Source organism: Nicotiana sylvestris, chromosome 4 (genome assembly GCF_000393655.2).
Source record: "Nicotiana sylvestris chromosome 4, ASM39365v2, whole genome shotgun sequence".
In the NCBI taxonomy this organism is placed as follows: domain Eukaryota; kingdom Viridiplantae; phylum Streptophyta; class Magnoliopsida; order Solanales; family Solanaceae; genus Nicotiana; species Nicotiana sylvestris.
In genome coordinates this window covers 106,165,825-106,237,913 of record NC_091060.1, presented here as the reverse complement: position 1 = coordinate 106,237,913, position 72,089 = coordinate 106,165,825, and the positions used below count along the sequence as shown (strand labels likewise).

Here is a 72,089-nt window from a genome sequence, read left to right as displayed (position 1 = left end):
GGAGAATAAATTTTTATTACGAGAAACAGTATGTACAACTTTTTGCATTGTATAACACACTAGAATAAAAGGGCAGATAAAATTTTCTCTGCACATCAACAGACTAACCATGCTCTAAACCATGTAAATACCTGTATTAGGAGGAGGAGGAGGATCTCTTGTACTATGAAGAACCATAGTACCTGAGAGCACAGTTAAAAAGCCACAAAGCACTGAAACTATGTCGCTAGCACTCTGACCAGACCAATCCTGAAACATCACGAAAAAGAGAATGATATTAGAAACAAAAACGAGCGATTTTCCCCATGCATACCAAACATTCACTTTCAGAAATACCTTAAACATTATGGCACTGGCTAAAATTGTAAGTGATGTGAACATGGCATAATATATTGGAGAAACCACGGCTGTGTTAAATGTGTCCAATGCCTGCAAGAGCCAAATTCAGGCATTTTATGTTACAAGTCCAAGCCAAGCTTAGCCCGAAATGCAATGCCATGTACTTTCCACAGTAATCCTCGTAAATATTAGCCCATGCATTTGAACAACTTCAATGAGTGTCAATCCATTACTGTTTTCAATCAAAACCGTACTCTCATGCTTAAACTACAATTAGATAATACAAGGGAATGTAGAAGTCTACCTTATTTAAGTAATTTAGTTGAGTAATTATACATGTAACAGCAACCATCACAAACACCCAAGTTTGAAGATGTGCAACTTGGCTTGAACCCTCCAATGTAAGCTTTATTGCTATACCGATAGCTTTAATGCTCATAACCTACAATAGAGCAATAAACGAGCTTAAAATGAATGCTGCATGCAATTTTTATCAATTGAACTTCTGAGAAACTGAGAAGGATCAGTAATGTTAAACCTATATTTTCTTTACTTTTCATGAGGATAAATTTTATCCAGTTTCATTGGAGATGCAAGCATTCTATCTAAGTTACACAGTTTTGCATAGGGGGGCTGCAATATTAGCTCAATGAATAATAAATACTTAAATATAGGTAAATTGCGATGATGTGGACTGGACCCTGTTGTTATTATGTCATGCCTTTTCTCTCCATTTTAAATAGACCACCTGATTTAGCACCAGAAAGGAGAAGGGAGAAGGACAGAAGAAGTAAGAGAAATGAGAGAAGAACAAGAGAGGAATCAATCATAAATTGTTACTCATCAAGTGAAGTGTATTCAATATTTGTTTAAAGATATTTAAACTAATTCTATCTCAAACAAACAAGTTAAGAGTAGATAAAACTAAAAGATATGATTAGCACTAACTAATAGATACGACTATTAGATAGAGATAATTCAGACCATAAAGAGCTAAGCTTCATAAATAATAAGGATATCTTTATTCTGTTTTGAACATTAAAAAAATAACTAAACATAGAAGATAATGATATTGCAATCTTTATATTGAGTTTCATCATTTTCCTCTGGTTGAAGAATACTCGAATTCAAAACGAGTGAGCAGTTGGTACCACTCCAAAAGACCCAAATTTACGAAATAGAACATATCTTGCTGGAAGTATCAGGGGATGATCCTTCCATTGAGTAAGATTTTGTTGCAAACAACCAACTCAGAGTGGATTGAGTTTACGAAATTAATGTTTCCAACTTTCAAGAGAGATGAAAAGATCGAAAATCATGCCTTACTATGGCATTTGAATGATGAAGAAATGTAGGTTGAATATTGAAGAGTATGCTCTTCGTGGAGGGTAGGAGAATGCATATTTTACCTAAAAATCTGGACTAGAAATGAGAAGTGCAATCTAATGCCAACATTGATAGTTGGTTAATCCAAGCATTTCATCAATGGTTGGCAAGTATAATGGTTGATCCTACATGTATTTCGTGTGTATCTCACTGGCGGATTTGAAACATGGCGAATTGACTGGGCTATTGGCACCAAAAGGGAGGAACAGAAAGGGGAGAAGAATAGAGGGAAATGGGAGAAATGAGTTAGAAGAATAAGAAAGGGATCAGTTCATAAAGTGTTAGTTATCAAGTCTCTTAAACAAAATGCATGAAAGTACTATTCATAAGATAGTTAATTATGAGCAGGTTAAAACTCTTAAGACTAACTCTACCTCGAATTAACAAGCTGCGACTGATTAAACTTATCTCTAACAAAAGAATAATATTATCTCTAACTTACAAGTAGACTTTATTCTAAACCAAGTGGCCAAACTATAGTATTCCAACACCAAGGAGAAAAGGCATAATCTGGATAAACTTAAGTTTAAGAGGTAAGACGTCTAGCTTCAAACTGACATTTTAGCAACAAGGTTAACTCAGCCAACACAGCCCTGCAAACAAAAACACAGTTGTGGACAGATGTTCCTTCCATTTCTTAATTTTTTTTAAAAGGGTTCTCTTTCTTAATGCCCAGAGTAGAAGTACAGAGTCTGTAGAAATCTAGAACAGTATAATGGAGACACTAACCGTTAAGGACCCAAAGATGGAGCAAACACCTATATAGACCATTATATTTGTCTGACCATAGCGAGGCTCACAATACAGAACTAGTACCAATGTTATTGCAACTGCTGAGGCAGTGTACAAAAGAAAAGCTGCAAAACAAAGAGTGAAACATCAACATTAAAAAGAACTAGACATCAGCAAAGAAAATACAGCACATGCTTACCTGGTTGTGTAGCTAATGCCCATATTTCATCTACTGAATTAAGATCATGTTCACCAGGTGCATGAAGAACTATGACAGTAGAGCCTACTATACATAAAACACATCCTAATACTCCCAGTTTCTTCAACTTTTCCTTCAGTAAGAAATGTGCTAGAACAGCACTGCAGCAAAGCACCAAATTATATGGAAGAAGATCGAATAAGCAATTGTCCAGAAAATAATGAAGTCAAGTCCCAGATTTACCTAACAATTATACTTAAAGCTCCAAGTGGTGTCACAAGAACTGCTGGCGCATAAATATAAGCCACGAAATTTGCAAATTCTCCAGCAATCACTGCAAGGATTATGGTGCATGTTGCGCACAATATTAGTATGACAAATTCAGGACATATTCTCTGAAAACAAGGAGTAATTCAAGACTCACTAATAATCATCCCGATCCACCAAAGAGGCTCACGTAGATAACCATATCCGCCCGAGCCTTCAGCAAGAAACAAACATCTCATTCTCAAATAGACCGAGCAACAGAAGATTTGAAATCATCAGCTTTTAAATTAACTTCTATTTAATGTTGATACGAACAAGCATCTTCCATGTATAAATTTTACAAATGATGTGCATGATGTATCTATTTGTAATGTGGAAACTAGCAGATAAATTACAGCTTTAAGGAAAAACAGCTTGTTACAGTGAAGTATGATCTATTACACCCATCACACTGATCATTTTCAGCTCTTAAAGTCAAGATTCACATATTATGCCTTTAGCTCATTTCTTGTTCCATAATATACATAAGTAGTACTTCCTACTGGAGCAGTCTGCCTATATTAGAAGATGACAGATCATATAATTCGGAAGACCAAGAACAATCATTTAATGGACCACAAGCATAATGGGAAAAAGACACTCATCGAAGAGTTACATTGTTGACCCATTCCACAAGCACAATCCAAGTATTACAGGTGCTAAGTTTAAACAGGTGCTGCTTGAGCCACTCCAATTTCTAAAGCATTGTCATTAGTCATAGATAACCTCCACCAATACTCAAAAGCAGCTGAAAGGCGAGAGTTCTGAAGTAGATGAACCCTTTTTTAAATACTTATCTAAGTCCATTTAGAGACTACTTGCTTAAATGATATGTGCAAATATGCCAATTCTATTCCTTGTTTTTTCAGAAAAAGTGTGTTTTTTTCCCACTCAGATAACTGCTTTGAAAAGATCCAGCACCTTGAATAAGCAGTCATTATGTAACAGTGATACTCACCGTAACTCTACACTTGCTGCAAGCATTACCCTACTGATCTTATTTTACAGTCGAATACCTATAGCATTGGGTGCAACACATATGATTCACCCACAAAACTAAAATGAGGACATCTGACAAGCAGGTACCACTGTGCCTGCATAAAGAACCCCTCAACATCATCAGCCTGTTGCCACAAACAACAATATAGCCACCAAGAATAATCTCCCATTCCATCAGTCTAGAACAACATCTAATACCTGTAAACTTTGATCAATCTGCCTCTTGGCCAATGGTAATGCAGTAAGAAGGTTAGAAAAATCAGTCAATCCAACGACAAACGTTGACTCAATCCTACAATAGTTGGTGTCAGCTATATGAGGCCTCTATAGTGAATACTCTATATCCATTTTATATATTTGGGCCCATTTCATTTCAACAATACAGATTACTTATTATTTAAGAAACTTACAGATTACTATTATTTAAGAAACTTAGGGGTTTTCAAAAATTAGAAATTCTCAACCTTAGTCCTAGTTAGCTGGCATCATCTACATAAATCATTTACTTCAATTGTGTTATGTTCTTAGCTAATAGCTAATCTGCATAGTTGAGAGATTGTAGGCATTTTGTGACAACTACCCTCTATATGATTTTAATGAAGGTAACCTTCCTAACCTCAGCTGGAAGTAATACACTCACTCACACGCGCACACACACACACACACACACAGAGAGAGAGAGAGAGAGAGAGAGAGAGAGAGAGAGAGAGAGAGAACTGAGTATACCAAACAACTTTAGCAAACTATCTCCTCAAACAAAACTAAAGCTCCAGGAATCCACCACAAGAAGCATTGGCATAGTTCAAACTGAACAAAAAGCAATAAATTGCTCGACAATTAGACCTAAAAATACTTTAATGTCAAGAAAATGGATTACTCACTGGCCCGAGTACCAGAGGAGCCGGCCTTCTGAAGACCCTTCTTTTTGATAATGAAACTTGATCCAATAAACGCGCTAGACACCACAGCCAATATAAAACCAGTCAAATTAGCACTGTACATGATGATCCCAATATTATTTCTAAAGCTTTATTCTGGAATTTAATTCTCATCTGAATTTTCCAAGAACAGAAACTTCAACACCCAAAAAGGTTTCCTTAATATACTCAACAAGATTACACTAATAAAGAAAGGCTAAAACAGCAAGGGAAAAAAAGGTTTCTTGAGTAAATTGCTGAAAAGGAGTTTGAAATACTTAAACTTATACGTTTAAGGAAATGGGTATGTGAGAAAATTGGAGAAAAGGGGGTTTGAGCTAACAGTCTAAGCTCGTATGGTTAGTTAAGGAGAAAGAAGACAATTTATACGTTTGTGTTTTGCTTCTCGTGTAAGGATGGAGAAGATTTATGGGAGGAGAGCGAATTGTGGTTCCATCCAAGAAGCATAATCTTGTCATGTTTTGATTCGTTGAGTTTTGGGTTGATTTGGCTATTCTACTTCTTTGACACTGTTATGGTTGCATTAATCAATTTTATTAATAATATTTTATTAATTAATTTATTAATCAACTAATATAACCAATTCATTTAATCTTTCTTAAGACATTATTAATTTTTGTTAAAATTTTATTAATTTTAATTTAATTTTGAAAAACTTCTTTTGCTAAGACAACTGTTACCGCGACTGTTAATATTATTCTATAAGCAATATAAGCATTTAGAAAAGAAATTTTTTTATTTGATTGGGTGTATAGATTAGCTTAGTATTTTCTACTTGTACTATTTTTTATTGTCAAATCACACTCTAAATATTCATACTACCTAATGTTAAGTAAGTTAAATAGTTACTTTATTTATATAGCTAAAAAATTCTTTCCTTTTATACGAGACAGTCTACTTATGTACGAAGTACTAAATATTCTTTTTTAAAATACCTATAAACCTATTATATTTAGAAAAATGGGGCCTCCCAAATTTGGTGGTGTAAGGCACAAGCCTTATTATCTTTAACATTAGAGCCGATCCTGATTTCATGTAGCTTTATAAATATTTGTAACTTAATTACGATAAATCATATTTTTTTCACCTATTTCATTTCACATGACATTATTTCTTTTTTAGTTTATTTCAGAAAAATTATATTTCTTTATATTTATAAATAATTTAATTTAAATGTTTTATTTTCTATTATTCGTAATTCTATATGCAAAATATAATAATTTATTTAAAATTCAAATGTCAAAAAACAAAATCTATTTTTCTTCTTAAACTTGGTGGCTTATTTTCTCTAATTCATTTCTTTTGGCACAATTTCTTCTTTTTAATTTTTTTTTTCTTTTCTAGAAGTGGGAGGGTTGAAAGTCATGTAAAAAATCAAAGCTTTAACCTTAACCGATAAAGGTCCTTTATGTGACAATATCCCGAAACAAAAGAGAAAAAAATATTTTAAAGTATTTAAAGGTGTGATCTAGTAATCAACAGAGTGAATATAAATTTTAGAGCTCATACTATAAAACGGGTACAAACTTTGGAGATCATGATTAAAATTTCACTATAAACAAAGAATACTAGATGATTTTTTTCCATATGCTTTAATTTTTATGAGCAAAGTTATATTATACCGTGTGGTGTTGGAAATTGTAGAACCGACAATATAATCCGACTATGCTCCAATTAATCGGCTCGACGCTGAACTTGCACTCTATGTATTCCATCTTAGTCCTGGTCAACTTGAAACCCTTATACTCAAGGGCCTGTCTCCAAACCTCTAGCCTCTCATTGACGTCACCTCGCGTCTCATCATTCAGAATTATGTCGTCAGCAAATAACATATACCATGGCACCTCCCCTTGAATATAGTGTGTCAGTGCATCTATCACCAGAGCAAATAGGAATGGGATGAGCACAGACCCTTGGTGTAACCCCATAACAATCGGAAAGTGCTCTGAGTTGCCTCCCACTGCCCTAACCTAGTTTTAGCTTCATCATACATGTCCTTAATCACCCTAATGTAAGCAACCGGCACACCTTTTGCCTTCAGGTATTTCCATAGAACCTCCTTAGGAACTTTGTCATATGCTTTCTCCAGATCAATAAACACCATGTGCAGATTCTTTTTTCGATTCTCGCTATTCCACCAACCTGCTAATAACACTACTGAAATCCGGTAAAAAATGACCAAACATGTCTGGTCGCAATATTGTTGGTCCCTTTATTTTAGGGACCAAAGTTGGTCGCTAATTAGCGACCAACTATGGTCTCTAAGGTAAAAGGACCAAATATTCTGGGTAAAGACTATAGCGACCAACTTTGGTCGCTTTATTATTTTAATAATATAATTTTGGCGACCAAAGTTGGTCTCTAAATGTAAAATACGTTATTTATTTATTTATTATTAATCATAAAAAAGCGACCAACTTTGGTCTCTAATCCAAATATTATATTTTAAAATCTGGAAAATAGAGACCAAGATTGGTCGCTTTTTTATTTATTTATTTTTATTTTTTTTAAATAAGCGACCATAGTTGGTCGCTAACTTCAAGAAATAATTTTTTTTAATTATAAGTGACCAACTTTGGTCGCTATATTTCCAGAAATTATTATTTTTTAAATAGAATAGCGACCAAAGTTGGTCGCTTTTGAGAAATCTGGGTTAAATAGCGACCAAGGTTGGTCGCTATTGCCCAGAAAATTGTTTTTTTAAGGGAAAAACGACCAATTAGCGACCAAAGTTGGTCGCTTTTCTTGGTATATTTTTGCCAGAAAATGCCTGTTTTGGCAGCTACACCACCTGCCAGCTTACCAAAAATCCTAAACATGCATTTTATGCCAACAACAACAACAACAATAAACAACAAAAACAACAACACCAACAATAAAAAGCAACAAAGTATAAAGTTCAATAGAACTAACACATTAAGCTAACAAAACTAAGTTAACGCTTATTACAAGCCCATTCGAAAACTGGTTCTATTGTCTAGTTCAAAGTATATAAAGTACTCAAGGAGTGTTCTTTCAGCATCCTCATCCGAAAGTTGGATTGCCTCGCCCGACTCATTAGGTGGCTGACTGCGTATGAATTCCCCCACATCAGCTGTGAAGCGAACCTATAAGAAAAATTATATTGAATTAGTATTTCAAAATTTATATAAAAGTAAATCAAAATACTTAATGAAAAGTAAAAAACTTACATGTATAGTCGAGGCTCGACCCTCGACCCACCTTTCTAGACCAGTCTCTTTCTTCTTCTTTACAATACGAGTCTCATTGAATAACTTATCTTACTTCATTGGCATCATAAAGTTATCTGGTGGCTTTGGTGATTATCCTAGTGGTACTATTACTCGGGATGAACTTAGATACAGAGAGTAACTTGGATACAGTACCCGACAAGGTGTGTTTTTGATCAATTGTTGTTCTCATTAGCGACAATGATGATGAGAAGGCAATGACATGTGTTTCAAACAGTGAAACAATTAAAGACACACTATGCCAGGTACTGTGTCTAAGTTATTCTTGGTGCAAGTTGCATTGCATGTCTAATAAAGTCATCAACCCCTTCTACAAAATCCTCCCGCAATCCTAAATTTCAATTCATATCCACAAAAGTTCAATTCATATCCTAAAGGCTCAATTTATATCCTAAAAGTTCAATTCATACACAAAATTTTTAATTCATATCCTAAAAGTTCAATTCATATACAAAAATTTCAATTCATATCCTAAAGGTTCAACTCATATCCACAAAAGTTCAAGTCATATCCTAAAATTTCAATTTATAAACTAAAATTCCAATTCATATCCTAAAGATTCAATTCATATCCTAAAGGTTCAACACATATCCACAAAAGTTCAAGTCATATCCTAAAATTTCAATTTATATACTAAAATTCCAATACATAAACTAATATCCTAAAGGTTCAATTCATATCCTAAAGGTTAAACTCATATCCACAAAAGTTCAAGTCATATCCTAAAATTTTAATTTATAAACTAAAATTTCAATACATAAAGTAATATCCTAAGGTTCAATTCATATCCTAAAGGTTCAACTCATATCCACGAAAGTTCAAGTCATATCCAAAAATTTCAATTTATAAACTAAAATTCCAATACATAAACAAATATCCTAAAGGTTCAATTCATATCCTAAAGGTTCAACTCATATCCACAAAAGTTCAAGTCATATCCTAAAATTTTAATTTATAAACTAAAATTCTAATACATAAACTAATATCCTAAAGGTTCAATTCATATCCTAAAGGTTCAACTCATATCCACAAAAGTTCAAGTCATATCCTAAAATTTCAATTTATAAACTAAAATTCCAATACATGAACTAAAAGTCCAATTCATATCCTAAAGATTCAATTCATATCCTAAAGGTTCAACTCATATCCACAAAAGTTCAAGTCATATTCTAAAATTTCAATTTATAAACTAAAATTCCAATACATAAACTAAAAGTCCAATTCATATCCTAAAGGTTCAATTCATATCCTAAAGGTTCAACTCATATCCATAAAAGTTCAAGTCATATCCTAAAATTTCAATTTATAAACTAAAATTCCAATACATAAACTAAAAGTCCAATTCATATCCTAAATGTTCTATTCATATCCTAAAGGTTCAACTCATATCCACAAAAGTTCAAGCCATATCCTAAAATTTCAATTTATAAACTAAAATTCCAATACATAAACTAATATCCTAAAGGTTTAATTCATATCCTAAAGGTTCAACTCATATCCACAAAAGTTCAAGTCATATCCTAAAATTTTAATTTATAAACTAAAATTCCAATATATAAACTAAAAGTCCAATTCATATCCTAAAGGTTCAATTCATATCCTAAAGGTTCAACTCATATCCACAAAAGTTCAAGTCATATCCTAAAATTTCAATTTATAAACTAAAATTCCAATACATAAACTAAAAGTCCAATTCATATCCTAAATGTTCAATTCATATCCTAAAGGTTCAACTCATATCCACAAAAGTTCAAGTCATATCCTAAAATTTTAATTTATAAACTAAAATTCCAATACATAAATTCATATCCTAAAGGTTCAACTCATATCCACAAAAGTTCAAGTCATATCCTAAAATTTCAATTTATAAACTAAAATTCCAATACATAAACTAAAAGTCCAATTCATATCCTAAATGTTCAATTCATATCCTAAAGGTTCAACTCATATCCACAAAAGTTCAAGTCATATCCTAAAATTTCAATACATAAACTAAAAGTCCAACTCATATCCTAAAGGTTCAATTCATATCCTAAAGGTTCAACTCATATCCACAAAAGTTCAAGTCATATCCTAAAATTTTAATTTATAAACTAAAATTCTAATACATAAACTAATATCCTAAAGGTTCAATTCATATCCTAAAGGTTCAACTCATATCCACAAAAGTTCAAGTCATATCCTAAAATTTCAATTTATAAACTAAAATTCCAATACATGAACTAAAAGTCCAATTCATATCCTAAAGATTCAATTCATATCCTAAAGGTTCAACTCATATCCACAAAAGTTCAAGTCATATTCTAAAATTTCAATTTATAAACTAAAATTCCAATACATAAACTAAAAGTCCAATTCATATCCTAAAGGTTCAATTCATATCCTAAAGGTTCAACTCATATCCATAAAAGTTCAAGTCATATCCTAAAATTTCAATTTATAAACTAAAATTCCAATACATAAACTAAAAGTCCAATTCATATCCTAAATGTTCTATTCATATCCTAAAGGTTCAACTCATATCCACAAAAGTTCAAGCCATATCCTAAAATTTCAATTTATAAACTAAAATTCCAATACATAAACTAATATCCTAAAGGTTTAATTCATATCCTAAAGGTTCAACTCATATCCACAAAAGTTCAAGTCATATCCTAAAATTTTAATTTATAAACTAAAATTCCAATATATAAACTAAAAGTCCAATTCATATCCTAAAGGTTCAATTCATATCCTAAAGGTTCAACTCATATCCACAAAAGTTCAAGTCATATCCTAAAATTTCAATTTATAAACTAAAATTCCAATACATAAACTAAAAGTCCAATTCATATCCTAAATGTTCAATTCATATCCTAAAGGTTCAACTCATATCCACAAAAGTTCAAGTCATATCCTAAAATTTTAATTTATAAACTAAAATTCCAATACATAAATTCATATCCTAAAGGTTCAACTCATATCCACAAAAGTTCAAGTCATATCCTAAAATTTCAATTTATAAACTAAAATTCCAATACATAAACTAAAAGTCCAATTCATATCCTAAATGTTCAATTCATATCCTAAAGGTTCAACTCATATCCACAAAAGTTCAAGTCATATCCTAAAATTTCAATACATAAACTAAAAGTCCAACTCATATCCTAAAGGTTCAATTCATATCCTAAAGGTTCAACTCATATCCACAAAAGTTCAATTCATATCCTAAAATTTTAATTTATAAACTAAACTTCCAATACATAAACCAAAAATTTCAATTCATATCTTAAAGGTTCAATTCATATCCTAAAGGTTCAACTCATATCCACAAAAGTTCAAGTCATATCCTAAAATTTTAATTTATAAACTAAAATTCCAATACATAATCCTAAAGGTGCAACTCTTAGGGTTTCTTCTCTTCAAACAATTTCTTCCCCAAATTAGTAGGTAAAACTAAATATTTTGGACTAAATGTATTAATAAGAACCCTAAAAAATGCAAATAATATATAACTTTGAACCCTAATATGGTTGAGCTAACTTTGAACCCTAACATGGAGAAATTAAACCCTAATATGGAGAAATTAACTTTGAACCCTAACATGGTTGAACAAATAATATATAACTTTGAACCCTAACATGGATAAATTAAACAAAATCACTGTATTTCGAAAAAAACAAAGAAAGGAGAAAGAAACCTACCTTGGGAATGGAGGTCGTCGGCGGTGGAGCTGCTACCGTCGGTGGTCGTCGGTGGCGTGGGTGGCACCGCTGTTGCTGGGAGTCGGAGGAGGGGGGGTTTGAGTGTGAGAGAGAAAAGAGAGATTTTGGGGATTTTTTTTTGAAAGAATGGGAGGGGGAACTCGATTTTGACACTAGAATTAAAAATAGCGACCAACTTTGGTCGCTATTTTGGTAGCAAAATAAGTTTTGACTTTTTGACCAAAATAGCGACCAAAGTTGGTCGCTATTTCTAAAAAAAATTAAATTACTTTTAATTCAATTTAAAATTATGTACATATGTAGTATAAATTTAGGATTTTAATTCAATTTAAGCTATATATATATATATATATATATATATATATATATATATATATATTAATTGATATAAGTCAAGACGTTTTAATTTATTGTTAATATATATACATGCATATGAGTAGGTTATAAGTCGATGAATCAATTTACAAGTGTATCAATACCTAAAAGAACCCGTCCCTGAGTATTAGTGCATTAGCTAATATTATATCGAATATAGCTTTTATATATATAGTGTATTATATAATACACTATACTATACACTTAGTATATATATACTATACTATACTATGCACTAAGTATTAGTGCATTAGCTAATATTATATCGAATATAGCTTTATATATATATATATATATATATATATATATATATATATATATGCATATGAGTAGGTTATAAGTCAATCCGTGCAGCCTCTTTACACACTATTACTAACTACCAGACTCTTCTCGGTTGAAAATAGATTTGACCACCTAATATGCATCTAGGAACACTGCCTTTCAAAAATTTATTGATGATAACGTTGCAACTATTAGTATCGCAGAAATTAATAAATTAATTTCTCAAAACAATTATTTGGGTTTATATGTAAAGATTTTAGGAGAACATATAGGTTTTCTTGATAAAAAACTTGATGATTTGACTATTTTAATAAAAGAAATGAGTACTAAGAAAGGACCAACTGATATTGCCTCCACTTTAAAACAAGTGAATCCCAACAATAAGAGTGAATACCTGATAAGATTTCACTCTGGTAAATGGACCGAAGCCCAGAAGAAATATGCTACTGTGGCTCATGAAATGTTGACTATTGTTAAATGTGTTTTAAAATTTCAAGACGATTTATATAATCAAAAGTTTTTAATAAAAACTGATGCTCAATCTGTTAAATATATGTTTGACAAAGATTTCAAATATGATGCATCTAAATTAATATTTGCTAGATGGCAAGCTCAACTGGCGCCTTTTGATTTTAAAATTCAATACAAAAAAGGAATTGATAATTCCCTTCCGGATTTCTTATCCCGAGAATACCTTGATTAATTATGAATTTCTATACAACTTTTTTAGAGGAAGAATTGTTAATTACTATCTTGAAAGTGGTTAGATTAAATCGAGATCTACAAAGTCTCATAATTGATTTACTAATTAAGGATATCGTTGATAACCTAATTGAAAATCATAATCATGATGAAATTGTTAGGAATTCATACCTATACTAAAATTATTAGGGATGATATGCTGGATTATTACTTCTAAATTGACTTGTTATTTGTGCAGAATGGACCCTTCATGGGCCACCAGAGGCAGAGGTAGGGGAAGATCTTCCCCTAGTAGATCATATTCTCAAGGATCGTCATACGGATCAGATTCTTCATCAGGTCCGTCTATATATCTGGATGATATTCCAGAAGATGATCCATTATATGGTCATCTACATGCATATTTGGCTTCCAAAAAGCAAAGTAATACATTTGCTTCAATCGCTAAAGAAGAAGACAACGATGATATTAAGTCTTACGAAAAATTACCAAAGAAATAATATTTCTCCTAGAAAACTCTGAGATTCAGTGAAAAGATGAACCATGGAAGATATTTCAGAGATATCTGATTAATGGATTATACTACCCGGGTGAATCATATAAAACCTGCACTTATTATGAGACTATTCTAATCAGTACAGGTAATGTAGAATTCCAGCACTTTTCGGGTAATAACACAAATGAGAACGTTTATAACTTCTCAAAAATTATTATCAAACAGATTATATCTATTGAAGAATGGGGGATTTCAACAATGAAAGAAAGACAGATAAGCCTTAATAAATCACCCATGAATTTTACTTATTGGGATTATATCCAAGCATTTGATAGAGTGCTTTATTATAACAATGAGAGGCATAAACATACTTGGTTTATTAAAGTATGTGCAAAAATATTTACAGGACCTATCCCCAACTGGTTCTTAAATTGGTGGTCATACCACGGTCCCACAACGAAAATCCTGCCTGAGCCATTCCTTAAGTTATACAAAGAATGAGCAAAAATTTCATCATTCCTAACCGAGTTATATCACGCAGATCATATCTGTTGCCTAAAAAAAATTGATCAAATTTGTTTCTTTATTGAATTCTCTATCCCCATGGATTCATAAATGGACTCCTGAATTAGGTTTTACGGAGGAACAAATCCCTTGCTTATACAGAGTATTTTACAATAATTTTTGGGATAAATTGATGAAGAATGATCCCAAAATAAAAATGTTATATGGACAAGAATTATTGGATTCTATTAAAACACAAATCCAAGTATACTCGTCCACTCCACAGAAGAAAATATTTGATGACAGCTCCGTCAAACATATTGCTCGAAGAATCTCTGTTCAAGACGGAGATAAAACCGAATTAGTAAATAAATATCTGGAAGAAGTAAAAAGAAATTTACTTCAAACTTTGAATCAATGTGAAAGATCAGACACATCAATGCGCAGTGAAACAAGTGGCGATGATATCGCAGAAGAAGATTCACAGCCGATGCAGCCAGAAATAATATTATCTGACAAAGAGAGAGAAAATGTGGAAAATTTCCTCCAACAAATGAACGATTTAGACAAAAGAAGACTTTGACTAGAGCCGCCGAAGACCCCACACAACAGTAGATACACTGTTCCCAACAGTAGAAACACTGTATAAGGGACCCAGATACGCTATTCCCAATAGTAAAAAAACTGTATAGGGACCTAGATGTGGGACCCAATCTACTATTTAAAGATTCTTTATGTTTTTTTTCCTTATTTAAATAGAGGACCTCTTCATTTGAAGAGGCAGGTCGTGAGAACCCCCTCTCTCTCTAATCTCTGGGGATAGGTCCTGTAAATATTTTTGCACATACTTTAATAAACCAAGTATGTTTATGCTTCTCATTGTTATAATAAAGCACTCTATCAAATGCTTGGATATAATCCCAATAAGTAAAATTCATGGGTGATTTATTAAGGTTTATCTGTCTTTCTTTCGTTGTTGAAATCCCCCATTCTTCAACAGATATAATCTGTTTGATAATGATTTTTGAGAAGTTATAAACGTTCTCATTTGTAACACTTTTGCAGATAGTCGAATACATAAGCATTCTATGTACGAGAATGGTTAATTGTCTATCAGTTAAACCATCAAGATTCCATTCATAAATTTCGGAACCGCTATAAGACGTATTAGTCTGATTCCAATCGCGTTCCTCAATCAACAAATTGTTAATTACTATCCTGAAAGTGGTTAGATTAAATCGAGATCTACAAAGTCTCATAATTGATTTGATAATTGAAGATATCGTTGATAACCTGATTGAAAATCATAATCATGATGAAATTGTTAGGAATTCATACCTATACTAAAATTATTAGAGATGATATGCTGGATTATTACTTCTAAATTGACTGTTATAAACGTTCTCATTTGTGTTATAACCCGAAAAGTGCTGGAATTCTGCACTACCTGTACTGATTAGAATAGTCTCATAATAAGTGCGGGTTTTATATGATTCACCCGGGTAGTATAATCCATTAATCAGATATCTCTGGAATATCTTCCATGGTTCATCTTTTCGCTGAATCTCAAAGTTTTCTAGGAGAAATATTATTTCTTTCTTTGGTAATTTTTCGTAAGACGCACAACTCCTCGATAAAAAGCTTTCTGGTTTGAATGTTAGACCAATTGATTTATCTAAAAATTTTGCTGATAGAATTGAGACCGTTTCTGATTATAAAACTGAGACATGGTCAGAGTTTAGTAAACTCAAAGTTATAGTTAAACCCAATAGTAGGTATGCTGATAAACCAAGGATGCAAACTTATATCGAATATACCTTGATATATAATACACTTAGTATATATACTATACTATACTATATTATACTATACTATGCACTAAGTATTAGTGCATTAGCTAATATTATATCGAATATAGCTATATATATATATACATATATTAATTGATATAAGTCGAGACGTTTTCATTTATTGTTAATATATATACATGCATATGAGTAGGTTATAAGTCGATGAATCAATTTACAAGTGTATCAATATCTAAAAGAACCCGTCCCTGTGTTTCGAGCGCTTCATGTTCTTATATATACATACCTAATATTATATCGAATATAGCTTATATATATATATATATATATATATATATATATATATATATATATATATATATATATATATTAATTAATTGATATAAGTCGAAACGTTTTAATACCTAAAAGAACCCGTCCCTGTATATATTGGAGTATATAGTGTATATATATACTATATTATACTATACTATACTATAGTATTAGTGCATTAGTTAATATTATATCGAATATAGCTTTTATATATATATAGCTTATATACTATATACTATATTATACTATATATATCGAATATACCTTGATATATAATACACTTAGTATATATACTATACTATACTATACTATACTATACTATACTATACTATACTATACTATACTATACTATACCATACTATACTATACTATGCACTAAGTATTAGTGCATTAGCTAATATTATATCGTATATAGCTTATATATATATATATATGTTATAAGTCGATGAATCAAATTATAAGTGTATCAATACCTAAAAGAACGTGTCCCTGTGTTCCGAGCGTTTCATGTTCTTATAGACAGGTTAGGGCCCTATTGGTTATATATATTTATATATAGACACACACACACGCTTCGTAGTACTGCTTAACTGCATATATAGCATGTTAGAGTATATTTTAGTCTATTCATCCTTTGTATTACAAAAGTATTAGCGGGCTACATTTATATTATTTAGATAGTAAATACAAAAGTGATTTTTAATTTTGACCATTGTTGACCTGAAAAGAGACCAACTTTGGTCGCTAAATATACATAAATTTAAATTAGCGACCAAAGTTGGTCGCTAAATTTAAATCAAATTTATTTATATTTTATATAATATTTAAAATAATAATATAATTGTTAAACGTTAGAACTCGATCCCAGATTAGCGACCAAAGTTGGTCTCTATTTTCGTAAGCGACCAACTTTGGTCGCTAAATTTGAATTATATTTTTTTATATTTTATAAATTTTTTTAAATAAAAATATAATTATTAAAATTTTATAATTGGGTCCCATTTTAGCGACCAAAGTTGGTCGCTATCTGCTTACCCCTTAATTAGCGACAAACTTTGGTCGCTAATTTAAGTTATATTTATTTATATTTTATAATTTTTTTAAAATAATATTATAATTATTATAATTATATAAGTGGGTCCCCCTGTAGCGATCAACGTTGGTCGCTAATCTCAGTATACCTTTGACCAAGCAAGTCTGACCAGTCCGGTCAATATTTTGACAAAATTAGCGACTAAGTAGCGACCAACCTTGGTCGCTAATGTATATCAAATAATTATTTTATTATTTTTGCCAATTTAGCGACCAACTTGGTCGCTTTTCTTGACAGACCAACTTTGATCGCTAAAGCTTGGTCGCTTTTTTCCGGAATTCTAGTAGTGTTATAAGGTGGAAAGCTTCCGTGGTAGAATTTAAAAGTGCATGAATGACTCTTTCATATCAGTATAGTAGAAAATAAAAGGCAGAAAGCCATTCTAAATTGTCAATGCCATAAGACATCGAAGTATATGTTCAAATTAATAACAACTGAGTTGTACCAATATAAAATTCAACAGTATATACCATCGAAATCTCAAGTCTTAATACATGTATTAAAGACATAAAAACAAAAAGGAATTCAAGTCTAAAGTGAAAGGGTAACTTTTATCACTATTAGTTTAATTCATATATTATTAATAAATATATTCTTATTCCACCTTCTATCCCATATAAAATAATATAAAGATTCCATCATCAATATATACAAATATTAAATAATATACTCTTAAGAATTAATACTATCAAATCATTCAAAAAATATGTACATATAAACTTCCTTAAATAGTGAGATTTATATTCTTGAAAATAAAATATATTACCGGTTACAACATGTAAAAAGGAGGTGATGAATGTATATATCTAATGGTTCACGAAATATATATTTTAAACTTTAATTCCTCGATTCATTATTGTGCGCTGCGGCGCTCAACTTCTTCCTAACCATTTTCTTCTATATCAACAGCTTGAGTTGATGAGGAAAATCAAACTATTATGGTTTCAATTCAGGTGGACTAACTATAGTTTCAATTGGTGGATGCTTCCAATTCCAAGTAATAAGCTACATTCAACTACATATTTTTTCCTCTCCCTTCTCTTTAGATTCTCTCGCTGATCAGATGGCACACCCAAGTGACCTTCCCCCACTCCACCCACCTGCCCCACCTGACCCTAGCAATGGTGATTGGACAACTAACCTACCAGAACCTATTCTGTCTAATCAGCCACCTAGTAACAATGCTTCAACGGCTACCTTGGACCAAACAAACACCATCAGCTCCATCGGAAATGAAGACGCCGGGATTAATACCTACACAAATAACCAAAACAAACAATATCTGCTACCAAACCCCACATATTCCGCTCCTTCCCAACTAAAAATTTCTTCAAACTTTGACCGACCACAACACCGTAAAGAACAAATTAGTGATAAAACCATCGTAGACCACCAAAAACCTCCCCATATCACAGGAACACAACCAATATCTCCACCAAATACTCAAACTCTAGTTCCAAGCAAAATGGAGATGGTAATACTCACTAATACCTTTAACAGGGGCAATAGACAACATGACCCACCGAGTAATAAGAGGAATGACCAAGTCGTCTCAAAACCTTCTTTTGCCGCCACGGTTCAAGCCCAACTTTCAGCAAGCAGCGGTGCTCCACTTGTAAACATTGAATATGGTACCCATCTAGGTAAGCTTGCAATTTTCTTTTCTGCACAGGATTATTTCATTAACTTGGCACAAGAATGTAGATTTACTATTATTGGGAAGTTCTATAGAAATAAACCTACTATGGAGGAGATTAGGAAAGTCTTTGTGAGACAATTTCACTTAACTAGCTTATTGAAAATTGCCTATTTTGATCCTAAACATGTGTACATTGATTTCACGAATGAGGTAGAGTATAACCACATTCTCTTTAAGGAGTATGTGGATATTGGAGAGTCGCCTATGAAAATCCTGAAATGGACAGCCGATTTTAAACCTGAGGAGGAAACAACCATTGTCCCGTGTGGATTTTGATTCACCAATTACCATGGCATCTGTTCAACTAGCATGTTATTTCAAAAATGATGAGAGAGATTGGGGTTGCAGTTTCTCCAGATCAAGCAACTTATTCCAAATCACGGGGTAATGTGGCCAAAGTCAAAGTTGAGATCGATTTACTAAAACCTAGATTGGATCAATTGTGGCTTGGTTTCAAACGACTCGATGGAACTTCAGATGGCAAATGGTTAGATATTGAGTATGAGAAGGTCCCAGGTTACTGTCTTTATTGCAGAATGCACGGAAAGTTACTAAACTGTATTTGTAAAATAATTCTGAAAAATATAAATGAACATAAACAGAAATGAAAAACAGAAACAGAATTTTAATCCGAGCCCACTGAATTCACAGTATTTCCTTAAGGAATTTAATCCCCTCCTAGTACCCAAGGTTATGGATGATTTCCTCCCAGGATAGAACGAATTAAACACTGGTGTATTGGTACTTCAAACCTCAGTGTTTCAGCGAACACAAAGTTCAGTAGCAAATCACACTTACTGTTGCTTTGTTTGATGTTAAAAGTATGCAAAAGAAGGAGGAGAAACTCAGAAAATCTGAGCAGAATAGACTTGTATTTATAACCAAAGTTGGGCTGAAATCTGAAGAGGTGCAACTCTTCAGAATGACTGTTTATGCAAAACGGCCATAGCATAAATGCCATAACATAAATGGTTATTTACTCAACAATAAAGAGGGAAAATTGAAGAGGGTAGTTTAATTTTCAGTTACACAACTAAAAAACGGATTGGAGGATTTAATATTAATACTTATTTTAATATTAATATTATGTTATTAAAATAAATATTTAATAACATTTCTGTTAATATTTTGCTATTAACAAATAAATTTGGTCCAAAAAATTAATCAATCAATTGATCATTTGACCAAATCCAAATCCAAATCCAAATCCAAATCCAAATCCGAAGCCGAGCTGAGCGACGACGACGACGCGAGGCTTGCCTTCTTCTCAACTCTTTAAGAGCTAGAAGAAGAACAATTGCTTATATACCCATAAAAAACCTCTTCCTCTTCCAATATGGGACAATGTTCCTTCATCAAGGAGGGAAGCTTAAAATTTCACTTAAATTTTTTATTTTCCTCCATTTCCCATTCACCCTATTTTAAACCTCATTAATGCTTAAAAATCCCAACAATCCCCCACATGAATGGAGAATGGCTATATCACGGAAACATGCATGAAAAACTGTGTGATTTATAAGCAAGGATTAATTGCATCTGGATAAGTAGATTTCCCATTAAACTTTCCATAGTGAACTTATGTCGGATATACTCGATCAATCGGTAGATTTGATATCTTTGAACCGTCGAACTTTGGTGTATACCTAGACAACCACAAGTCACACAACCAACCCTTAACCGTATTTGGTTCTCATTATTGTGTTCGTTTCAGCCATGAACACCGCCTGGTTTCATAAGTGCATAGAGAACTCGCCTTGCAAGATTCTCCTTGAAGTGGCTAACACTTAACACTTACATAGGTGATTCCTAAACGTGTCATCCCGTAGATACACTATTTGATATACCCCGTATCAAATATAGAATCATTAAAAAGCCTTAATGCTTTATCCCTAGTACAGAACATTGTCTCATCACGAGAGTGGGCCAAAAGTTTAATTGACAATGTTGAACCGTCATTAATGACTTTGTTTGATCTCCTTGAACCTAGATCTTGAGATCTCCAATTTTCTAGGTAGAGTTACCGCCACTATGACTTGTTCTCGGCCACAGTGCCATTCTCCTTTATACTTCTCAACTACCTCTCTAGTTAGGCCTAAGTGGATCCGACACATTATCACTTGACTTTACATAATCAATCGTGATAATTTCTCTAGAGAGTAATTGTCTAACGGTTTTATATCTTCGTCGTATATGACAAGATTTACCGTTATAGATAACGCTCACAACCCTTCCAATTGCCGCTTGACTATCGCAATGTATGCATATTGGTGCCAACGGTTTGGGCCAAAATGGAATATCTTCCAAGAAATTCCGGAGCTATCCAGCTTCTTCACCGGCTTTATCTAAGGTTATGAATTCAGCCTCCATCATAGAGCGAGTAATACAAGTTTGTTGGGACGACTTCCAAGATACCACTCCTCCACCAATAGTGAATACATATCCACTTGTGGACTTGGAATCAGTTGATCCGGTGATCCAATTTGCATCACAGTATCCCTCAATGACCGTAGGATATTTGCTGTAGTGCAAAGCATAGTCCTGGGTATGTACTAAATATCCCAAAACTCGTTTCATGGCAATCCAATGAGATTGACCTGGATTGCTCGTATATCGACTCAATTTACTTATAGCAAAAGCTATATCTGGTCGTGTACAATTCATGATGTACATTAAGCAACCCAACACACGAGCATAATCCATTTGTGATATGCTTTGGCCTTTGTTCTTTACTAATGCAAGATTCACGTCAATTGGAGTCTTTGCAACTTTAAAGCCTAAATGCTTGAATTTTTCAAGTACTGTCTTAATATAATGAGATTGTGACAATGTCAGGCCTTGAGAAGTCTTATGGATCTTAATTCCTAGAATTAAATCAACAACTCCCAAGTCTTTCATATCAAACTTGTCGGTTCGCATGAGTTTACTCGCATTTATGTTGGCAATGTCATTACTCATTATCAGCATATCATCCATATATAAGCAAACAATGACTATGTGATTTGGAACATTTTTAATGTACACACATTTATTTTAAAATCATTTGATAACATTGTTTTGTCAAATTTTGCATGCCATTGTTTGAGTGCTTGTTTTAGTCCATAAAGGGACTTAACAAGTCTACATACCTTCTTTTCTTTACCTAAAACCACAAACCCTTCAGGTTGTTCCATATAAATTTCTTCCTCCGACTCTCCATTTAAGAAGGCTGTCTTAACATCCATTTGATGAATTTCAAGATCATAAACTACATCTATCGCTACTAACATTTGTATGGACGTAATTCTTGTAACTTGGGAGTATGTATCGAAATAGTTAAGACCTTCTCGTTGTCTATACCCTTTGACCACAAGTCTTGCTTTAAATTTTCCAATAGTGCCATCATCTTTCATTTTCCTGTTAAAGATCCATTTAGAATCCAACAGTTTATTTCCAAGAGGAAGATCAACCAATTCCCATGTATGGTTGTTCAGTATGGATTCTATTTCACTATTGATTGCCTCTTTCCATAACAATAATTCCGAAGAAGACATTGCTTCTTTAAATGTTTGAGGCTCATTTTTCAATAAGAAAGTCACAAAATCTGGTCCAAATGAAGTAGCCGTTCTTTGACATTTACTACGTCTTGGATCCTTCTGATTAAGTGTACTTTCTTTTGTTTCTTCCTGAGGTCATTTAGATCCTTCACCAATCGACTCACATTCCTTTTTATACAGATATATATTTTCAAAGAACTCAGCATTATCTGATTCTATAACCGTATTATTATGAATGTCGGGGTTTTCTGACTTATGAACCAGAAATCGATATGCTTTACTATTAGTCGCATATCCTATGAAAACACAATCAACGGTTTTTGGTCCTATTTTTACCCTTTTATGTTTAGGAACTTGCACTTTTGCCAAACACCCCCACACTTTAAAATAATTCAAGTTGGCTTCCTTCATTTCCATTTTTTATATGGAATGGATTGTGTTTTGCTATGGGATACTCGATTTAGTATTCGGCTAGCCGTAAGAACGGCTTACCCCCACAAGTTTTGTGGCAAACTAGAACTTATCAATAATGCGTTCATCATCTCCTTTAATGAACGATTCTTTCTTTCTGCAATTCCATTGGATTGGGGCGTGTAAGGGGCCGTTGTTTGATGAATAATTCCATATTCTAAACATATTTGTTCAAAAGGAGATTCATATTCACCACCCCTATCACTTCTTATCATTTTGATTTTCTTGTTAAGTTGCGTTTCAACTTCATTTTTGTATTGCTTGAATGCGTCTATTGCTTCATCTTTACTATTAAGTAAGTAAACATAGCAATATCGAGTACTATCGTCAATAAAAGTTATGAAATACTTCTTTCCACCGCGAGATGGTATTGACTTCATGTCACAAATATCTGTGTGAATTAAGTCTAAAGGATTTGAATTCCTTTCAACCGACTTATAAGGATGTTTAACATACTTAGATTCCACACATATTTGACATTTTGATTTTTCGCATTCAAACTTAGGCAATACTTCCAAGTTAATCATTTTTCGCAAGGTTTTATAATTGACATGACCCAAACGTACATGCCATAAATCATTTGACTCAAGTAAGTAAGAAGAAGCTGAAGTTTTATTATTAGTTTCAACAACTATTACATTCAGCTTGAAAAGGCCCTCAGTAAGGTAACCTTTTCCTACAAACATTTCATTCTTACTAATCACTACCTTGTCAGATACAAAAACGCACTTGAAACCGTGCTTTACAAGAAGTCCAGTAGAGACTAAGTTCTTCCTAATCTCGGGAACATGAAGGACGTTGTTCAAAGTCATGACCTTGCCAGAAGTCATCTTGAGAAATATCTTACCGTATCCTTCAATTTTTGCTGTAGCAGCATTTCCCATAGAGAGCGTCTCTTCGGGTCCAGCAGAAGCATATGTAGAAAATGCTTCCCTCACAGCACAAACATGGCGAGTGGCTCCAGAATCAATCCACCACTCCTTTGGGTTTCCTACCAGGTTGCATTCAGAAAGCATGGCGCACAAGTCATCAACATCATCATGCTTTTCTACCATGTTTGCTTGACCCCTTTGCTTGTCTTTCTTCCGAGCACGACACTCCGTAGATTTGTGTCCGGTTTTCCCACAGTTGTAGCAGTTTCCACTGAACCGCTTCTTGCTTGGGTTGTATTTCGGACCAGAAGCCTTCTTTCTCTTTTTGTTATCTTCAACAATATTTGCTCCCATTATTGTTGAATTTCCACGGCCTCTTCTCTCAGCAGCTTTGTTGTCCTCTTCGATTCTCAATCGAACAATGAGATCTTCAAGGGACATCTCCTTTCGTTTGTGTTTCAAATAATTTTTGAAGTCCTTCCACAATGGAGGCAACTTCTCAATTATTGCTGCTACTTGGAATGCTTCATTGATGACAAGACCTTCAATGAAAATTCCGTTAGTAAAATTACTAAAAAATTTACTTTCAATATCAGTATTTATTTGAAACATACCTTCAGCAAGGAGATCGTGAATAATCACTTGCAATTCTTGGACTTGTGTAATAACAGACTTGATATCTACCATTTTGTAGTCCAAAAACTTTGCAGCAACGAACTTCTTCAACCCGACATCTTCGATTTTGTATTTCTTTCAAGCGCAGTCCACAGTTTTGACGTTTTCACGCCACTGTAGACGTTATACAAAGCATCCTCCAGCCCGCTTAAAATATAATTCTTGCACAAAAAATCTGAATGCTTCCACACCTCAATCACGAGAAAGCGTCCAGTTTCTGGAGTCTCATCGGACATCACAAGAACATCTTCCTTGATGAACTTCTGGAGACTTAGAGTAGTCAAACAGAAGAACATCTTTTGCTGCCAGCGCTTGAAATCAATCCCGAAATTTTTTTCGAGTTTCTCCGCCGGTGCCAATGTTGCCGGTGTTGTTCGGCTCGTTGAGGCATTGGCAGTTACCATTGGAACAACTTTGTTCACATTATCATTAGTCATTTCTGTAAAAGAATGACACAAACGTTAAAATCACGCAGATTTTAATCTCCAATAGAGTACAAAACCTTGGTTTTACTCTCCAGAAAAAGTGAGTACAAATACAGAAAATATATTAAATTCCTTAAGCTTGTTAGTAAACTGTATTTATAAAATAATTCTAGAAAATATAAATGAACATAAACAGAAATGAAAAACAGCAACAAAATTTTAATCCAAGCCCACTGAATTCACAATATTTCCATAAAGAATTTAATCCTCTCCTAGTTTCCAAGGTTATGGATTATTTTCTCCCAAGATAGAACGAATTACACACTGGAGTAGTGGCACTTCAAACCCCAGTTTTTCAGCGAACACAAAGTTCGGCAGCAAATCACACTTGCTGTTGCTTTGTTTGATGTAAAAAGTATGCAGAAGAAGGAGAAGAAACTCAGAAAATCGGAGTAGAATAGACTTGTATTTATAGCCAAAGTTGGGATGAAATCTGAAGAGGTACAACTCTTCAGAATGGCTGTTTATGCAAAACGGCCACAACATAAATGCCATAACATAAATAGCTATTTACTCAATAATAAAGAGGGAAAATTGAAGAGGGTAGTTTAATTTTCAGTTACACAACTGAAAAACGGATTGGAGGATTTAATATTAATATTTATTTTAATATTAATATTACGTTATTAAAACAAATATTTAATAATATTTCTGTTAATATTTTACTATTAACAAATAAATTTGGTCCAAAAAATTAATCAATCAATCGATCATTTGACCAAATCCAAATCCGAATTCGAATCCGAGCCGAGCCGAGCGAGCGACGACGAAGATGGCGCGAGGCTTGCCTTCTTCTCAACTCTTTAAGAGTTAGAAGAAGAGCAATTGCTTATATACCCATAAAAAACCTCTTCCTCTTCCAATATGGGACAATGTTCCTTGGTCAAGGAGGGAAACTTAAAATTTCACTTAAAATTTTTATTTCCCTTCATTTCCCATTCACCCTTTTTTAAACCTCATTAATGCTTAAAAACCCCAACAATCCCCCACATGAATTGGGAATGCCTATATCACGGAAACATGCATGAAAAACTGTGTGATTCGTAAGCAAGGATTAATTGCATCTGGATAAGTAGGTTTCCCATTGAACATTTCATAGTGAACTTATGTCGGATATACTCGATCAATCAGTAGATTTGATATCTTTGAACCGTCGAACTTTGGTGTATACCTAGAAAACCACAAGTTACACAACCAACCTTTAACCGTCTTTGGTTCTTATTGTTGTGTTTGTTTCAGCCATGAATACCGCCTGGTTTCATAAGTGCATAGAGAACTCGCCTTGCAAGATTCTCCTTGAAGCGACTAACACTTCACACTTACATATGTGATTCCTAAACGGGTCATCCCGTAGATACACTATTTGATATACCCCGTATCAAATTTAGAAATCATTAAAAAGCCTTAATGCTTTATCCATAATACTGAACATTGTCTTATCACGAGAATGAGCCAAAAGTTTAGTTGACAATGTTGAACCGTCATTAATGACTTTGTTTGATCTCCTTGAACCTAGATCTTGGGATCTCCAGTTTTCTAGGTAGAGTTACCGCCACTATGACTTGTTCTCGCCCACAGTCCCATTCCTCTTGATGACTTCTCAACTACCTCTCTAGTTAGGCCTAAGTGGATCCGACACATTATCACTTGACTTGATATAATCAATCGTGATAATACCTCAAGAGAGTAATTGCCTAACGGTTTTATGTCTTCGTCATATATGACGAGATTTACCGTTATACATAACGCTCCCAACCTTCCAATTGCTCCTTGACTATCGCAATGTATGCATATTGGTGCCAACGGTTTTGGCCAAAATGGAATATCTTCCAAGAAATTCCGGAGGTATCTAGCTTCTTCACCGGCTTTATCTAAGGCTATGAATTCAGCCTCCATCGTAGAGCGGGCAATAAAAGTTTGTTGGGACGACTTCCAAGATACCGCTCCTCCACCAATAGTGAATACATATCAACTTGTGGACTTGGAATCAGTTGATCCGGTAATCCAATTTGCATCACAGTATCCCTCTATGACCGCATGATATTTACTATAGTGCAAAGCTATCACGACCCTAAACCCGAACCCGGTCATGATAGCGCCTCTCGTTAAGACAAGGCCAGCCAATTAAACCCAATTCACTTTTTAAAACAGTTAAATAACATAAAAGTAGTCTAAAACATGATATAACAATACTAAGTAACGGATAATGTCAATAAAGTACGAAAGTATAACCCAACACAGCCCCTAACCGGGGTGTCACAAGTCACGAGCATCTATGAGCCATAATACAAGTCTGTTAATGTCATAAACTACTACAAATGTTTGAAAATGAACAAAAGTTCTAGAGGGGTAGAGACACGGGGCTGCGGACATCGACAGCTACCTCGTAATCTCCGAAAGGCCCACCTGGAACTGGAGGACATCAACACTCCGGAGCGGAACCAGCAACACCTGAATCTGCACACAGGGGTGCAGGGAGTAAAGTGAGTACTCCAACTCAGTGAGTAACAAATGTAAATAATGACTGGAAGTAAGAACACACGTAAGGCACATGACATTCCGTAATGAAGCAGTAAAATCACTTAATGACAGTAAAACTAGTAAAAATCAAGTAAAATCCTCTTTCAACCTGTAAACAGGTAGTTGACAGATAATTAAGATAAAGTAAGCAAATAGAAGTTCGCCCCTTGGGCAAAATATCAACAAATCCGCCCCTCGGGCAACATCTCAAAATAGTACAAGCCCCTTGGGAAATCACATAGAACAATACCAGCCCTTCGGGCTCAATCTCATATCACAATGGGTACCCGCGCTCACTGGGGGTGTACAGACTCCTGGAGGGGCCCCTTGCGGCCCAAGCACAATAACAAGCCATCTTGTGGCATCAAATCTAGGCCCTCGACCTCATATCAATCAAGCCACCTCGTGGCTTATATATCTCAGGCCCTCGGCTTCAAACCAGTATCAATGTTTCCTCTCAACTAGGCCCTCGGCCTTACTTAGTCAAAAATACTCACAAGCCCCTCGGGCAATAGTAAAACAGTGTTTCTCAGCCCAAACATCATTTAAAATATCATTTAAGTGTTAAAACTGAGTAAACATGGCTGAGTATAAAAAATAGTGGAAAAATAACATGATTGAGTTCAAGTAATAAGTCAAAACGGTGAAAACAAATCAATAAATAGCCCCGAAGGGTTCAAATAGTTGGTTCTAGGCCCAAATATGGTATTCAACCCAAATAATGATGATAGCAAATAGTTTTCAATCAAATACGTAGTAAAATCATCAATCGGGACGGACCGAGTCACAATCCCTAATAGTGCACGACCTCACGTTCGTCATCAAGCATGTGTCTCACCTCAATATAGCACTACGATGTGCAATCCGGGGTTTCAAACCCTTAGAACATCATTTACAATCATTACTCACCTCAAACCGGCTAAATCTCTAGCTCGCAATGCCTTTGCCCCTCGAGTCGACCTCCACATGTGTCAAATCTATCCAAAATCAGAACGAGTATGTCAACATATGCTAAGGGAACAAAGCCCAAGCGAAAACAATCAATAAAGGGCACAAATTCCGAAATTAGCAAATCCCGAGCCCCGGGCCCACTTCTCGAAACTCAGAAATTTTTACATCATTAGATTCCTTATCTCCCCACGAGTTCATATATATCAAAAGTTCTCAAATCTGACCCCAAATGGTCCTCCAAATCCCCAATCAAAAGTCCAATTTCTCAAGCCCTAGTTCTTCAATTTTAGGCTTAGCTTTCATGATTTTCTAGGTGGAATTCACATGACAATCGAGTTTTTAGTCCAAGAATCTTACCTCCCGATGATTCCCCTTGAATCCCTCTTCAATCTCCTTCAAAAATTTCCAAAAACGAGAAGCTATGCGTGCAAAAATAGACCCACATTCGAGACGAGTTTAAAAACATTCTGCCCAGACCTCATTTTCTTCATCGCGATCGCGGAACGTCCCTCGCGATCGCGAAGAACAATTCTTCAGCTTCCCAAAATTACTCTATGCGAACCCGACCAGGCCATCACGAACGCGATGCTTCCTCTACCCTAACCTTCGCGAACACGCTCACTCCTACGCGAACGCGATGAACACCTGACCTCGAACCCATCAGACCCAAATTACTCTACTCGATCGCGAAGTCCTTCACGCGAACGGGCTGACCAACTTCCCAACCCTCCGCGAACGTGAAGCCCCTCTCACAAATGCGAAAGCTTAATTCATGGCCTTCCTCAATCCTTCTACGCGACCGCGATACCACCTACGCGATCGCGAAAGGAAATTTTTTGCAACACCTGAACCTGCAATTTCTGCAATCTTTTCCAACTTCAAATGATCCGATTGACCACCCAAAACTCACCCGAGGCCCTTGGGACCTCAACCAAAAGAACCAACATATCCTAAAACCTTATTCAAACTTTTTCCAATCATCAAAACACCTCAAACATCATCAAATCACCCAAAACACATCGGATTCAGGCCTAAGTTTCTAAAATCTTCCGAAATATGCTTTTGATCAAAAGCCCAACCAAACCACGTCCGAATGACCTGAGATTTTGCACACATATCCCAAATGACATAACGAAGCTACTGCAGTTCCGATCCCTATATCAAAATCTCGCCTATCAACCGGAAATCGCCAAAATATCAACTTCGCCAATTCAAGCCTAAATGTACTACGGACCTCCAAAATTCATTCCGATCGCGCTCCTAAGCCAGAAATCACCTCTCGAAGCTAACCGAACCATCAGAAATCACATCCGAGCCCTCTAACACATAAGTGAACATCCGGTTGACTTTTCCAACTTAAACCTTTTTAAAAGAGACTAAGTGTCTCAAACTTCACCAAACTCATTCCGGACACGATCCGACCAACCTGATACCATAAAACACACGGATAACGAAGCATAAAGAAGCAGAAATATGGGAAGCGGAGCGGCAACTCATGAGATGACTGGATGGATCATCACATCCTCCCCAACTTAAACAAACGTTCATCCTTGAACGAGTCAAGAAACATACCTGAAGCCTCAAATAGGTAAGGATATCTGCTCCGCATCTCCCGCTTGGTCTCCCAGGTAGCCTCCTTCACGAGCCGACCTCTCCACTGCACTTTTACTGAAGCTATATCTTTGACCTCAACTTTCGACTTGATGATCCAAAATAGCTACTGGCTCCACATCATAGGTCAAATCATTATCCAACTGAACCGTGCTGAAATCCAAAACATGAACGGATCCCCAATATACTTCCGAAGCATAGAAACATAAAATACCGGATGCACACTCGACAAGATGGGTGGCAAAGCAAGCTCATAAGCCACCTCCCCAATCCTCTGTATCGCCTCAAAAGGTCCAATGAACCGCAGACTCAATTTCTCTTTCTTCCCAAATCTCATAACACCCTTCATGGGTGAAACCTTCAACAGAACCTTCTCTCCAACCATGTAGGACACATCCCGAACCTTCTTGTCAGCATAACTCTTTTGCCTCGATTGCGCTGTACGAAGCCTCTCTTGAATCACTTTCACCTTCTCCAAAGCATCCTGCACCAAATCTGTCCCCAATAGCCTAGCCTCACCGGGCTCGAACCAACCAACTGGAGATCTACACCGCCTCCCATACAAAGCCTCATATGGAACCATCTGAATACTCGATTGGTAGTTGTTGTTATAAGCAAACTCTGCAAGCGATAAAAACTGATCCCATGACCCTCCAAAATCAATAACACAAGCACGCAACATGTCCTCCAATATCTGAATAGTGCTCTCGAACTGCCCGTCTGTCTGAGGGTGAAAAGCTGTGCTCAACTCAACCTGAGTACCCAACTCTCGCTGCACAGACCTCCAAAACTGCGATGTAAACTAAGTGCCTCTATCTGAAATGATGGAAACTGGGACACCATGCAAACGAACAATCTCCCGGATATAGATCTCTGCCAACCGCTCTGAAGAATAGGTAGTACCCATAGTAATGAAATGCACGGACTTGGTCAACCGATCCACAATCACCCAAATAACATCGAACTTTCTCAAAGTCTGTGGAAGTCCAACAACAAAGTCTATAGTGATCCTCTCCCATTTCCACTCAGGAATATCCATTTGTTGGAGCAAACCACCCGGTCTCTGATGCTCATATTTCACCTGCTGACAATTGAGACACCGAGCTAAAAATCCCACAATATCTTTCTTCATTCTTCTCCACCAGTAGTGCTGCCTTAAGTCCTGATACATCTTCGCGACACCCGGATGAATGGAATACCGCGAGCTATGGGCCTCCTCAAGAATCAACTCCTGAAGCCCATCTACATGGGGCACACAAATCGGCCCTACATCCTCAACACCCCATCATCACCAATGGTCACATCTCTAGCATCATCATGCTGAACTCTAACCCTAAGGACTAGCAAATGCGGATCATCATATTGGCGCTCTCTGATGCGATCATATAAGGAAGACCGAGAAACCACACAAGCCAATACCCGACTGGGCTCCAAAATATCTAACCTCACGAACCGATTAGTCAAGGCCTAAACATTAACTGCAAGAGGTCTCTCCCCAACTAGGATATATGCCAACCTCCCCATACTCACTGCCTTTCGGCTTAAAGCATCGGCCACCACGTTGGCCTTTCCCGGATGATACAATATAGTAATATCATAATCCTTAAGCAACTCCAACCATCTCCGCTACCTCAAATTAAGATCCTTTTGCTTGAACAAATGCTGAAGACTGCGATGATCAGTGAACACCTCACAAGCTACACCATACAAGTAATGCCTCCAAATCTTCAATGCGTGAACTATGGCAGCCAACTCCAAATCATGAACGATGTAGCTCTTCTCATGGGGCTTCAACTAACGAGAAGCATAAGCAATAACTCTACCCTCCTACATCAATACACAACGAATACCAACTCTCGAAGCATCACAATACACGGTATATGAACCTGAAACTGATGATAAAACTAACACTGGAGCTGTGGTCAAAACTGTCTTGAGCTTCTGAAAGCTCTCCTCACACTCGTCCGACCATATAAATGAAACACCCTTTTGAGTCAACTTGGTTAAGGGCGATGCGATAGATGAGAATCCCTGAACAAAACGGCGATAATAGCCTGCCAAACCAAGAAAACTGCGAATCTCTGTGGTTGAGGACGGTCTGGGCCAACTCTGAACCGCCTCTATCTTCTTCAAATCAACCTGAATACCCTCGCTGGACACCACGTGCCCCAAGAAAGCCACATAACTGAGCCAAAACTCACACTTGGAGAATTTTGCATAAAGCTTCTCCTCCCCCAATCTCTACAAACAACTCTCAAATGCTCCGCGTGCTCCTCCTGACTATGCGAATACACCAGAATATCATCAATGAAGACTATGACGAATGAATCGAGATAAGGCCGGAACACGCTGTTTATCAAATGCATGAACGCTGCTGGGGCATTGGTCAGCCCAAAAGACATCACTCTCATAATGACCATATCGGGTCCTGAAAGCCGTCTTAAGAATATCCGAGTCCCTGATCTTCAACTGGTGATAACTTGAACGAAGATCAATCTTGGAGTACACCCTCGCTCCCTGAAGCTGGTAAAATAAATCATGAATGCGAGGCAAATGATACTTGTTCTTAATTGTTACCTTGTTCAATTGTCTATAATCAATGCACATCCTCATTGTGCCATTCTTCTTCTTCACAAATAGAACCGACACACTCCAAGGTGACACACTAGGCCGAATGAACCCCTTATCTAGGAGTTCCTGAAGCCGCTCCTTCAATTCTTTCAACTCCACTGGTGCCATACGATACGGCGGAATAGAAATGGGCTGAGTGTCCGACACCAGGTCAATATCCCTGTCCGGTGGCATGCCCTGCAGGTCTGCAAGAAACACATCGGGAAAATCCCTCACAACTAGGATAGAATCAATACTGGGAGCCTCAGCTCCGACATCCCTCACAAACGCTAGATTTGAAAGGCAACCCTTCCCAACCATACGTTGGGCTTTCAAGAATGAGATCACTCTAACGGGAACATAATCAGTCACACCTCGCCACTCGATCCGTGGCATACCTGGTATAACCAATGTGACTGTCTTAACATGACAGTTTAAAATAGCACGATACGGAGATAGCCAATCCATGCCCAAAATGACATCAAAATCCACCATGCTCAACAATAACAGATCCACTCGAGTCTCCAGACCCCCAATAGTCACCACACACGATCGATACACACGGTCTACAACAACAGTATCGCCCACCAGGGTAGATACATGAACAGGTAAAGCAAAAAATTCACAGGGCGTACCCAAATAACGAGCAAAGTATGATGACACATAAGAAAAGGTGGAACCGAGATCAAATAATACAGAGGCATCTCTGTGGCAGATTGAAACAATACCTGTAATGATAGCATCTGAAGCAATAGCATCGGGTCTGCCTGGGAGTACATAGAAACGGGCCTGACCGCCCCCTAATCGACCTCCACCTCTGGGGCGAACCCTGGCTGATTGACCTCCACCCCTGGCTGGCTGAGCGGGTGGTGGTGAAGAAACTGGCACTAAAGCCGACGACTGACCCCTCTGCTGGGGCGAACTAGCAACACGACGAGGACACTGCCTCCACATGTGACCCATCTCGCCGCACTCATAACAACTCCCAGGTGCTGGAGAAGGGGACTGAAGGGAACCCCTCGCACCGGAGTGACTAGCAGATGCACTCGGCATAGAAGAGCCCTGAACTGATGGAGCACGGGTCAAACTCTAAGCTGGAAGGGTGCTGAGTGATGCCTGGCCTTGCTAAGATCCATGACAACCATGACCTGAAGATGTCCCACGATAACCTAGGAGAGCTGACTGGGCAGGCCTGAATGAACGGCCTCTGCTGTGCTGAAATTGGCCCCTCGGAGGAGCACCACTATAGCTGCCAAATCCTCGAGGCCTCTTGGCCTACCTCTCCTCTCGCTCCTGACGGCGAACCGTCTCAATCTCACGGGCTATATCCACAACCTCCTCGAAGGTCGCACCAGTCACCCTCTCCCTGGTCATAAGAATACGGAGATGATAAGTAAGACCATCAACAGACCTCCTGATCCTCTCTCGATCTGTCTGAACCAACCAGATGGCATGACGAGCCAACTCAGAAAACCTCAACTTATACTGTGACACAGTCATATCCCCCTGTCGCAACCACTCAAACTGCCTACGCAGCTCCTCTCTACGGGACTGCGACACATACTTCTCTAGGAAGAGAACGGAGAACTGCTGCCAAGTAAGGGGCGCTGTACCAACAGGCCTACGCCTATCATACGCCTCCCACCAAGTGAAGGCAGCCCTAGAAAACTAAAAGGTAGTAAATGCCACTCCACTAGTCTCAAGAATACCTGCTGTACGAAGCATCCGCTGGCACTTATCCAAGAAACCCTGGGCATCCTCGCCTTCTGCACCGCTGAATGTTGGAGGCTGGAGTCTACCAACCCTCTCAAGTTGACGCTGCTCATCATCCGACATAACTGGTACCACAAACTTCTGAGCTGGTGCAACCGACTGGGCTGGAGGTGCCCCTGGCATCTGATGTCCCTGCACAACCTGCTTAGGTGTGTGAGCGGCGGGAGTCTGATTGCCTCCCCCGGCCTATGAAGTAGCCGCGGCTGTAGTGGTTGAAACTGCCTGAGACAAACCAGTGCAAACTGATAAGATTTGTACCAAGGCCTCCTGAAGACCTGGAATCACAATGGGCACAGCTGGTGCCTGAACTGGTGCTGCTGGAGCATCCACAGTTGGAGCCTGATCCTGAGCTGGGGCAGCTGGTGGATCTACAGGTGCTGCCATCGCTGCACTGCCTCTGCCACGACCACGACCGCGTCCACGGCTTCTATGGCCACATCTGGTGGCACTGGTGGTCGTCCACCCCGGCCGGTAGCACGTGTCCTCACCATCTGTGAGAAAATAGAATAACAAAAGTTTAGCACTCTGATCAACAAGTTCGCACGACAAGAATTTCAAGAATATGAAGTTTTTCCTAAAGGTTCTACATCCTCTCAAGGATAAATACAGACGTCTTCGTACCGATCCGCGAGACTCTACTAAACCTGCTCATGACTCGTGAGACCTATGTAACCTAAGATCTGATACCAACTTATCACGACTTTAAACCCGAATCCGGTCGTGATGGCGCCTCTCGTTAAGACAAGGCCAGCCAATTAAACCCAATTCACTTTTTAAATCAGTTAAATAACATAAAAGTAGTCTAAAACATGATATAGCAATACTAAGTAGCGGATATTGTCAATAAAGTACGGAAATACAACCCAACACAGCCCCAACCACGGTGTCACAAGTCAAGAGCATCTATGAGCCATAATACAAGTCTACTAAAGTCATAAACTACTACGAATGTTTGAAAATGAACAAAAGTGCTAGAGGAGTAGAGATACGAGGCTGCGGACGTCGACATCTACCTCGTAATCTCCGAAAGGCCCACCTGGAACTGGAGGAAATCAGCACTCCGGAGCGAAATCAACAACGTCAGAATCTGCACACAGGGGTGCAAGGAGTAAAGTGAGTACTCCAACTCAACGAGTAACAGATGTAAATAACGACTGAAAGTAAGAACACACGTAAGGCACATGACATTCCATAATAAAGTAGTAAAATCACTTAAAGATAGTAAAACCAGTAATAATCAAGTAAATCCTCTTTCAACCAGTAAACAACTAATTGATAGATAATTAAGATAAAGTAAGTAAATAGAAGTTCTCCCCTCGGGCACAGTATGAACAAATCCGCCCGTCAGGCAACATCTCAAAATAGTACCAGCCCCTCGGGCAATCACATAGAACAATACCAGCCCTTCGGGCTCAATCTCACATTACAATGGGTACCCGCGCTCACTGGGGTGTACAGACTCCTGGAAGGGCCCCTTACGGCCCAAGCGCAATAACAAGCCATCTCGTGGCATCAAATCTAGGCCCCCGGCCTCATATCAATCAAGCCATCTCATGCCGTATATATCTCAGGCCCTCGGCCTCAAATCAGTATCAGTGTTTCCTTACAACTAGGCCCTCGGCCTTACTCAGTCAAAAATACTCACAAGCCCCTCGGGCAATAGTAAAACAGTGTTTCTCAGCCCAAACATCATTTAAAATATCATTTAAGTCTTAAAACTGAGTAAACATGACTGAGTATGAAAAACAGTGGAAAAATAACATAACTGAGTTCAAGTAATAAGTCAAAACAGTGAAGAAAATCAATAAATAGCCCCGAAGGGTTCAAATAGTTGGCTCTAGGCCCAAATATGGCATTCAACCCAAATAATGATGATAGAAAATAGTTTTCAATCAAATACACAGTAAAATCATCAATCGGGATGGACCGAGTCACAATCCCCAATAGTGCACGACCTCACGCTCGTCATCAAGCGTGTGTCTCACCTCAATATAGCACTATGATGTGTAATCCGGGATTTCAAACCCTTAGAACATCATTTACAATCATTACTCACCTCAAACCGGCTAAATCTCTAGCTCGCGATGCCTTTGCCCCTCGAGTCGGCCTCCACGCGTGTCGAATCTATCCAAAATCAGAATGAGTATGTCAGCATATTCTAAGGGAACAAATCCCAAGCAAAAACAATTAATAAAGTGCACAAATCCCGAAATCAGCAAAACCCGAGCCCCGGGCCCACTTCTCGAAACTCATAAATTTTCACATCATTAGATTCCTTATCTCCCCACGAGTTCATACATATCAAAAGTTCTCAAATCCGACCCCAAATGGTCCTCCAAATCTCCAATCAAAAGTCCAATTTCTCAAGCCCTAGTTCTTCAATTTTAGGCTTAGCTTTCATGATTTTCTAGGTGGAATTCACATAATAATCGAATTTTTAGTCCAAGAATCTTACCTCCCGACGATTCCCCTTGAATCCCTCTTCAATATCCTTCAAAAATCTCCAAAAACGAGCAGCTATGGGTGAAAATAGACCCACATTCGTGAACAAGACGAGTTTAAAAACATTTTACCTAGACCTCATTTTCTTCATCGCAATCGCGGAACGCCCCTTGCGATCGCGAAGAACAATTCTTCAGCTTCCCAAAATTACTCTATGCGAACGCGACCAGGCCATTGCGAACGTGATGCTTCCTCCACCTTAAACTTCGCAAACGCGCTCACTCCTACGCGAACGCGATGAACACCTGACCTCGAACCCATCAGACCCAAATTACTCTACGCGATCGCGAAGTCCTTCACGCGAACGCGTTGACCAACTTCCCAACCCTCTGCGAACGCGAAGCCCCTCTCGCAAATGCAAAAGCTTAATTCCTGGCCTTCCTCAATCCTTTTACGCGATCGCGAAGGTCAATTTTCTGCAACACCTGAACCTGCAATTTCTAAAATCTTTTCCAACTTCAAATGATCCGATTGACCACCCGAAACTCACCCGGGGCCCTCGGGACCTCAACCAAAAGCACCAACATATCCTAAAACCTTATTCAAACTTGTTCAATCATCAAAATACCTCAAACATCATCAAATCACCCAAAATAGATCGGATTCAAGCATAACTTTCTAAAATCTTCTGAAATACGCTTTTGATAAAAAATCCAACCAAACCACGTCCGAATGACCTGAAATTTTGCACACATATCCTAAATGACATAACAAAGCTATTGCAACTCTCGGAATTCCATTCCGACCCCTATATCAAAATCTCGCCTATTAACCGGAAATCGCCAAAATATCAACTTCGCCAATTCAAGCCTAAATCTACTACGGACCTCCAAAATTTATTCCGATTGCGCTCCTATGCAAAAAATCACCTCCCGAAGCTAACCGAACCATCGGAACTCACATCCGAGCCTTCTAACACATAAATCAATATCCGGTTGATTTTTCCAACTTAAACATTCTTAAAAGAGACTAAGTGTCTCAAACTTCACCAAACTCATTCCGGACTCGATCCGGCCAACCCGATACCACAAAACACGGATAACGAAGAATAAAGAAGTAGAAATGGGGAAACAGAGCGGAAATTCATGAGACAACTGGTCGGGTCGTCACAAAAGCAAAGTTCTGGTTATGTACTAAATACCCCAAAACCCGTTTCATGGCCATCCAATGAGATTGACCTGGATTGCTCGTGTATCGACTCAATTTACTTATAGAACAAGCTATATCTGGTCGTGTACAATTCATGATGTACATTAAGCAACCCAACACATGAGCATAATCCAAATGTGATATGCTTTGGCCTTTGTTCTTTGCTAATGCAAGATTCACGTCAATTGGAGTCTTTGCAACTTTAAAGCCCAACTGCTTGAATTTTTCAAGTACTGCCTTAATATAATAAGATTGTGATAATGCCAGACCTTTAGAAGTCTTATGGATCTTAATTCCTAGAATTAAATCAGCAACTCCCAAGTCTTTCATATCAAACTTGCCAGTTAGCATGCGTTTAGTCGCATTTATGTTGGCAATGTCATTACTCATTATCAGCATATAATCCATATATAAGCAAACAATGACTATGTGATTTGGAACATTTGTAATGTACACACATTTATCACACTCATTTATTTTAAAACCATTTGATAACATTATTTGGTCAAATTTTGCATGCCATTGTTTGGGTGCTTGTTTTAGTCCGTAAAGGGACTTAACAAGTCTACATACCTTCTTTTCTTTACCTGGAACCACAAACCCTTTAGGTTGTTCCATGTAAATTTCATCCTCCAACTCTCCATTTAAGAAGGCTGTCTTAACATCCATTTGATGAAGTTCAAGACCATAAACTGCAGCTAACGCTACTAACGTTCGTATGAACGTAATTCTTGTAACTGGAGAGTATGTATCGAAATAGTCAAGATCTTCTCGTTGTCTATACCCTTTGACCACATATCTTGCTTTAAATTTGCCAATGGTGCCATCATCTTTCATTTTCCTATTAAAGATCCATTTAGAACCCAACGGTTTATTTCCAGGAGGAAGATCAACCAATTCCCATGTATGGTTGGTCAGTATGGATTCTATTTCACTATTGACTGTCTCTTTCCATAACAACGATTCCGAAGAAGACATCGCTTCTTTAAATGTTTGAGGCTCATTTTCCAATAAGAAAGTCACAAAATCTGGTCCAAATGAAGTAGACGTTCTTTGACATTTACTACGTCTTGGATTCTCTTGATTAAGTGTACTTTCTTTTGTTTCTTCCTGAGGTCGTTTAGATCCTTCACCAATCGACTCACATTCCTTTTTATACGGAAATATATTTTCAAAGAACTCAGCATTATTTGATTATATAACCGTATTATTATGAATGTCGGAATTTGCTGATTTACGAACCAGAAATCGATATGCTTTAATATTAGTCGCATATCCTATGAAAATACAATCAACGGTTTTTGGTCCTATTTTTACCCTTTTGGGTTTAGGAACTTGCACTTTTGCCAAACACCCCCACACTTTAAAATAATTCAAGTTGGGCTTCCTTCCTTTCCATTTTTCATGTGGAATGGATTGTGTTTTGCTATGGGGTACTCGATTTAGTATTCGGCTAGCCGTAAGAACGGCTTCCTCCCACAAGTTCTGTGGAAAACCAGAACTTATCAATAATGTGTTCATCATCTCCTTTAATGAACGATTCTTTCTTTCTGCAATCCCATTGGATTGGGGAGTATAAGAGGCTGTTGTTTGATGAATAATTCCATATTCTAAACATATTTTTTCAAAAGGAGATTCATATTCACCACCCCTATCACTTTTTATCATTTTGATTTTCTTGTTAAGTTGCGTTTCAACTTCATTTTTGTATTGCTTGAATGCGTTTATTGCTTCATCTTTACTATTAAGTAACTAAACATAGCAATATCGAGTACTATCATCAATAAAAGTTATGAAATACTTCTTTCCACCGCGAGATGGTATTGACTTCATATCGCAAATATCTGTGTGAATTAAGTCTAAAGGATCTGAATTCCTTTCAACTGACTTATAAGGATGTTTAATATACTTAGATTCCACACATATTTGACATTTTGATTTGTTGCATTCAAATTTAGGCAATACTTCCAAATTAATCATTTTCCGCAAGGTTTTATAATTAACATGACCCAAACGTATATGCCATAATTCATTTGACTCAAGTAAGTAAGACGAAGCTGAAATTTTATTATTATTTTCAACAACCACTACATTCAGCTTGAAACAACCCTCAGTGAGGTAACCTTTTCCTACAAACATTTCGTTCTTACTTATTACAATATTATCAGAAACAAAAATACATTTAAAACTATTCTTAACAAGAAGTTCAGCAGAGACTAAATTCTTCCTAATCTCGGGAACATGAAGGACGTTCTTCAAAGTCACCACTTTGCCGGAAGTCAATTTGAGAAATATCTTCGCACATCCTTCAATCTTAGCATTTGCAGCATTTGCCATAGAAAGCATCTCATCGGGTCCAACAGGAGCATAAGTAGCAAAAGCTTCTCTAACAGCACAAACATGGTGAGTGGCTCCAGAATCAATCCACCACTCTTTAGGATTTCCCTCCAAGTTGCATTCGGAAAGCATGACACATAAATCATCAACATCATCATGCTTTTCAACCATGTTTGCTTGACCCTTCTTCTTGTCTTTCTTTGGAGCACGACACTCCATAGATTTGTGTCCGGTTTTTCCACAATTGTAGCAATTTCTACAGAACCGTTTCTTGCTTGGGTTATATTTCAGTCTAAAAGCCTTCTTCCTCTTTTTGTTCTCTTCAATAATTCGCTCCCATTATTGTTGAGTTTCCACGACCTCTCTTTTCAGCAGCTTTGCTTTCCTCTTCGATTCTTAACCGAACAATGAGATCTTTAAGGGATATCTCCTTGCGTTTGTGTTTCAAGTAGTTTTTGAAGTAGGCAACTTCTCAATCATCGCTGCTACTTGGATTGCTTCATTGATGACAAGACCTTCAATGAAATTTCTGTTAGTAAAAATACTAAGATTTCTACTTTCAACATCAGTATTAATTTGATTTATACCTTCAACAAGGAGATCGTGAATATTCACTTGCAATTCCTGGACTTGTGTAATAACAGACTTGCTATCGACCATTTTGTAGTCCAAAAACTTTGCAGCAATGAACTTCTTCAACCCAACATCTTCGGTTTTGTATTTCTTTTCAAGTGCAGTCCACAGTTCTTTTGACGTTTCCACGCCATTGTAGACATTATACAAAACATCCTCCAGCCCGCTTAGAATATAATTCTTGCACAAAAAATCTGAATGCTTCTATGCCTCAATCACGAGAAAGCGTTCAGTTTCTGGAGTCTCATCGGATAGCACAAGAACATCTTCCTTGATGAACTTCTGGAGACTTAGAGTAGTCAAACAGAAGAACATCTTTTGCTGCTAGCGCTTGAAATGAATCCCGAAATTTTTTTCGGGTTTCTTCGCCGGTGCCAATGCTGACGGTATTGTTCGGCTCGTTGAGGCATTGACAATTACCATTGGAACAGCTTGGTTCACATTATCATTAGTCATTTCTGTAAAAGAATGATACAAACGTTAAAATCATGTAGATTTTAATCTCCAATAGAGTACAAAACCACAAAGGTTTTACTCTCCAAAAACAGTGAGTACAAATACAAAAAATATATTAAATTCCTTAAGCTTGTTAGTAAACTGTATTTATAAAATAATTCTAGAAAATATAATACATAAACAGAAATGAAAAACAGAAATAGAATTTTAATCTGAATCCATTGAATTCACAATGTTTCCATAAAGAATTTAATCCTCTCCTAGTACCCAAGGTTATGGATTATTTTATCCCAGGATAGAATGAATTACACACTCGAGTAGTGGTACTTCAAACCCCAGTTTTTCAGCGAACATAAAGTTCGGTAGCAAATCACACTTACTGTTACTTTGTTTGATGTTAAAAGTATGCAGAAGAAGGAGGAGAAAATCAGAAAATCTGAGCAGAATAGACTATAGTCAAAATTGGGCTGAAATCTGAAGAGGTGCAACTCTTCAGAATGGTTGTTTATGCAAAATGGCCACAGTATAAATGCCAAAACATAAATGGCTATTTACTCAACAATAAAGAGGGAAAATTGTCATGACCCCAACCGGTCGGTCGTGATGGCACCTCTCGTGTAGACAAGGCCAGCCGACAAAACACCCATATTAACCCTTTAATCATTAAGAGTCATTTTTAAGCCTTTAATCAAACAATATCTTATAACATAAGTCTGAATGAACAGTGCGGAAATAACATACAAGACCGACATCGAGGTGTCACTAGTCATGAGCATCTACCAAGGTCTGAATACAACAAAAATAGTCAAAAGTGTACTAAGTACAGTAATGAAAATGAGAGGAAGAAAGCAGTGCTGCGAACGTCATGCAGCCACCTTGCTAACTTCGATGACTCCGTGTCTGAGCAATCAACACCCGTTACCGGGTTCTGAAATACCTGAATCTGCACACGAGGTGCAGGGAGTAATGTGAGTACTCCAACCCAGTAAGTAATAAGAGTAAATAAAGACTGAGCAGTATGAAACAATGAATCCACATCTATGATAAACTCAATAAGCACAACGAGCATCCAAGTCAGAATACGAGTCGATCGTCTCATTTAAATCCAACCTTTTGGTAAAAATTATTTGAAAATGCTTTCCGACAATTTCAGTAGGGGTTCAATACCATTTATAATAAAAGAGATGAAAACCATAATCGGCCTCTCAGGCAAAATATAGTTCGTAAAACAGCCCCTCGGGCAAAACAGTAATCATAAACACCTCATAACTTTAAAATTTCAGTGGAAATAATCGATGTCAAATCAGTGATCAAATTATGAACATCTCATAAACCCCAACTTAAATGAAAGTTGTTTTTGAAACATTTGTTCGACACTTCAACATAGGCTCAATATAAAGATGAGTGAAAACAGTCAATAAATCAACATCTTCGATAGAAACTCATTCTTAATAGGAGTGAAAAATAATTAAGTTCATAAACAGGCCCTTCAGGCAAGTATCACTTATGTGCATGTATATATCTATCGCCCCTCGGGCTAGCCTCTCAGTCACTCCTGACTCAACTCTTACCAATCAGCGCTCACACTCAGCACTCACGCTCAATAGGTACCATATAGTAATCGCTGTGGCGTGCAGCCTGATCCATATTTCTCGTCAACGGCGCTCACAAGGGGTGTGCAGACTCCGGAAAGGCTCCTACAGCACAAGCGCTATATCGCTGCGGCGTGCAGCCCGATCCATATAAGTATCGCTGCGGCGTGCAGCCTGGCTCCTACAGCCCAAGCGCTATATCGCTGCGGCGTGCATCCCGATCCATATAAGTATCGCTGCGGCGTGCAGCCTGATCCATATACATATATACATATATATACATATACATATATACATATATATACATATACATACATATATATACATATATATACATATGTATATATATATGTATACATATATATATATATACATATGTATATATATATATATATATATATATATATATATATATATATATATTGCTACGGCGTGCAGCCCGATCCATAGATATATAATCCTCATAACTAGGCCCTCGGCCTCTCTCAGTCATTAATCTCACCATCAGACTCTTAGTCTATCTCAGTCATCAATATCACAATCAGACCCTCAGTCTATCTCAGTCATCATCTCACGATCACTCGACCATCAGTAAAACAGGGAACTCAGCCCAAAACAGTTTCCACAATTTTAAAAATATAGTGATAAAGCCAGATTTGAGTAGTAAACAGGTAAAACATGACTGAGGATATGCTTTCAAACAAGTTGAGTGAGGAACGATAGTAAAAATACCCGTAAGGGTCCCAACAAGTCGGCATAAGGCCCCAAACATGGCATACAACCTAAAGTATAATAACATCAAACAGTTAACTATCAAATACGCATTAAAATAGTCGTTCGGGATGGACTAGGTCACAATCCCCAGCGGTGCTCTACCCCACGCTCGTCATCTAGCATGTAAGTCACCTCAAAGTAACACAACGATGTGTAATCCGGGGTTTCAAACCCTCAGGACAGTATTTACAATCATTACTTACCTCGAACCGGCTACAACTCTAGCTCGCAATGCCCTTGCCCCTCTAATCGGCCTCCACGAGCGTCGAATCTATCCAAAATCAGAACGAATACATCACAATATGCTAAGGGAGCAAAGCCCAAGTGAAAACAATCGAAAAATGTCAAAAATCCTGAAATTAGCAAAAATCGAGCCCCGGGCCCACTTCTCGAAACTCAGAAATTTTTACATCATTAGATTCCTTATCACCCCACGAGTTCATACGTACCAAAAGTTCTCAATTACGACCTCAAATGGTCCTTCAAATCCCAATTCAAAAGTCCAATTTCTCAAGCCCTAGTTCTTCAATTTTAGGATTAGTTTTCCATGAATTTCTAGGTGGATTTCACAATATAATCGAGTTTTAGGTTCGCAATTCTTACCTCCAATCGATTTCCCTTGAATCCCTCGTTAATCTCCTTCAAAAATCTTCAAAAACGAGCATCTATGGGTGAAAATAGACCCAAAATAACGGACAAGACGTCTTAAAACATTCTGCCCAGGCCTGACTTTCCTTCTTTGCGAAAGCGGTCAACCTCTCGCGTTCGCGTAGCACAAATTTATGTTGACCAACTTTTACCTTACGCGAACGCGACATGCTAGTCACGAATGCGATGCTTCCTCCACTTTGACCTTCGGGAACGCGTTCACTCATTCGCGAACGCGATGAATAACTGACCTCGGACCCATCAGACCCAAAACCTCCTTAGCGATCGCGTATACTCACTCGCGAGCGCGATGCAATCCCCTCACAAACCTTCGTGAACGCGGTCTGGATCCTCGCGAACGCGAAGCTTACGAAATCCGGCCCTTCGCGAACGCGAGCTCTCCTTCGTGAACGTGAAGGCCAAAATACCTGCAACTGCTGGAACAAAAATTTGCAATTTTCCAAACTTCAAAATGGTCCGATTGACCACCCGAAACTCACCCGAGGCCCCCGGGACCTCAACCAAAGGCACCAACACATCCTAAAACCTTATTCAAACTTGTTCCAATCATCAAAACATCTCAAACAACATCAAATCGCTCAAAACACATCAGACTCAAGCCTAAGTTCCTAAAATCTTCCGAAATATGATTTTGATAAAAAACCCAACCAAACCACGTCCGAATGACCTGAAATTTTACACACATCCCAAATGACACAAGGAAGCTACTGCAATTTTCGGAATTTCATTCCGACCTCTAAATCAAAATATCACCTATCTACCGGAAAATGTCGAAATCTCAATTTCGCCAATTCAAGCCTAAACCTTTTCACGGACTTCCAAAATGCATTCCGATCGCGCTCCTAAGTCCCAAATCACCTAACGGAGCTAACTAACTCATAAAAATCCTGATCCGAGATCATATACAAACAAGTCAAATTTTGGTCAAACCTTTCAAATTTAGAGCTTTAAACTGAGAACTGTTCTCCCAAATTCATTCCGATTACCTTGAAAACCAAAACCAACGATTTACATAAGTCATAATACATCACACGGGGCAAGTCATCCCGAGAGCTAGCGATCAAAGTGTAAAAGTTCAAAATAACCGGTCGGGTCGTTACAAAAATAAAGAGGAAAAATTGAAGAGGGTAGTTTAATTTTCAGTTACACAACTGAAAAACGGATTGGAGGATTTAATATTAATATTTATTTTAATATTAATATTTTGTTATTAAAACAAATATTTAATAACATTTCTGTTAATATTTTACTATTAACAAATAAATTTGGTCCAAAAAATTAATCAATCAATCGATCATTTGACCAAATCCGAATCCGAATCTGAATTCGAATTCGAGTCGGGCCGAGCGAGCGACGACGAAGACGGCGTGAGGCTTGCCTTCTTCTCAACTCTTTAAGAGCTAGAAGAAGAGAAATTGCTTATATACCCATAAAAAACCTCTCCCTCTTCCAATATGAGACAATGTTCCTTCGTCAAGGAGGGAAACTTAAAATTTCACTTAAAATTTTTATTTCCTTCCATTTCCCATTCACCCTTTTTAAAACCTCATTAATGCTTAAAAACCCCAACAGTCCCCCACATGAATTGGGAATGGCTATATCACGGAAACATGCATGAAAAACTATGTGATTCGTAAGTAGTAGCCAGACAAATTTCCAGAAGTAATACAAAAATCACTATTAAGGAGCCAATTGTGGTTCATCAACTTCTTATTATTAAGGATGTCCCCGGAAAAGGCAAAGGAAAGGTAGAGAAATGTAGAGTTGTAGAGGTACAATCAAATACTCTGAATACAAAATCTCAAGACAACATTGAGAGAAACATAGCAGAACCAAGTTACAAAAGGACGCAGAGAGGAAGAAAGAAGAAAATAGAGTCTGGAGTGGAGGAGAATGGAGCTCCACTCCACTCCAGAAGCCAATAAGAAACTATCAAACTCCGCCCTACACAGAAGTGGGGAAATGGAAACAAAGATATAGGGATACCAAATGAACAAGTGCAAATTTTAGGCCAGATTGGGAACATAATAGTTTTAAAGCCAAAAAAGGATAAAGATCCTCATGTGAAGAAGGGGCAGAATAATGCATTAGACGACGAAATTGATCCCGGAGAGGTTCAAAACAACTATTTGAAGCTCATTAGTGGTACAAGCCTGGAAGAAGAACAATATTATCATGATGATTTTGAGTTTGATCCTGATGCATAGATTCATCTAATAAGGAGGAGGATAACTCATAAGACATGGACTATGAGGATAAGATCATCTCAGAAGCAAGCGAGGATTATGCAAGTGTTGATAGTGAACAACTAAACAATGATGATCGTGTAGACAAACAGGGAGACGTGGAAAAATCCAACAGTGATGATCAAGCAGACACTCTGGTAAAGACATTCTACTCCCAGTCTTTGGTGGATGTTACTGTGACCTTTGCATTTGACATCACAACTAACAAGTTACATCTATCCCCTAGGGGTAGAGGCAGAGGTAGAAGCAGCAACAAGGGAGGCTGACAACCAACAAGGGGAAGGGGTGGAAGGCACTCCAAACAAAAGCCTGTGGGATCCTCACAGGAATAACATTTCTCCAATTAACTCCATGATTAAGTTCTTATTTTGGAACATCAGAAGCATCCATTCCAATGGGGCTCTTGAGAGACTTAATTAACTTGTTAGATCAGAGAAGATCCCTTTTATAGCTTTATAGCTGTGAGTGAACCTTTTTACAAAGCTAAAAAAATGGACAAATACAAAGGAATACTTGGCTTTGCTAATGCTTACTCTAATAACATCAATAAGATTTGGATTTTCTGGGATGAACTACTGGAATAAAAGGTGGTTGAAGAAGATGATCAACACATTACTTGCATTATCAAATGGAATGGATTCTCAATGCTTATTTCCTCAGTTTATGCAAAGTATCATAAAAGTCAGAACAAAGAATTGTGGGATTCCCTTAGAGAAATTCATGATAAGTATAGGCTCCCATGGTATATTACTGGTGACTTTAATTGTATAGTAGATCCTAGTGACAAGAAAGAGGGGATCCTCACAGGATGTCCAAGAGCTTACCTTTGTTACAGTGCATTGTGGATTGTGAACTCATTCATCCTGGATATTCAGGATCTATCTTCATATGGTGTAATGTGTGGTTCCCTCAGAAGAGAGTTTGGAAAAGTCTCGATAGGGTTTTGGTCAATCTTGAATGGATGAATCTTTTTTGACTCTACGAGTGTCAATCATCTTATCAGAACTGGTTCTGATTACTTACCTCTATTTGTTATTGCTCAAAACTCTTTGAGGCATCCAATTCGATGTTTTAAATTCTTGGATTTGTGGGCTAAAGAAATTGATTTTTTATCTGTTGTGAAATAAGCCTGGGACAATGAGGTACATGGATCACCAACGTGGAGGTTCCATTTAAAACTGTAAAACACATGCAATAAATTATCTGAATGGTCTAGGGTTACTGTTGGCAATATTCTTGAGAAAGTTAAAGAGCTAGAACGCAAAGTTGCTGACATTGAGAGCAGAATTCTCACAGACAATTCGGAAGTTGATAGATCAGTTCTAAACCATGCTAATGCATTACTAGTTAGAGCTTACAAGAAGGAAGAAGCATTTTGGAGGCAAAAATCTGGTGTGAAGTGGTTTGTAGAAGGTGAGGTGAACTCTAAATTCTTCCATTCTGTTGTTAATGGAAGAAAGAAAAGATTATATTTAAAAACGGTGAGGAAGGATGATGGTAGTTGGATTGGAGGAGATGCAGAGATTGCTAAAGAAGCTGTTTCCTTTTTCCAGAAACAATTCAAAAGAGAGCACACAATGTGTGATTTCTTAACATTGGAATGTATTCCTAAGTTAATTGATGAAGCAGATAATGAGGCACTCAATGCATTGCCTACTATGAAGTAACTAAAAGATGTGGTGCTTTCAATGAGTGCTCATAGTGCTCCAGGTTTTGATGGTGTATCTGGGAGCTTCTACCACTCATGCTGGGAGATCATAAAGGAAGATTTGCTACTAATGGTCTTGGATATTTTTGCAGGAAAATCTATTCCAAGGGCTTTCACATATACATACCTAATTCTTGTACCAAAGGCGGATTGACCACAATCATTCACTAAGCTAAGGCCCACCAGTCTTAGAAATTTCTCATGCAAAATTATTTCCAAATTGGTGAACTAGAGACTAAATCCTTTGATGCAAAAGCTGGTATCTCCTAATCAAATATGTTTTATCAAAGGGTGGTCAATATCTGAGAACATTATGCTTACATAGGATATGATCCATAATAGTACTAAGCCATATTTGTATGGTAATATGGTATTGAAGTTGAATATGGCTAAAGTATATGACATGGTATTATAACGACCCGATCGGTCATTTTGAGCATTTACACTTCGCTTGGTTGTTTGAGGGCATGAGTAGCTCCATATGATGCATTATGACTTATACGAAACGTCGGTTTTGGTTTTCGGGTTATTCAGAATTGATTTGGAAGAATGATTCTTAGCTAGAAGCTTTAAATTTGAAAGGATTGACCAAGTTTGACTTTTAGTATTTGACCTCGGATTGGATTTTTGATTATTCTATTAGCTCCGTTGGGTGATTTTGGACTTATAGCCCGTTTGGCCAAGCTGCAAAAATTAGCTTATTTTGAGAAGTGCTTTCTTTCAAAAGTGCTTTTCTCAAAAGTACTTTTGGTGAGAAGTAGTTTGTGTTTGGCTAATTAGTTTGAAAAGCACTTCTGAGCAACAATTAGTGTTTGGACAAGCTTTAAAAAACTGATTCTAAGTGTATTTTTCTCAAAAGTGCTTCTCAAAAAAGTGCTTTTGGAGAGAAACTACTTTTTTCTGCTTCTCCTCAAAAGCACTTTTTTCCTTACAAAAGCTTGGCCAAACACCTCAATTTTTGGCCAAAAAGCACTTTTGGCCAAAAAGAAGCTTGGCCAAACAGGCTATTAGGGACTCGTCCGGATTGTGATTTAGAGGTCCGTAGTAGAATTTGGCCTGAAATGGCGAAAGTTACAATTTTGAGAAGTTTAACCGGGAGTGGAATTTTTGATATCGGGGTCGAGTTCTGATTCTGGAAGTTGAAGCAAGTCCGTAATGTTAAAAATGACTTGTGTGCAAAATTTGAGGTCAATCGGACGTGGTTTGATAGGTTTCGGTATCGGTTGTGGAAGTTTGAAGTTTCAAAGTTTATTGATTTCGAATTGAGGTGTGATTCGTTATTTAGATATTGTTATGTGTGTTTTAAGGCCTTGAGTAGGTATGTGTTATGTTATGGGACTTGTTAGTTCGTTTGGATAGGGTCCCGAGGGGCTCGAGAGTATTTCAAATTGATTTTAGATCATTTCTCCTTCATTTTTCATTGTTGTGTCCTGCTGATATCTGGTGTCGCATTTCGTCATCGCAATCGCGGGCTTAGTGGTACGATCGCATAGGGGAAAAGTGGAGCAGGCTAATTCTTCTTCTTCGTGTTCCCGGATATGGGTCCACGTACACATAGGTTACTGCAGATTGAGCATCGCGTTCGCGTAGGTGTGCATATGTTCGCATTGTAGAGCTGAGCTGGGAAGGTGTTCATGGCTTCTTCATCGCATTCACGAGCCTGGGGGCGCGTTCACGTGGGTTCTTTTTGAGACTGAGAGTGTGTGCTTTGCGATCGCATGGCTTATTACACAATCGCATAGTGTATTTTCAGGGGCAATGCATTTTCTTCTTCGCAATCGCGATTCATTGATTCGCCCAGTTATTATAAAGTATTCTATTTCGAGGGTGTCAGTCATTTTTGCATTTTGGGAGCTGTGGAGCTCAGATTAAGGCAATTCTTGAATCAATTTTCACCTTATGAATTGGGGTAAATGTTATCTACTTGATTTTGGTTATATTTCATGAATCTATCTTCGATTTTAGCGTTTGATTGATGAATTTTAAAGAGAAAATTGGGGTTTTTTGGCCTAGAGTTGCATAACATGAATTTTTGAGTTTTGAACATCGATTTGGAGTCGGAATTGAGTGAAACTAGTATGGTTGGACTCGTAATTGAATGAGTTATCAAATTTTGTGAGTTTTGTCGGGTTCCGAGGTGCAGACTCGGGTGTGATTTTTGGTCGGTTTTGGGTTTTGATTAAGGATTTGATCTTATCATTTGGAATTGTTTCCTTGGATTTTATTTGATGTATTTGAGTTGTTTTTGGCTAGTTTTGAACCGTTCGGAGGTCGCTACACGTGTGATGGTTTTTTTGGAGCATCGCTTGGCTTGCCCGATATTGGAATTGGCTTGTTCGAGGTTAGTAACTCTTCTAAACTTAGTGCTAAGGGTATGAAACCCTGAATTACGTGCTATGTGACTGATGATGAGGTGACACATATGCTAGGTGACGGGTATGTGGGCGTGCACCCTATGAATGGTGACTCCGTTGTTTTCATTTCACTGTATAATGGCCCTATTTTGTTAATATATGCATTTTCACCACGTGATAAAGTAATTGAGCTGTCAAACATGCTAGATATTATGTTTAGGTTTTATGCTGGTATTGTTAGGACCCATAGTGGTCATTCCTTGCTGTCATCTCACTAATTTTATTGATATTTTGTACTTAGTCACATTCATGCATTCATGTCATATCTCAGTCTCAGTTGTTTTTAATACATCATATCGTTGTTGTCGGGCTAGTTCATGACATTGTGAGCCCGCGAGTGAGAGTGGAGAGTTTGATGACTGAGTGAGGCCAAGGGCCTGAGTGAGAGTGATATTATGGGATCGGGCTGCACGCCGCAACGTTATAGCGCTTGGGCTGAAGGAGCCCCTCCGGAGTTTGCACACCCCCAATGAGTGCAGTCGACTATGTATATATATATATATATATATATATATATAGATCGGGTTGCACGCCGCAATGAGCCTTATGGCTATATGTATATAGATCGGGTTGCACGCCGCAATGAGCCTTATATATGTGGATAGGGTTGCACGTCACAACGGGTATTGTACAGTGCTGAGTGATTGAGTGTGCTGAGTATTGATCACGGTGAGAGATAAATCGAGAAAGTGAGGTAGAGTACTCTGAGAGTGTGAGTACATGAGCTCATCACTGAGAGGCATTGCATTTGACATGCGTACTGGAGATACATGCATAGAGATGCATTTTCTTTTACTGCCCGGTTTTGGTGACATTCATGATTTTACCTGTATCTTGACATGTGGGCATAGAGATGTACTTTCCTCATGCTATATGAAAATGAAACATTTACCTGATGAAAGGTTTTTGGGAAAAATTACAGTTTTTCAAACTTACTCATATTTTGACGATTTCGGTAAAGGATTTGAGTTTTCACTACTATACTTGAAAAGTGGAATTATTTTCGGAAAACTATGAAAGGGCTGAGTATTTTATCTCTGAGCTACTTCTTTATTTAATTGCTTTATGTTGTCATGAACTGCTGTTGTTTATTGATGTTGGACCTGACCTATGTTCCAGCTCGTCACTACTTTCAACCTAAGGTTAGGTTTGTTACTTACCAGTACATGGGGTCGATTGTACTGATACTATACTTCTACACATTGCGTGCAGATGTTGGCTGCTGTTATTGCTGTGTTCGATGGTTTCTGGATTTGAAGGTGTACATACATCCCTGTTGTAGCTGCCCCTTGTTCAAGGTAGCCTTAGATTTATAAAACTCTATTTATGTACTTTTCAAACAGAAGATGTATTTACTTCATATCATCTTTGTAAACTCTATTCTTAAAAGCTCATGTGTTGGAAGCTTAAGTTGGAAGCGTTGACCTAGGTTTGACTTTTGTGTAAACGGCCTCAGATTGGTATTTTAATAGTTCCAATAGATTTGTATGGTGATTTTGGACTTGGGCGTATGTCCGTATTTAGATTTGGAGGATTTTGGCTCTAATTGCCGAAAGTTGGAAGTTTGAAGGTTTAGAGAGTTCATGGGTTTAACCAAGAGTAGACTTTGATGATATCAGACTTGGATAAAAGTTTCAAAACTTGAAATAGCTCCATTTAGTGATTTGAGACTTGTGTGTGAATTTCAATTAGAATCCGAAATATTTAGGCTTGATTCGGACATATTCGGGGAGTTGGAAAGTTGGAACTTAAGAGATTTTAATCGTGGATTCTTGATTTTGATGTTATTCGTTGTATTTTGGAATTTTGATAAGTTTAGATGATGTATTCACACTTGTTGATATGGTTGGAGGGTGTCCCAGGGGGCTCAGGAGTATTTCAGATTGATTTTGGATTATTTGGTGGCAAGTTGGTAAAACTTGTTCTTGGGTGTCGCACATGCGGAACTTAATCGCATGTGCGAGGGCGTAGAGGCGGGAAGGAGTGCACAAAAATAGACTTGGACTTGAAAATGGGAGTTTGCTGATGTAGAGTTAGCAGTTCTGAGACAGAGGAGGAGATGCGCATTTGGATCACACCAGCGGCTCCGCATGAGTGGATTTTTCTTCGCAGAAGCGATGGGTCGTGTGTTTTAGTGGTTTGAGCATCCGCGAGGTTACAGCCGCAGAAGCAACTATTTTGTCCACAAATGCAAAAATTGCTGGCATGAGCTTATATTTCGAGGATTTGGTATATTTTTCACCATTTTGAATTTTGGAGCTTGGATATAGGCTATTTTTTGGGAGAATTTCATCATCACTTTGAGTATAAGTTATTCTACTTGATTTTGATATTATATCTTATTTCCCCATGGATTATTACACATAGATTATGGGATTTAGAAGTAAAATTTGGGAGTTTTTGAGCTACATTTTTAGAGAGTGAATAGTTGAGATTTGAACCTCGATTTGGAGTCGGATTTGGATAAAACTTGTATATTTGGACTCGTATCTGAATGGATAGTCGAGATTTATGAGATTTTTCGGGTTATGAGAATGTGGGATGGGTTGTATTTTTAGTTGACTTTGTATAATTGATTAAAGATTGAGCTATTATGCTAAGTAATTATCCCCTTTAGTATTATTTGACATTATGGTGTTTTTTTTACTGGATTTGATTTGTTTGGAGGCGATTTAAAAGGAAAATGATTCTTGGAATATTGAGGTAAGTATCTTGCCTAAGCTTAATTTTTGGTCATTTTTCTAATTAGCTATGATGTTTGCTATATGTTGGGGTGACACATATGCGAGGTGATGATTGTATATGCGTGCACCATATTTGGTCATGATTCGGATAGACCTTAGGCTATTATATGCCTTAGGGGGTGGCATTTATGCAAGTTGATGAGTATATATGCATGCACCGTATTTATTCATGATCCGGGTAGACCTTAGGCTATTAAATGTCTTGTTTTGTTATCATGCTTCTTTGATACAATATTTTCTCCACTTGTATGACTACGTGAGATATTATTTGTGCTAGAAAACATATCTAGGTTATGTGCTTATCTATTTGAAACATGATAGGGCTATTTTTTAAAAAATATTTAGCTATTTGCCTTAACTATAGTCATATTTCAATCATGATGTGATATCCGCGTATTATATCTCTGTCATTTTCATTATATGTGATCCCACATGTTGTTAGTGTCCTTATTTGTGTGACACAGGTTTTGGAGCTGAGTTGTGGACTTGTGGCATATGGATATATTTTGTGTGGTATATTGATTATGATACTATGAATATTGGTATATTGAGATTTGAGCGGATTGATTACAAATCTTGGGCCGTAAAGTCGTGTTGGTATTTATTGTGAGGTGGTTCATGCATGAAGGCCCCATACTGGGTTGAGTAACATTGATGATTTAGTGTTGATATTGATTGTGACGTAACGCTTACGCTAGACCCCTATTAGGTTGTGTGATTGTGATCGTTCACTTTTGATCCGATCAACACTTGGGCTAGGATTCGTCCCTCCGGAGTCAGGTAATAACATGTGAGTGCAGGAGTGAGGGATTTATGTCAAGTACCCATACAGTGCTGAGTGGGTGTCTGGGTGCGATGATCCAGGGGCATTGTATCAGGCACCATGATAGTGCTAAAAGTATGATTGAGGGGTAGTTGGGCTAGATACTATGGATGTGCTGAGATTTTGTATACTTGATGAGTAAGTTGTGATATTATTGATTTGGCATGTATATTTATCATGGAGGAATATAGATGTATTTTTCTCATGCTAATTAGTATTTGATATCTCTATTTAATGTTTAGAGCTTGAAATCACAGTTTACTTTGATAAATCCTTGTTTAGGTGATTTTCGTGGAAAATTGATGCGTTAACTTATTTACTTGAAAAGCATGATTATTTCTCCTCTTATTATGATATAGTTGAACCTAATATTATTTGAGCTGCTTTTCCTGTTGCCATTATTTTGCTATTTTTGTTGTTGTCTGTTGAAAGTGAGTATCAGACCTTGCCAAACTCGTCACTGCTTTCAATCCGAGGTTAGTCTTGCTACTTATTAAGTACATGGGGTCAAGTTTACTCATACTACACTCTGCACTTCGTGTGGAGATCCAGGTGTTGCTGATCGTGGTGGTTGCTAGTGAGCCGTATACGAATTGTTGGATATTTCAAGGTAACATTGTTGTTCTTTTTGCAGGCCTTGAAATCCCCTCCTTTATATCATATTATTACTGTTCAGTCTTCCAGACAGTATTGTATTTCGTTCAGACTTTGTATTTAATACTCTATAGAGCGCATGTACTCGGTGACACTAGATTTTGGGGTTACTTCAATTGCATCGTCATTTAACTTCAGTTATTTATACTATTCCGTTATTTGAGATTATTTCTTAATTTTGTTGAAGTTTATTTCTGCATATTTGTTGTTGGCTTGCCTAGTAAGTGGTTTTAGGCGCTATCACGGCTCCAGTAGAATTTTGGTACGTGACATAAAATATGTAAGTGAATACTAGTTTTCATATAGCAACCGGATAGGTCATTTAGAGTTCTAGCTTTCTATTTCGTGCTTTAAGACTTTGAATAGTCTAATTTGATGATTTATTACTTGTGTGCGTGGTCCATTTTGATTTTCGGGAAGTTTAGATGTGTTTCTACAAAGAAAAGATGATTTTTTGAACTTTAAAGTTGTTGGAGTTGACCACGGTTAATAGTCTTCGTATATGACCTCGAATCGGTATTTTGACAATTCCAATACATTCGTATGATGATTTTAGACTTGTACGCATGTTTGCTTGGGTCCCAAATGACCCGAGGCCGATTCAACGCTCATTATAGAAAGTTGGAAAAATGTGTTTATGAACTTTGAAACCTCTGAGTTTTGATATTTGATTCTTTATCGTAGGTATTATTTTGATATTTATAGCTTACGAACGAGTTCATATGAGGTTATTATTGTTGCGGCCAAACGCACACGTAAATATACGCGATCATCAAGTAATAAAATGATAAGATAGAGAGTCGAACCCACGAGGACTTATTATCAACTATTAACTAAATTAAACCATCCAAATTATCTAAACAAGAATTACTAGGATTGATTAATCTAAACTACTAAAAATAAATATAAACAAATAGTAAGCTCTGAACAAAAGAAGAACAAATTTTTATGTTATTAATGCGATGAAAACAATATAGGGTTATGGGCTATCTAATAATCCTATTGTATTCTTCACTCGAATTAACTAATTATTTTATTAGGTTTATTGGTTGAAAGGGTTAATATTGCTCATAATAATCTATCGATCTCTTACTCGCCTATTCAAGCTAACCTATATGTCTGTAAAGTTAGAATCAACATGCATTTATAATACCCGTATAATAATCAAGCAAGACAATGAATATATATTTATCCTATCCGCGAATCTATTCCCCAATGCCCAAGTTCAAAACTTGCTCTACTCAATCCTATGTGCAAGCTATAATTCACATTCGAGTTTAATTATAGATTCGTAGATAGTATTTAATTGGTAATCAAGCAATCAAATAATTAAATGCAGGATTGAATAAATAAACCAATATGATAAACTAAGAAATCAAAATCAATATTCGAATAACAATAGTCATGAAAGAATCACAACCCTAGAACGTGAAGTTTAGGTCCACATAAACATGGTAGCCAAATAACAAATCTTACAAAAAAAAAATAATTACTAAGTTTCGTGGAAAAAAGATGAAACCTGACCTCCACGGCAGCTCTGTGCTTTAATTGGTCAAAAGTAATGTAAAAATCGTGTTTAATGACTATTTATAGATGTATGAAAAAGCCTAGACGAAATAACATAATCCAAAACAAAAAAGAGACAACAGCCTCAAAACCAAACCCCACGTGTCGCCATACCTAATGCCCGACATCTAGCACTGACCTCGTGTCGCGAGGCTAAACGCGAGCTAAGAGACCCGTGACGCGTGTTTTGTACTTCAATTTCATTTGTTGTCTAACTTCATCTAGATAAGCTTCTTTAACTCTTTTCCTTTCCTTCTCTCTTTTCTTGTTATCTTTTCTTATTTTAACCATAACCCCATCATTATGTCTTCATGAGCCTATTATTGTAGTGTCTAAAATATACTTTAAAATATTTATTTTTCTCCCAAATTTTATGTCCAAAGTACCAACATTATTTATTTAACACCTAAATAAGTATAAACTCCTATCAAACATAACCAAAAAGCGGAAAACTATGAGTAAATTAATATAGAAATATATGAAAATATGCCCAACATCAATTATACTTATTTGTATGTGTGAATTGGGGCACGAAGGGCTCGGGTGAGTTTCATATTGATTTTGGGCTATTTTGGCAAGTGTTGTCATTGCTGATGTTGTAGATATCGCATCTACTATGGTCGGGTGAACAAGTGTGAAATCGCTTCTACGGAGTTTTGGCTCGCATCTGCCAGACTTGGGGAGCTAGGCATTTTTACTTCTGTGAAAAGTTGAGCATTGGTGCGGCACCGTATCAACGGATATTTGCTCGGATCTGCGAAGAGCTTGGCTTAGGGGGAAGGTCGCATATGCGATGCTTGGGCCGCATATATATTGACCGCTTCTGTGGAACTTCATCACTTCTGCGACATTTGCACCGATGCATGTCCACTTCTGCAGGCTATTTTGTTGCTTCTGCGGTACTTCTGTCGCACCTACGACATCTGCAGTTGGGAAAAGGGTTAAGGGTTCGAGCCTTAGCTCATTTTCTTCCAGTTTTGAGATCTAGATTTCGTGTAGAGGCAAATTTTGAAGAGATATTCATTCCAACTTCATAGATTAGTAACTTCAACTTGTTTTTGATTAATTTCCATGTTTCTTTATATATATATATATATATATATATATATTTCATTTCTAGATCTAGGATTTTATAGAGTAGAAATATGATTTTGGGTAGTAACTTAAGATTTTAAATTTTAGAGATTCAGACCTCGATTTGAGATCAAATCACGGAAAAAAGTGGGTCTGGGTTGACTTTTTGTTGACTTTTCCAAATCTGTCAAAGATTGAACCTTTTTGATACTAGGGCAGTTTCTAAATCTTTTTTGACTTATTTAAGTTTTAATTATCTAGATTCGAGTGGTTTGAAGGCTTATGCTAAAGGAACGTCAGTATTGGAGGGTTGATTTGTGCCGAAAAGAGGTAAGTATCTTGGTTAATCTTAATTTAAGGGAATTTAAATGTAATTATGTCTATTTGTTATGTGCTATATGTGTTGGGGGCAACGTATATGCAAGGTGACGGGTGTATATGCGTTTGCTATGGGTTAAGCATGTAGGTAGAATTATTTTTATTTATGTTCTGTTGCTTTATGTATTATGTCTTCCATGCTCTAAATAAATTATGAAACTCATTGGTTGATCTCATTCATGTTCATATCTATATTGAGCTTGTTGTTATATGGGCATTGAGATAATTGAATTGTTGATTTGGATATTGGTATAAAAGTGATGGTTATTCTCCATAAGGCAAGTTATGTTCAGTCATTCTTCCTGATGTTGTATGTGTTTCCCACCTTATTTGGTATTGTTTCATATATTTATCCTTTGTGAAAAAGTGTGATTATGCACAAAGCATGTTTTCGTTCTTTATTTGTATATTAATATCATTGCACGAATTGCCCGAAGGGTATTTTCGTGATTGTGAGGAAGAGTGAATATGCACGAAGGGTGTTTCCATGCTAGTTATTATATTTATGCTTGGTGAGGAAGATTGAATTACACGAAGGGTGTTTCCGTGCTTATGAGGATGAGAGTAAAAGCACGAAGGGCGATACAGTATCATTTGATTGATATCTCTTATTCCTTTCTTTTACTATGCAAATTGAGGGTTGTTCCATGGTTGTTTTGTAAATTTATCAGACTTGAGTTATTATGAAAGGCTTGTTTGGTGTTATTTTGAAAGTATAGTCTTTATATTCCTTAGTTTCTTCTTCCATCATTTATCGTATTATTACTTCTCGCTATTACACATGTTATCTCACTTGTTATCTATTTTGCAGTCTTACTTGATATTTTCTCTTGTTATTTTAATTGCAATATTTCTCATTATTTTTTTGTTACTTAACTGCACAGGTTGCATTGATGTATCTTGTCCTAGCCTCGTCACTACCTTGTCGGGATTAGACTCGACACTTACAGAGTATATTGGGCCGTTGTACTTATACTATACTTCTGTATTTCTTGTGCAGATTTTGGCATCAAACCTAGTGGTACTCGGAGGACAGACTAGTTGGTGATTTGAGGAGATTCGAGGTAGTGCTGCACTCTCGTTCGCATGCCTTGAAGTCACATTTCTTATAGTTGTGCTATTATTTATTTGCTTGGAACAATGTATTTCTTATTCCAGACATTGTACTTCGTATTTCTATAAAATTACCCGGTTCACACAAGAAACCACCTTTGGAAAGAACCGTGTCATTAAGAAAATCAAAAGCTATTATCAACAAAAGAAGGAAAAGCATAATATTTACACTACCAAAACAAACAAAATTATAAATTACTACTAAAGATAAACAAAATAAATCATCCAATTATTACATCCTAGTGTCATCAAATTTAACAATCATCAAATATCAAATTCTCCATCCCCAAATAAAAGTAAGCATTGTCCCCAATGATTAGCAAAACAAAATCAAAAAGCAGAGAGGGGAGAAGAAACTCTCTAAGGGTCGTCAATCATCATGGTATCACCAGTAGTATCAGTCTGAGCCGGCTCAACTAACTGAATAGTGTCATCATCCTCTACGGGAGCTGCCTGAGAGGTGAACATATCACGCACTGTAGCAGCTGTGCTGAATGTAAGGCAAGGCTCCTCAGCCTAAGCAGTGTGGTCCTCATGAGAAGGTTGAATTGGGTGAGGGTGGATGGGGTCAATCAGCATGTCAAACGACAAGTTGCTGGCCTTAACTATCCTAGTCACCTTAGCTCGGAGTGAGTCAACTGACTTCTTGATGGCCCGTGTCTTTCTCATTTTCTTCACTTGCTTGGTTAGCCGCTCAATCACTGTACCATGCTGCACACGTGTATCCATAATCTCCTTTTGGTTGCCCAAGATCTTGGTGAGTTTCATGTTAATGCCATAAGGGTCCGGTTGTGTAGAGTTTTTCCCCGCAACTGTACTAGATATCTCGGATAGCTTTGATGTAGTTGTCTACATCCAGTTGTTAAGACTCATTAGCATCTAAAAAACTCGTAAAACAGACACTTAGCCATTAGGCAAAGGCACCAGCCTCAAAGATGGTGTAGGTAATGGAGCAGGGGTTGATGGTGGCTCAGGAACAGTATCTCTAGCACTAATGGAAGGCTCAACTAAAGTGGAAGGAATATAAAAGGAGCCAGGACTATTATTACAGGCTCATCAGACTGGCTAGTAGTAGTGAAAAGTTGACTGCTCTTCTTTGGGTTCTTGGGGTCTTGCAACTTGTACAGATCAAAGGGGCTAGTGGAATTAATCATCATATCAAATGGCCAGGACTACACCTTTGAATCTGTCATGTAAGGCCCAGTAAAATTTTACCTAAAATCGGGGATTTCGTGGTGCTGAGGTAGACTTATGTGTTAAAGATTGTAGAGATTCTTCATGGCGAGATTGCAAGCTGCGGTACGGAATTTTCGGGATGAACAATGCGCTGAGGAGTTAAGGAAAATATTGGCATAAAAAGACATTTTTGTGGCCAACTATGCGGTTGCTGAATCACTTTGCAGGTTGCAGAATCTAAGCAGAAACTTGAGCAAAATTGTAGGGCCAATTTCGGTCCATATGCGGCTGCACAATGATTTCGCGGGCCGCACCCCGATCGTAGTTTCAGCATAAATTTTTTTCAGATGGAGGTTCTGCGACGCATTATGCGGCCGCAGAATAGGTCTTCCCAAACCACCTTCTTCTTTGTCCTCACTATGCCATCTCTTGCAATTGTTCCCCCTTTTCCGTCATCAGGGGAATCATCAGAATCAGAGTCTCGGAGCAGCTACATTTGACTCATAACTGATATTAGTTGTGCCCTGAGAGGTGCTCTGAGATGTGAAGGGAACAACTTGGGGCTCAGACTGCCCCTGTGGTCGAGACTGCTCCTCATTTTCTATTTAGATAAAGACACAGAATTTCCTTCGGAGGCTTCCCTAGATGGGACATAAGAATCTGACTCTGAGAGGCTTCTACCTCTCCCTTGACCTGTAGTTATTTTCTTGGCGATTGACTTTTGTGCACCTGGCTGCATGGCACATCTACCTCTACATTTCCCTTGACTACCCCTTCCTTTGGATGTCTCTCCTTTTCCTCTTGATTACATGATTATTCGTGTATGCACAAAGAGAGTTATCAGTTGATATACAAATTGCGAAGTAGTTAAGGGTAATATTAGCAGTAGATGATTTGAGGACTTGGATGAAGGCAACAAAGAAGAGGATATTTATGCGCATCCTACTTCAAAGACATCTGGTTACTCATGTTCCGACCATTCTGTCAACTTTCTAATTTTTTCTGTTTATCCATAGTCTATATCTTTGGGATCAAATGATTTATGGGGATTCTAATCTTTTCTAACTTTATTTTCTTTGGGATTTCAACAGAATGATTCTGCTTGTTCAAACTTTTAGTTTTGCAATTGGTTATTTGTTAAGCACTTCGGGATGAATATTCTGCTCCGATACTTAAATTGGACTCAGATTATTCAGTCCATAAATTCGGGCCAGTTTTAGGGCTTTTCAATTTTTCGACGAAGTAATCACTACGTAATCTTTGATATATAATCCAGTCTTTCCTATTACACTACCACAATCTGGTATACATCACTTCAATCTTGTTATTTTTTTAACTTCTTTTTAGGTGATCTATGATTACATCCTTTATTTGTGTCTATGTGGGATAATTTAACATTGAGTATTGTAAAATCATGATTATATAGGGTTGGTTTTATTTATTTATTATTATCATGCCTTTATCATATTACCTAGTTAGGATTGACCACATAATTGCATAACCTTGGTAGAAAATGACCTTTATTCGTCCGGTCCGAGGAAACCTTTGCATGCCTCCATTGTAGTTATGTGACTTGTAGGAATAGTTGGTTGCACTTCGAGGAGGTTTTGGGTTGATTCGGAATATTTGGTTCTTAGTTTAAAATATTAAATTGGAAATATTGACCGAGGTTTGACTTTTGTGAAAACGAACTAGGAATGGTATTTTGATGGTTCCAATAGGTTCGTGTGGTGATTTTGGACTTAGGAATATGTCCAGAATTAATATTGGAGATTCCTAGTATGATTTGGCTCTTTTTGTTGAAAGTTGGAAATTTAGAAGTTTAGAAATTTCCTAAGTTTTATCATAGGTTGACTTTGTGGATATTTGGTTTAGATTTTAGTTTCGGGACGTGGAATAGGTCTACTTTATCATTTGGAACTTGTGTACAAAGTTTGGTGTCATTGTGAGTTGATTTGGTATGAATCGGACGCTTGGTTGTAATTTTAGCGATTCTTGATTTTCATTGTGAATTTTTTGTGTTTTGGTGTTCGATTCGTGATTTTGAATGTTATTTTGGTGTTTTTGGTAGCGATCAGGTTCGTATGATGTTTCTAGACTTGTGTGTAGCCCCGGGGGCTCGGAAGAGTTTCAAATGTGTTTCAAACCATTTGGGTTGATGTTCAGATTGCTAGTTTTTCTGTTGGTGCTGTACGTCTCGCAAATGCGAGATCATGTTCGCATTTGCGAGGTGGGTATCACATTTGTGGTAGTTGCCTGAGTGGATTGACTTCGCAATTGAGGAGCTAGTATCGCATTTACTGAATCTGGCAGGGGGTGACGGGCTTCACATGGGTCGCAATTACATAAGGGCACCTAGGCTGGGATGATCACATTTATCGTCGCATTGTCGCTTTTGCGATGTGGTCCGACTTCGCATTTGCAAAGCTTGTGTTGCATTTGCGACATTTTTTTGGGGCTTACAGGGTTCGCTTTTTCTATCCCTAGGTCGCATTTGCGGAGATCGCATTAGCAAACCTTTGGTCTCCAATGCGACATATGCAGCTGGGTTAATAGATGGAATTTCGAGACTTAGTCTTATTTTATCATATTTTGAGCCCTAGACTCGGCGTGAGGCAATTTTAGGAGGGGACTTTCGTACAAAGCTATTGGGTAAGTGATTTTGACACAATTTTGATATTATAACATGATTATTTTTCAATTTTAACATCTAAACCGTGAGATTTTGAAGATAACTTTTTGGAATTTTTTTAAATTATGTTTTGAAAAATAAAAATTTAAGATTTTAGTGGTTATGTGGACTCGGATTTGAAAATCAAACACATATTTGGACTAGTGGAGTTATGGGTAGTCGAGATCTACCCCTCGACTCGGGTTTTGACCGGGCGGGCTCGAGGTTGACTTTTTGAGAATTGTATAAAGATCTCAACTTTATTAATCGAAATTGGTTTTTGCATTATTTAATATTATTGAATTATTCTTGGCTAGATTTGAGCCGAGCGGAGGTGAATTTTAAATGAAAAATATTTTTAGAGTATTGATTGAGAGCTTTTGAGGTAACTATAGTGCCTAACTTTGCGTGGGGAAATACCTCTTAGGATTTGGCTTAATTTCTTATTTGTGATATGTGTGAAACGAAGTTTACACGAGGTGACAAGTGTATACACGGTCATATGTGTGATTTATGACCGGATTTGACTCGAGATTTCTGCTATTGCCTTATTTTGATTGAGAGGTCTTTGCACTACGTGTATTCACTTTGGATGAGTACTTGAGTTTATGTTCCATGTTAGAGATCATGTTTTAGTATTGTGTTTACCTTGAAAATGGTAATTACAATTAAATTTGATTTTGTGGTTCTAAAAATATGTGATTTATTTTTATGCTAGATGTTAGGCAATAGATGCTACGTATGATCTAGGAAAGTAAAGTAAGAGTAAGAGGCAATGCAATTATTCAAACCGGACGGCCACGAATCGGGGCCTCGAGCTGGCCTACACTGGGCCTCGAGGTTGAGCTAATGAGTTTGACTGGGACGGTCGATGAAGGAATAACAGTTTCAAGGGCCTCAATAATGGCTCTTTATGATCAATGATGAGTAATAAATGAAGAACAATCAATGAAGCACAATAAATGTAAGCAATAAATAAAAGGAAAGACAATGGAGAATGTTTAAGTTGGAGAGTAGAGAATGTTCTTGTATTGAATATCATGTGTGCAAGAAATAACAAGGGTCCCCTTTATATAGGAGGGGGAATCCCAATATAGTACATATATATTTATTACAAAGATTTGCAGCTGGTATAGCTATTTAACGTCACGGTACGGACTTGTACTATTCTTGTAGACCTAGTAAATCACAATCACGCGCCTTGGGAATTTCCTGCTTCTCCATGATAGTAGCTGACCTGCACTGCCCCGAGGTCGAGCATAGGTAACACTCGGGGTCGAACCTCGAGCTGTGCCCCGGGCCTCATGAAGACGGGCTATGGAATGTCACAATGATCATAAAATCGGATTCTCCAATTTTAGCCGTATACAGATAGTCCCCACATTTCTTAGAATAGAATGATATGAAACGACTTTGACATTGATTTTATCGAGCCTCTCACGATGATGTATGCGCATGCGTAAGCTTTCACGATGATTGAAACATCCCATCGCCGCTGATCCATTTCCCAAAAAACATTGATTGCGCCTGTTGATACGTTTCCCAATGGCATTGATTGCACCGTCGGTTACGTTACTCCCTTTCTATAAATGGGAGGTTACTTAAACCAAAATTCCACCCAGTGATTCCTCAACAGCCTTTAACCCTTCTTTTTCTCTTCATCCTCATCCAAACATTAATTTCCATGGTTCAAGCCCGTGACCGTAAGGTCACACGGCACCGGTTTTGCCAGTTATGCCATGGCTTTTTTCGGAGCTTTTCCCTACTGGGTGGGATCATACTGGTTTGCTGTTGTTGGCCCGAAATAATGAGAGAGGGGCTTCAAATTATTCCCGTATCAGAGGATAGATGGACCGTGATCTGCTGCTCATCTCTCTTAACTTCAACCTGGTGTGGCACTTCACTCCTTTTGCTTTCCATGGAGTGAGGTGGCGCCATCTACTAAATTTTGCACCCCACCCCGGTGTTGTGATGACCCGGCCAGTTGTCTCATGAGTTACCGCTCTGTTTCACACATTTCTGCTTCTAATTGCTTTGTATTATGGTTCTATATGTGATCCGGTTGATTGGTTAGGGTTCAGAAAGGATTTGGTAAGAATTGAGGCAAAAGTCTCTTTAGAGTGAGTTTAAGTTGGAAAAGTCAACTAGATGTTGACTTTTGTATTAGAGGGCTCGGATGTGAGTTCCGATGGTTCGGATAGCTTCGAGAGGTGATTTGTGACTTATGAGCGTGATCGGAATAAGTTTTGGAGGTTCGGAGTAGATTTAGGCTTGAGTTGGCGAAATCGAATTTTTGGCGATTTCCGGTTGATCGGTGAGATTTTGATATAGGGGTCGGAATGGAATTACGAGGGTTAAAGTAGCTTCGTTGCGTCATTTGAGATGTGTTTGCAAAATTTTAGGTCATTCAGACGTGGTTTGGTTGGTTTTTTTATCAAAAGCGGAATTTGGAAGGTTTTAGAAGCTTAGGCTTGAATCCGAGGTGTTTTGTGTGATTTGATGTTGTTTGAGGTGTTTTGATGATTGGAACAAGTTTGAATGAGGTTTTAGGAAATGTTAGTGCCTTTAGTTGAGGTCCCGGGGGCCTGGGGTGAGTTTCAGAGGTTTGAACGGATCATTTTGAGTTAAGAGAAATTGCATAAAAATGGTTTCAGCTATTGCAGGTGATTTGGTCTTCACATTGGAGAGAGGGCCCTCGTGTTCATGAAGGGCCAGGAAGGGAGGCGTCATGTATGGCCTATGCGTTCGCGAAGGGTAGTCCCGCATTCGTGAAGGGCTGGATTTGGTAGGCATCGCGTTTGCGTGAGTCTGGGTTGCGTTCGCGTAGGTTGGTGAAGTTGAGGCATCGCGTTCGCAATAGGGGATCGTGTTCGCGAAGAAGAATTTTGGTCAACGGAATTTTTGTGCTTCGTGAACGCGAGGCTTTGACCGCGTTCGCAAAGAAGGATTTTCAGGCCTGGGCAGAATGTTTAAAAGGTTGTCTTGTCCGCGAATGTGGGTCTATTTTCCTCCATAGTTGCTCGTTTTGGAGATTTTTGAAGGAGATTGAAGAGGGATTCAAGGGGAAACGTTCGGAGGTAAGATTCTCGGTCTAGAAACTTGATTATTATGTGAATTTAACCTAGAAAATCATGGAATCTAAGCCTAAAATTGAAGAACTAGGGCTAGAAATTGGAGACCAAACATTTGAGATTTGAAGGGTCATTTGTGGATGGATTTTGATGTTCTTGGTATGTATGAACTCGTGGGGAGATAAGGATTCCGTTGATGTAAAAAATTTCAAATTCCAAGACGTGGGCCCGGGGGTCGGGTTTGGCCAATTTCGGGATTTTTGGTATTTTTCGATTGTTTTCGCTTGGGCTTCGTTCCCTTAGCATATTTGGATGACGTGATTCTGATTTTGAATATATTCGACGTGAGTGGAGGCCGATTCGATGGGCAAAGGCGTCGCGGACTAGCATTTTCACCTGTTTGAGGTAAGTAACCATTGTAAATCTGGAACTGAAGGTACAAAACCCTGGTATTGGACTTGTTTTTGATAAATGCGGTGACACACATGCTAGGTGACGAGCGTGTGGGCATGCACCGGTAGGGATTGTGACTTAGTCCATCTCGTTGCGACTATTAAGTCGCGTATTTGATTTGAAAATATTATGTTATCCCGTATTTTGGATATTTACATTGTATTATGGGTTGTATGCCATGTTTGGGGCCTTGTGCTGACCTGTAGCAACCCTTAGGGGCATTTTTGACTATTTTCCTCACTTTATTTGCTAGAAGTATATCCTGAGTCTTGTTTTACCCATTTAAATTATTAAAACTGATTTTATCACTCTACTCCTAATTGTGAGGACTGTTTGGGCTGAGTTCCCTAATATCTATTGATAAGCCCGAGATTTTGAGGTTAATGACTGAGAGAGAGTTGAGAACCTAATTGTGAGGATATTTGTATATATGTGAGTCATGGATCGGGCTGCACGCCACAACAATACTTATATGGATCGGGTTGCACGCCACAACGATATACATATTGGACCGGGCTCCACGCCGTAGCGATATGACGCTTGGGCTGTAGGAGCCCCTTCGGAGTCTGTACACCCCCAGTGAGCGTAGTCGACTATAAATATATGGATCAGGCTGCACACCACAGCGGTTACTATGATTTCTATTATTATTATGAGATATAATGAGCCGAGTGACTGAGAGGCTGCTTGAGGGGCCATATTCTGGGTGATTCCTTGCCCAAGGGGCCCTGTTATGATGTTTTCACTATTTTCACTCTTATTTTAAATAAGCCTCTATTGGATATATTGCTAAGTAATTGATTTCAATGTTTAAACTGGAAGTGATGATTTTTATGACGGAACTAATTTTAAGCTATAAGTTTCGAACTGCTCGTCACTACTTTCAGTTCTTATTTACTTTAGTTTCTTACTGAGTTGGCGTACTTACATTACTCCATACACCTTGTGTGCAGATCCTGGTGCCTGAGCGGCCGAGTGAGGGCTTTCAGCTGTTTCAGCATTTGACGGAGACTTCGAGGTAGCTGCATGGCATTCGCAGCCTTGTTCTCTCCCTCCTATCTTATTATTTTCCGCATTTTCTAGACTATTGATGTATTAGGTAATCAGACTTGTATTCCGCATATTTCTGTTGCTTAAACACTTATAATGAATTTGGTATTTAAAACTTGCATTAGAAAATGGCTTAAATGTTAAAGGAAAAAGGGTTATGGTAAATTGATTAGTTGGCTTGCCTAGTAATGTGATAGATGCCATCACGATCGGTATTTGGGGTCGTGACAAGTTGGTATCAGAGCATAGGTTACATATATCTCGTGAGTCATGAGCCGGTTTAGTAGAGTCTTGCAGATCGGTACAGAGACGTCTGTATTTATCCTCGAGAGGCTGCAGAACCTTTAGGAAAATTCTTCATATTCTTGAAATTCTTGTTGTGCGAACTTGTTGATCCGAATAATAAACTTGTATTATTCCATTCTCTCACACATGGTTAGGACACGAGCTACTGGGTGGGGTAGACGACCACCAGTTCCACCAGTTGGGGCCACCATAGGCCGAGGTCACGGTCGAGGTCGTGGCAGGGGTAGAGAAGCTAGGGCAACACCTGCAGATCCACCAACTGCCCCCGTTCAGGATCATGTCCCAGTTGTGGATGCTACAGCAGCACCAGCTCAGGCACCAACTGTGCCATTATGATTCCAGTCTTTTAGGAGGCCTTAGCTTAGATCTTATCAGTATGTACCAGTTTGGCTTAGGCGGTCTCAGTTACTACAACCGCAGCTACTTCTCAGGCAGGGGGAGGCACCCAGACTCCCGTTGCCCGCACACCTAAGCAGGTTGTGCAGGGACTCCAGACACGGGGGCACCTCCAGCCCAGCCGGTTGCACCAGCTTAGAAGTTTATGGTACCAGTTATGCTGGATGATGATCAGCGTCGACTTGAGAGGTTTGGTAGACTCTAGCCTCCAACATTCAGCGGTGCAGAGGGCGAGGATGCCTAGGGTTTCTTGGATAAGTGCCAGCAGATGTTTTGTACAACATGGATTCTTGAGACCAGTGGTGTAGAATTTACTGCCTTTCAATTTTCTGGGGCTGCCTTCACTTGGTGGGAGGCGTATGAGAGGCGTAGGCCTATTGGTGTAGTGCCCCTTACTTGGAAGCAATTCTCTGTTCTCTTCCTGGAGAAGTATGTACCACAGTCGTGCTGAGAGGAGCTATGCAGGCAGTTTGAGCAGCTTCTTCAAGGGGAGATGACGGTGACACAATATGAGATGCGGTTCTCTGAGTTAGCCCGTCATGCGGTTTGGATGGTTCCCACAGATCGAGAGAGGATTAGGAGGTTTGTTGATGGCCTCACGTACCAGCTTCGGATCCTCATGACTAGGGAGAGGGTGACAGGTGCTATTTTCGAGGAGGTTGTTGATATCTCCCGTGAGATTCAGTCGGTTCGCCGACAGGAGCGAGAGGAAAGGGAGTCCAAGAGGACTCGGTGATCTAGTAGTTTTAGTAGTGCTCCTTCTAGGGGTCAATTCCAGCAGGGCAGAGGCCGTTCATTTAGGCAGGCACATTCGACTCGCCTAGGTTACTGTGGAGCATCATTGGATCATGGCTTTCACAGTTCTCATCAGGGCCACTCCTCCCTTAGTGCCCTTCCAGCTCAGAGCTCCTCTTGTGCTCCATCAGTCCAGGGTTTTTCCATGCCAAGTCCTTCTACTAGTCATTCCGGTGCCAGGGGTTCCCTTTAATCCCCATCTCCAGCACCGGTGAGTTGTTATGAGTGTGGATAGTTTGGGCATATGAGGAGGCAGTGTCCTCGTCTTCGTGATGGTCAATCTTAGCAGAGGGATCAGCCCTCAACTTCTGCTCTAGTTACTTCACCACCCGCCCATCCATCTAGGGGTGGAGGTCAGGCAGCCAGGGGCCACCCTAGAGGGAGAGGTTGATCAGGTGATGGTCAGTCTCATTTTTATGCCCTTCCAGGTAGATCAGATGTTGCTACTTCAGATGCCGTGATTTTAGGTATTGTTTCAATCTACCACAGAGATGCCTTTGTATTATTTGATCCCGGTTCCACCTTTCTTATGTGTCATCATATTTTGCTCATTATTTGGGTACGCCCCGTGAGTTTCTTATGTATCTACCCGGTGGGCGATACCGTTGTTGTAGACCGTGTGTACCGGTCGTGTGTGGTGACTATTGGGGGTTTGGAGACCCGAGTGGATCTATTATTATTGAGAATGGAGGATTTCAATGTCATTTTGGGCATGGATTTGCTATCTCTATGTCGTGCTATTCTGGACTATCATGCTAAGACAATTACATTGGCTATACTGGGTGTGCCACGGATCGAGTGGAGAGGCTTAACCGATTATGTTCCTAGTAGAGTGATCTCATTCTTGAAGGCCCAGCGTATGGTTGGGAAGGGATGCCTTTCGTATCTAGCCTTCGTGAGGGATGTTGGAGCTGAGGCTCCTAGTATTGATTCTGTCCCAATTGTGAGGGATTTTCTAGATGTGTTTTCTGCAGACCTGCCGCGCATGCCACCGGACAGGGATATTGATTTTGGTATTGATCTAGTGCCGGGCACTCAGCGAATTTCTATTCTATCGTGGGCCCATGGCACCAGCGGAGTTGAAGGAGTTAAAGGAACAACTTCAGGAACTCCTTGATAAGGGGTTTATTCGGCCTAGTGTGTCACCTTGGGGTGAGCCGGTTCTATTTGTGAAGAAAAAGGATGGCACAATGAGGATATGCTTTGATTATAGGCAATTGAACAATGTAACAATTAAGAACAAGTATCCTTTGCCTCGCATTGATGATTTATTCGACCAGCTTCAGGGAGTGAGAGTATTCTCCAAGATTGATCTCCGTTCGGGATATCACTAGTTGAAGATCGGGGATTCAAATATTCTTAAGCCGACTTTCAGGACCCGATATGGTCATTATGAGTTCTTGTTGATGTCTTTTGGGCTGACCAATGCCCCAACAATATTCATGAATTTGATGAACAACGTGTTCCGGCCTTATCTTGATTTGCTTGTCATAGTCTTCATTGATGATATTCTGGTGTATTTGCGTAGTCAGGAGGAGCACACAGAGCATTTGAGAGTTGTGTTATAGAGATTGAGGGAGGATAAACTTTATGCAAAATTCTCTAAATGTGAGTTCTGGCTCAGTTTAGTGGCTTTCTTGGGGCACGTGTTTTCCAGCGAGGGTATTCATGTTGATCCGAAGAAGATAGAGGCGGTTCAGAGTTGGCCCAAACCGTCCTCAACTTCAGAGATTCGCAGTTTTTTTGGTTTGGCAGGGTATTATCACCGGTTTGTTCGGGGATTCTCATCTATTGCATCACCCTTGACCAAGTTGACTTAAAAGGGTGCTTCATTTGTATGGTCGGACGAGTGTGAGGAGAGGTTTCGGAAGCTCAAGACAGCTGCGACCACAACTCTAGTGTTAGTTTTGCCATCAGCTTCAGGTTCATATATCATGTATTGTGATGCTTCGAGAGTTGGGATTGGCTGTGTGTTGATGCAGGAGGGTAGAGTTATTGCTTATGCTTCTTGTCAATTGAAGCCCCATGAGAAGAACTACCCATTCATGATTTGGAGTTGGCTGCCATAGTTTACGCATTGAAGATTTGGAGGCATTACTTGTATGGCGTATCTTGTGAGGTGTTCACTAATCATCGCACTCTCCAGCATTTGTTTAAGTAAAAGGATCTTAATTTGAGGCAGCGGAGATAGGTTAAGTTGCTTAAAGATTATGATATCACTATATTGTACCATCCGGGAAAGGCCAATGTGGTGGCCGATGCTTTGAGCTGAAAGGCAGTGAGTATAGGGAGTTTGACATATATCCCAGTTGGAGAGAGACCTCTTGCAGTTGATGTTCAGGCCTTGGCAATTCGGTTCGTGAGGTTAGATATTTTGGAGCCCAGTCGGGTGTTAGCTTGCGTGGTTTCTCAGTCTTCCTTATATGATCGCATCAGAGAGGGCCAGTATGATGATCCACATTTGCTGGTCCTTAAGGATAGAGTTTAGCATGATGATGCCAGAGATGTGACTATTGGTGATGATTGGGCGTTAAGGATGTAGAGCCGGATTTGTGTGCCCAATGTGGATGGGCTTTGGGAGTTGTATCTCGAGGAGGTCCATAGCTCGCGGTATTCCATTCATCCGGATGCCATGAAGATGTATCAGGATTTGAGGTAGCACTATTGGCGGAGAAGAATGAAAAAAGATATTGTGGGATTTGTAGCTCGGTGT

General features: G+C 38.0%; 2 protein-coding genes across 4 annotated transcripts in view; one reads left to right on the top strand and one right to left on the bottom strand.

Moving 5' to 3' along the window:
• The window catches only part of LOC104248550 (probable magnesium transporter NIPA6), a 6,174-nt gene extending 799 nt beyond the window's left edge, over positions 1-5,375 (bottom strand). The window contains exons 1-9 of one of the 3 annotated variants that reach the window (XM_009804824.2): positions 4,843-4,929; positions 3,921-4,056; positions 3,081-3,137; positions 2,900-2,990; positions 2,657-2,817; positions 2,455-2,582; positions 644-781; positions 337-429; positions 132-249 (exon numbers count right to left, since the gene is read on the bottom strand). In XM_009804824.2, coding sequence (XP_009803126.1) covers positions 132-249; positions 337-429; positions 644-781; positions 2,455-2,582; positions 2,657-2,817; positions 2,900-2,990; positions 3,081-3,090 — 739 coding nt within the window. In that variant the 5' untranslated portion in view covers positions 3,091-3,137; positions 3,921-4,056; positions 4,843-4,929. Of the gene's footprint in view, positions 1-131; positions 250-336; positions 430-643; positions 782-2,454; positions 2,583-2,656; positions 2,818-2,899; positions 2,991-3,080; positions 3,138-3,920; positions 4,057-4,687; positions 4,805-4,842 lie in introns of those variants that run through there. The other 2 variants (XM_009804822.2, XM_009804825.2) reach the window with 2 other exon arrangements.
• A 13,061-nt stretch (positions 5,376-18,436) lies between these two features.
• LOC104244339 (uncharacterized) lies at positions 18,437-58,281 on the top strand. The gene is made up of 4 exons (XM_009799750.2): positions 18,437-19,069; positions 52,319-52,404; positions 55,226-55,283; positions 58,229-58,281. The coding sequence occupies exons 1-4, from the start codon at positions 18,490-18,492 to the stop codon at positions 58,279-58,281; spliced, it is 777 nt and encodes a 258-aa protein (XP_009798052.1). The 5' UTR covers positions 18,437-18,489.
• The last annotated feature ends 13,808 nt before the right edge of the window (positions 58,282-72,089 follow it).

Excerpts from the sequence above, each read along its gene's own strand:
- LOC104244339 (XM_009799750.2), top strand. The coding sequence starts at position 18,490 with ATGGCACACCCAAGTGACCTTCCCCCACTCCACCCACCTGCCCCACCT. Across the intron at positions 19,070-52,318 it reads TGAATATGGTACCCATCTAG|ATGTTGGCTGCTGTTATTGC; the intron begins GTAAGCTTGCAA and ends CATTGCGTGCAG. Across the intron at positions 55,284-58,228 it reads GAATTGTTGGATATTTCAAG|ATTCGAGTGGTTTGAAGGCT; the intron begins GTAACATTGTTG and ends TTAATTATCTAG.